General features: G+C 47.3%; 1 long non-coding RNA gene across 3 annotated transcripts; it reads left to right on the top strand.

Moving 5' to 3' along the window:
* Positions 1–32,535: 32,535 nt before the first annotated feature.
* Positions 32,536–57,925, top strand: LOC128841644 (uncharacterized). 3 transcript variants are annotated; one of them, XR_008445898.1, is made up of 3 exons: positions 32,536–32,643; positions 56,644–56,730; positions 57,521–57,925. It is a non-coding gene; the product is annotated as an uncharacterized LOC128841644 (long non-coding RNA). The 3 variants fall into 3 exon arrangements; XR_008445896.1 differs by lacking the exon at positions 57,521–57,925 and adding an exon at positions 57,133–57,326; XR_008445897.1 differs by lacking the exons at positions 56,644–56,730; positions 57,521–57,925 and adding exons at positions 37,407–37,481; positions 38,589–38,716.
* Positions 57,926–70,781: the final 12,856 nt, after the last annotated feature.

Below are 70,781 nucleotides of genomic sequence, written 5' to 3'. Positions count from 1 at the left end.
TTATTGCCCTTATATAAATCCATGGTACACCCACATCTTAAATACTGCATACAGATGTGGTCTCCTCATCTCAAAAAAGATATACCGGCATTAGAAAAGGTTCAGAGAAGGGCAACTAAAATGATATAAGGTTTTGAAGGGTCCTATATGAGAAGAGATTAAAGAGGCTAGGACTTTTCAGCTTGGAAAAGAGGAGACTAAGTGGGGATATGATAGAGGTATATAAAATCATGAGTGGTGTGGTGAAAGTGAATAAGGAAAAGTTATTTACTTGTTCCCATAATATAAGAACTAGGGGCCACCAAATGAAATTAATGGGCAGCACGTTTAAAACAAATACAAGGAAGTTCTTCTTCACACAGCGCACAGTCAACCTGTAGAACTCCTTGCCTGAAGAGGTTGTGAAGGCTAGGACTATAATGGGGTTTAAAAGAGAACTAGATAAATTCATGGAAGTTAAGTCCAGTAATGGCTATTAGCCAGGATGGATAAGGAATGGTGTCCTTAGCTTCTGTTTGTCAGAGGGTGGAGATGGATGGCAGGAGAGAGATCACTTGATCATTACCTGTTAGGTTCACTCCCTCTGGGGCACCTGGCATTGGCCACTGTCAGTAGGCAGGATACTGGGCTGGATGGACCTTTGGCCTGACCCAGTATGGCCATTCTTATGTTCTTAACCAGGAGATCTTCAATGATCTGAAACTCAAAAAAGAGTTCTACAAAAAGGGGAAACTAGGTAAAATGACAAAGGATGAATATAAACAAATAACATAAGTATGTAGTGACAAAATTAGAAAGGCCAAGGCACAAAATGAGATTAAACTAGCTAGAGACATAAAGGGTAACCAGAAAACATTCTACAGATACATTAAAAGCAAGAGGAAGAGCAAGGACAGGATAGGCCTGTTACTCAATGAGGAGAGAAAAACAATAACAGAAAATGTGGAAATGGCAGAAGTGCTAAATGACTTTTTTGTTTCAGTTTTCACCAAAAAGGTTAGTAGCAATTGGACATCTAACATAGTGAATGCAGGGCCGACTCTAGGTTTTTTGCTGCCCCAAGCAAAAAAAATTTTGGCCGCCTTCCCCCCCTTTTTTTGGCTTGTACACGTTTGCATATTCGGGCAATAATTGCAGAATATAATCACACATCAGCATGTTTAGTTGACTCTGTTGCTACAAGTTTCGGAGCAGAAAGTCCAAAGAAAATCTTTAGCTCCTCTTTGAGCTGAAATAAAACAGCGCAATTAGTCAAACGGATCTTGGGAGATGCATGCAGGCTGATACGAACATCTAGGTAAATCAAAACTGTTAAAACTCAGTGATCTTTCACTTGTTAAAGAACATGTGTCGCTTACTCTGAAGGGAAAAAAAAGGAAAAAGGCTCATAAAAAATTAAATTGCGCCAGGAAAAAAAAAATCAAACTCCCCCAAGGAACAGGAAGTGAGATACTTTATTACTATACGTTGATCTGTCAATGCCACTCATGGAAAGTCTGAGCAATCAAGCTGCAGCAAGCATAGTATGGTTACAGATATCTAACCAATGTTGAAATTAGTCAAGTTGAAAAGTTCAGCAGCGAGTGGCTGCAGGGATGGCTGCCGCCACACCTCTTTCTGCTGTCAGCATGTGAGAGGAGTCCAGGCTTGGAAACAAGTCTGAAATTGACCATGTGCCAAGAAGGAGAGTTGAGCAAGGAAAACCCACAGTAACGTTCAACCTTAAATCGCAAAGGAAAAAAAGTAAAAAGGGAGGGGGGAAGAAGAGGAAGGCGAAGGGGTGGCTGGCTGTGCTGCTGAGCTGGGAGTGTGTGTGTGTGGCGGGGGTGGACATTAGCCAGGTCCAGCCTCTGCTAGAGCCATGGAGAGCCCAGTCCTATCCTGTGTCCTTTATCCAGGTGATGGGAACATCAGTGAGGCAAAGACCTGTCCAAAAAGGCTCTGCGGAGAAGCGGAGCAGCAGCGAGGGCCACCGGGAAAAGCTCTGAGGGAAGCAGAGAGAAGCAACGGCAGCCAGCAGCAGCCCAGCTCCATGGAAGGGAGCACATCAGCTGGGGAAGAGGAGAGAGGGGGTGAGGAAAGTGCCACGTTCCCTTTGCAAGCTCCCTGCGATTTCAGCTCCTCCTTGTGCTTCAGTTGGCCCGGGGCGGGGGCCCGGAGCAGCCTCCTCCTGCAGCTGGGTGGTGAAGAGCCAGTGGGAGATTAACAAGGCACGTCCGAGTCCGAGGCAGGAGGAGGCGACATCGCCTGGCCGCCGCCTGGCACTTACTGTCCACAGGCTGGAGCGCAGCCCTGGAGCCCACAGCAGCTGGTCTTGGAGGAGCCGGACCTGGTAATTGAAGTGTCTAGCTGGCGGATCCGAGCCCACAAGTCGGTGCTGGTGGCCAAGAGCGACTATTTCCCGCATGCTCATCCCCAGACATCCTGTGGGTGAAGGGTGTGAGCCTCGTGGCACTGCACCTGCTCATCAGCACGGCCGGCATGGGCGACGTCCGCCATGACAACCTGGCCGAGGTGGTGAGCGGCGCCCGCGTGCTGCAGATGCCCTGCGCCCTACACTGCGCGGCTGAGGCCATGGGGGCCCGGCTGCTACCAGCTGCTGTGCCGCCCCTGGGAATGTGCCGCCCCAAGCAGGTGCTTGTTTTGCTGGTGCCTAGAGCCGGTCCTGAGTGAATGCTAGTGAAAATGAGGTAGGATCAGAGTATAATCCCAACCCTCTGCCCCAGCCCTGAGCCCCCTCCCGCACCCCGAACCCTATATCCCTGCCCCCACCGCAGAGCCTGCACTCCCAGCCAGAGCCGTCATCCCCCCCGCCCGCACCCCAACTCTCTGCCCCAGCCCTGAGCCCCCTCCCACACTCCGAACGCTCGGCCCCACCCCATTGATTTTGTTATGTGCACCAATATGAAGGTGATGTGTGCACATAACAAAATTCATTCTGCACATGAACGTAAAAAATTAGAGGGAAAACTGTTACCTCAATTTCTCTAGAAACCAACCCAGGGTTACACTTATATTGGTTTTATTAAATGCCACTATTGGATCAAACAGAAAAGGGATGGAGCTTATTCATGTATGCACACATTCAATGCATTCATACCTTCATGCACCCACACACTCATGCAGGTGGAGAGTTACCAGAGACAGCATAGGAAGCCAAGAAGCCAAAGCATAGTAGATCTGGTGTGTCTGCCTGCGGTCAAGGATCCAGGCCTGCGAGCAGGTCAAGAAGCACCCCTTGATTGCCTTCTCAGGGCAGATTACATCAGATACACCTGGCTCCTGGCTCTTTTCTTCTTGCAGTTCCTCTCCGCCCAGTCCCACATACATTCCCTTGTTCACACTCCCTTATCGCCCACACACACTCCCTTGTTCACACTCTCCCTAATCGCGTGATGGAATATTGCAAAGCTTGGAGGTTATAGAAGTGGTAACTGAAAAGGTTACAAAGCTTGTACAATTTTAAATATTTTAAATATAAAATACAATATTTAAAAGGCTACGCTAACAATGTCTAAAAGGTTACAGAACTTAATGATCATACTAGCAATGACTGAAAAGTTATAAATCTTACAATCGCATTCTACTGGATTGAGCGGAGGCTTTACACAATATTTCCCCCCCTTGGTCACCCAAACTGTGGTGACCATCCAAAAGGGGATGGCGTACCTCCGCTCATCCATGCCAGTGCTTCGATTGCTGGGAGGATGACCAGATAGTAAGTGTGAAAAATCAGGACAGGGGGTGGGGAGGTAACAGGACCCCATATAAAAAAAGCCCCAAATATCAGGACTTTCCCTATAAAATCGGGACATCTGGCCACCCTAATTGCCAGAGCAATTCGTAGCATGTCCACAGTAACAAAAATACATATCAAAATATTGACCAGAGAATGTAACAATGAGTGTCAAACGGTCATCCTCATGCACTACATTTAGATGAAAATCAAAGCATTCGGTGGGGAGGTAAACATTCGGTAAAGAGGTAGTTATAAGCGTGATGTATCAAGAATCACAGGCTTTGGACGGAGATGGCCACCACAGGGATAGGTGTGTGATTGACAATTTGGCAGGAGGCGGAGGGGTAGGGAGAGGGAGAGGTCCGGTTAGAGTTAAAAAGGGCTGTGAATATGGTTTGTTGCTGTTCCCTGCCTAATGCAGTATCTTCCCTTTTCTCAAACACCATACACAATAATGCTAGCAAAGAGACAAGCGCTACAAGACAAACATGAGACATGAGGCACAAAACATAAAACACAAAACACAGAACATAAGACAACGTAGAAGTTTGTCGCGACGATGCACCATGGTATGTTTCAATTGTTCTTCAGCTGGTACCAGCTCTTTATGGTGCTCTGAAAAACAGAAGCTACAAAAAAGACTTAAACAAAAAAGACAAACTGTAGGCTATCGTAGAGAGGAACATAGAGTCGGGGTGGTTCCCCCTACATGCTTGAGTTGTCCCCAATGGATCCACTTCCCATTTCCGATAGGGTAACCCCCAGATATTCGACCTGTGGTTGTATGAATTGTGCCTTTTCCAGGGACGCCTTCATACCATGCTGTTGAATCAACTCCCCTACTCCTTCAGTCCTCCCTCGGCTATCCGCATCGTCCATTCCCATTATCAGGATATCGTCCACATATGAGACCACCCACCCCTTATCCCCTGGAGGGAGATGCTCTAACATTTGGGTCACCACCTTATGCTCAATACTGGGAGTGCTATGAAATCCTTGGGGTACATGGGTAAAGCAATACTGTACCCCGTCCACGTGGAATGCGAATTGGTCCTGCGATCCTTCCTCAAGCGGGATAGCAAAGAAACAGTTAGACAAATCCAATACAGAAGATCTTTTAGCTTCCCTTGGTATCTCTTGCAACACCCAGGTCATGTCCGCAACTATTGGTGCCCACTGGGGGGTCATCGCATTGACTCTCCAATAGTCGACAGTCGGTCTCCATGAAACACCATCAGCTTTCCTCACAGGCCACATGGGAGAGTTAACGGGGGAAGTCATTCTTTTCACTACTCCCTGCTCTTCCAGCTCTTTGACTATCTCCGCTACAGCCCAGTGTGCCACAGTGGGGATAGGATATTGTTTCTGTGGGGGGACAGCTGGTCCTTCTACTTTCACTGGTTCCCCAGTCCATTTACCGCAGTCCAACTTGTGGGCTGCCCATGCCTGGGGAAAATGCTTCCTCCATTCCTCCTTGCTATCCCTGGTCATTGCCACCACTCCCAACATACTATGCGTCAGCAATCCGGTATCTCCCTCCATTACTTCAGGGGTCCAGTCTTTCTTTGGGGTCCTCCATAAACCTTTGTTAGCACAATCAACTATTCCTCCCTCCCGCAAGAAATCTATGCCCAAAATTGGTTCTGTAGTTGTGGGGCTATAAATCCAGGGCCATCTTCAGGTAAGATTCCACACCTGGGTGACCAGTCATCCCAACACTTGCCCCTGCACCGAGGTGCCATCAAATCCCTGGATCTCAATGGTTCCCTGGATTGGCACTCCCGGCATGGGGCAGGGAAGTAGTGAGACAGCCGCACCAGTGTCCACCAGTGCCACAAAATCTAGTTCAGATGTCTCAGGGTACTCATGTGGCCCCCCCATCCGAAGGCGCATCTGCAACCTTCCTCCCAAATCCACCCGGAGAGGTCCAACCCAGGTACATCCCTGGGTGCTTTCCTCTCCCAGGGGACTCGGGGAGTCGGGGCACTCCTAGTATGAAGTTGCTTTCTTGGCCCCAATATCGCCTCCCGGCTCCGGGAGCTTCAACCCCAGCTGAATATGGCGGAGTGCTAGGGACTCCGTGCGTTTCCAGTCCCATTGGCCCATGGATTCCCCATGGTCCTTTAACGCCATCCACAACAGTGTGTGGAGCTGACTGGTGTCCGATCGGGGGCACTTGTGTCAAGGTGCTGGGGCTGCAGCCGCAGCGATGGGAGGAGGAGCCCCAGCTCCGGGCTGACCAACCACTCTGGTGGCCTGGCGCGCCGTTTCCTTAAGGTGTGATATGTCTAGGGGCTCTCCCTGCCTCCACACTCCCATAGCCATCTGAAAATCTTTGGGCAACATTGCTGCAATAAGTCTCGGACAGGGTCCTGGGGATCACTCCCCCTGGGCACGGGCCAGATACCACCCAGTTAACAATCCTGCTAATGCCATTCTCGCCACAAAGATGTCAGGGGCTTCCCGTGGAGCGGGGGAGCCTGCTGTATACTGGCGGCTCACCTCCTGCAGTGCCTCTCCTTGAGCCAAATTGCGAACCAGCGTGAACGGGGACTGCCACTGTCTGGCCGCCTGCATCTGCAGTGCGATTCCCATATCCGACCCCGGTACAGTGGATGCTGTCCTCAACAGCTTCCTAACCTCCTCTGGGTTTAACCCCTGATCCTCTATCACCATCAGAAATCACCTCTGGGTTTAACCCCTGATCCTCTATCACCATCAACAGAAACTGATATGCCCATTCCAAGAATGTGCTCGCCTTGGCTGGCCCTAATCCTGAGCCAAGGAAGTTATCTCTGCAGGGGCCAAGGCTATTTCCTGCATAGTTACCATGGGTCGGAGCTCCCTCCCTGGGCTGGGGGGCCATGCTGGAAAGTTAACCATTGCACAGCTGCCACTGGGGCTGGCCAAGCTCCCAGCCATACCATGTGTCCCCATCCCAGTCTTTTGGAGCGGCGCCTTTGTCCCTCATCCTGGGGGTCCTGCTGCTCACCCGCCCACCAATCCCTGCAAACACTCCACCTGGACCTCCAACTCCTTAGATTGTTCCCTCTCTTCTTCAGCCTGTTCAGCTGTCTCCGTCGCCTTGACTGTAGAGATTGCTAGCTGCTGACAACTTGCCCCTGCCACTTGCGTTTTCCACATATCGCTTTCTGCCCTTACGTGCTCCAACTCCCGCTTCACTTGCATAGTTTCAGAATTATAATCAGCTTTATCAGTTTGCCAAGCACAACAAGTTTGTCACAACAACCATGCTGCCGCCCGATTCTTAGTCTTTGAATCCGGATGATAAAACTCACAATATTTCTGGTACATATTTTCTACATCCACCATGGTGTCTCCTGATGAAACCGCCCCTGCAACTCATGGGTCAACACCCTTGGAGTGTGCACAGAAGAGGAGGAGGGGAAATTTTGCCACCTTCCCCTCCATTGTGGATTCGGAGGCGGGGGGTTATTTTGGGCTTAAACTGCAGCAAGGGAGGTTTAGGTTGGACATTTGGAAAAAATTCCTAAATGTCAGGGTAGTTAAGCACTGGAATAAAATTGCCTAGGGAGATTGTGGAATCTCTGTCATTTGAGAAAGAGCAGGTTAGACAAACACCTGTCAGGGATGGTCTAGATAATACTTAGCCCTGCCTCGAGTGTATGGAACTGGACTAGAAGATCTCTCAAGCTCCCTTTCAGTTAAACAATTGTATAATTAATTGGACAAGGAAAGTGAGATATTACCCTCAATGTGACAGAGTCTGTCCGTCTGTCACACAATAACTTTGGCACACCACATCTGATCAATTCAAAAATGTTAGGGAAACTTTAAAGCAACAATAGACAGAACCCTATTGATTATGGTGAAAATTGAAAAAAGAAGAGGGTATATCTGGGGACACATGAAGCTGCCTCAGCCCCCTCTGTAACTTTCAATAGATCAAAGAACCAGCTGATGGCAGCCATTTACACCTTCCAGCACAGCACCACCTCCCATCTCACCTCTGCCCATCCTCCCAATTCAATTTTAAAATGCCAACACCCTGAGTGGCTTCTCCAGAAGCAAAAAGAAAATAAATAAGAATGGGAGGAGTAGGAAGAAGGAATGGGAGTGGACACAGGACCTGTCATATAGGGGGAGAATGGGGAACTCTGGCATGGGGGAAGTGGGCACACAGAACCCGTGGCATGGGAGGGAAGGGAGTTAGTGGGAAGTTCACACAGAATCCCAGGTGGGGAGAGAATGGAAGACCCTTGTATGGGGGGAAGGAGGCATGGAGGGGGCATACAGAACCTCTGGTGGAAGGAGAATGGGGGACCCTGGTATAGGGACATGGGGGGCACAAGTACCCCCACCATGGAGAAATAAGGGGGAAAATGAGGGAGCACCCAAACTCCTTGGTATGGGAGATAATGGTGGACAATAGTATGAAGGACACACAGAGCCCTTCCATGGTTGGGAAAGGGGTACACAGAGCCCCTGGCATGAGGGAGGGGGTTGAGGGAGTCCTTGAAATAGATGGCACACAGAGCTTGGGGAGAGGGAAGGAATGGAGGAATGCAAGAAGACCCTCGTGTGTCCAATGTGCTTGCCCTACAACAGTGTATGTCCTCTAATATATATATTGAGGTCTGTAGTATCCCTTAGGATGAAGATGAGAAAAGACTCAGGGCAGGTCTATACTACAAATTTATGTCGACCTAAGTGCCTTCAGCATACAGCCACTGCAGTAACTAAATCTGATTTGCATGTCCACACTACGCTCTTTGTGTCAGCAGTGCATGTCTTCCCTAGGAACGCTTGTACTGATTATACTTTCAGTGTGGGGCATTGTGGGATGGCTTCTGAAAGCCAGTAACAGTTGAGATAACACAGTATCTACGTTGACACTGCATTGACCTAACTACATCAACCTTGACTCTATGCCACTCGGGGAGTTATTCAGTCAGTGTAGCGGGGCAGTTACATCAGCGGGAGAAAATTTTTAGTGTAGACACTTAAATAGTTAGGTTGACGCAAGGCAGTTTACATCGACTTAACTCCGAAATCTGTAGACCAGACTTCAGGTGCATTAAACAGAGAGGGGATTCTTTACTTAGGATGGTAGGTTTACAGTGAGCCTGGAGCTCCCTAGCAGATGCAAGAACATAGCTTGTACTGCACAGAGTTAACCTGCAAGGTCTGTGTAATCTCTGGTCTCATTTAAGAAATTTTGAAAGGGATTGCTGACTACACAACAAGATCTTCAGTTATTTGGAGGGCACTTGTGTTATGCTACAATGAAGCTCTGCCTGCTAAACTTAATTTACATCAAGGATCAGTGATGTGTTGACAAAATTTTCAACCAGGGGCTTCCCCCAAAATTTTCTGCCTCAGTCAGTGGTATACATGTTGTTTGTTTGGTAAAACACTTCTCTCCCCCATCTCAAATCTAACAATCCTTCTATCACTCCATCAACTGACACAGTATCTCTTGACCATCATGCTTCCTCCTCGCCAGTTTGTCCACAAAGCAAGTCTAGGCGGCTCCCACAGCAGCAGAAGTGACCAATGTGTTGCTTGAGCTCTCTGTGAGGTACTTTGTCAGGTGGGGGGGGGGGGAGGGGAAGGTTCCCTCAGGTGGCAGGCAGAGTCTGCTTCCACAGGAAATCTTCTCTTACTCTTGTAGGAACTGGTCTTCCTTGACTGATATTGTGTGTGTGATGATGGGGAGGGCAAGGTTTATTTCTGGGCTGGTGGTGAGAGAAATGAGGGTTGTTTAGCACTTTAGATTCTGGGTTTAGACTGAGCAAACAGTGATAAGAGGGCAGGCTTCAACAGCTGTAGGACTTCCCCTCATTGCATGAGCAGCTTGGTGACATTTGCTCGCCTACTTGGTATGGGGGAGAATGTTAGAGCAGCTGGCAAAAATAGGGTCTGTAGGAACTATGTGCTACTAGCCAATGCACACCTAGGGTATGTCTACACTACGAAATTAGGTTGAATTTATAGGACGTCGGTTTTTTAGAAATCATTTTTATACAGTCGATTGTGTGTGTCCCCACATAAAATGCTCTAAGTGCATTAAGTCGGCGGACTGTGTCCACAGTACCGAGGCTAGCTTCGACTTCCGGAGCGTTCCACTGTGGGTAGCTGTGGGTAGCTATCCCACAGTTCCTGCAGTCTCTGCCGCCCATTGGAATTCTGGGTTGAATGGGGCAAAACCAGTGTTGCAGGTGATTCTGGGTACATGTCATCAGGCCCCCCTTCCCTTCCTCCCTCCCTCCATGAAAGCAATGGCAGACAATCGTTTTGCGCTTTTTTTCCTGGGTTACCTGTGCAGACGCCATACCACAGCAAGCATGGAGCCCACTCAGCTCACTGTCACCGTATGTCTCCTGGGTGCTGGCAGACATGGGACTGCATTGCTACACAGCAGCAGCTCATTGCCTTTTGGCAGCAGACTGTGCATTACAACTGGTAGCCATCGTCGTCGTACTCCTGGGTGCTCTTTTAGCCGACCTTGGTGAGGTTGGTCAGGGGCACCTGGGCAGACATGGGAGTGATTCAGCCAGATCATTCCCATCTTCTGCCGAGCACCCAGAAGATGACGATGGCTAGCAGTCGTACTGCACTGACTTCTGGCGAGCAGCCAGGAGATGACAATGGCTAGCAATCAATGCACCGTATGCTGCCAGCCTAAGATGTAAAAGATAGATGGAGTAGATCAAAACAAGAAATAGACCCAATTTGTTTTGTATTCATTTCCTTCCTCCCTCCCTCCCTCCGTGAAATCAACGGCCTGCTAAACCCAGGGTTTTGAGTTCAGTCCTTAAAGGGGCCATTCTGTGTGACAGTTGTTTGTATTTCTCCTTGATGCAAAGCCACCCCCTTTGTTGATCTTAATTCCCTGTAAGCCATGTCGGCAGTCACCTCTCCCTCCATCTTCAAGAACTCTGGTCTGTTTCAAAAACTGCAGGCAGGTACTTTCTTCCCAGACCAGAAAATAGCTGTTGGGGATGTTGAAATGCCTATAGTTATCCTTGGGGACCCAGCCTACCCCTTAATGCCATGGCTCATGAAGGCATACACAGGCAGCCTGGACAGTCAGGAGCTGTTCAACTATAGGCTGAGCAAGTGCAGAATGGTGGTAGAACGTGCATTTGGACGTTTAAAAGCACGCTGGTACAGTTTACTGACTTGGATAGACATCAGCGAAACCAGTATTCCCATTGTTATTACTGCTTGCTGTGTGCTCCACAATATCTGTGAGAGTAAGTGGGAAGACGTTTATGGCGGGGTGGGAGGTGAGGCAAATTGCCTGTCCGCTGATTATGGGCACGGTTAGAAGTGTACAGGAGGGCACGGTGCGCATCAGAGAAGCTTTGAAAACCAGTTTCATGACTGGCCAGGCTACAGTGTGAAAGTTCTGTTTGTTTCTCCTTGATGAAAATCCCCCCTCCCCGCTTGGTTCACTCTACTAGCCACCCTCCCCTCTCCCCTTCGATCACCACTTGCAGAGGCAATAAAGTCATTGTTATTTCACATTCATGCATTCTTTATTAATTCATCACACAAATAGGGGGATAACTGCCAAGGTAGCCCTGGAGGGGTGGGGGAGAAGAGGAGGGAAGGACAAGGTCACACTGCACTTTAAAATTTTAAAAAACTTATTGAAGGCCAGCCTTCTGTTGCTTGGGCAATCCTCTGGGGTGGAGTGGCTGGGAGGCTGGAGCCCCCCCCCAACCCCCACGTTCTTGGGCGTCTGAGTGAGGAGGCTATGGAACTCGGGGAGGAGGGCTGTTGGTTACACAGGGGCTGTAGCGGCGGTCTGTGCTCCTGCTGCCTTTCCTGCATCTCAACCATACGCTGGAGCATATCAGTTTGATGCTCCAGCAGCCTGAGCACTGACTCTTGTCTTCTGTCAGCAAGTTGATGCCACCTATCTTCAGCCCGCCACCTCTCCTCGCGTTCATATTGTGCTTTCCTGCACTCTGACATTGTCTGCCTCCACGCATTCTGCTGTGCTCTGTGAGTGTGGGAGGACAGCAGGAGCTCAGAGAACATTTCATCCCAAGTGCGGTTTTTTCGCCTTCTAATCTTTGCTAGCCTCTACGAAGGAGAAACATTTGCAACTGGTGGAGGAAAAGGGAGAGTGGTAGTTAAGACATTTTAGAGAACAACGGGTACACTCTTTCACGTTAAACCTTGCTGTTCACATTACATAGCACATGTGCTTTTGTTACACAGTCGCATTTTGCCTCTTATATTGAGGGTCTGCCGGTTTGGTATGAGAGATCACTCACACAGTGCCAGGCAACAGATTTTGGCTTGCAGGCAGCCATGGTAAGCCACAGTCTTTTGTCTTCTTTAACCTTCATAACTTGTCGGAATGGTTTCAAACAGCAGTGCCCTCATTTACCATACCAAGCGGCCATTGGGTTGGCCATTTAAAACGTGTTGGCAATTTAAAAGGAGGGGCTGCAGTTTGTGGGTTAGTGTGCAGCACAAACCCAAATAACCCCCCTACACACACCCAATTCTCTGGGATGATCGCTTCACCCCTCCCCGCACCGTGTGGCTAACAGCGAGGAACATTTCTGTTCAGCCGAGCAGGAATAGGCACCTCTGAATGTCCCCTTAATAAAATCACCCTATTTCAACCAGGTGACCATGAATGATATCACTCCCCTGAGGATAACACAGAGAGATAAGGAACGGATGTTGTTTGAATGCCAGCAAGCACCGGGACCATGTGCTGCCATGCTTTGTTATGCAATGATTCCAGACTATGTGCTACTGGCCTGGCATGGTAAAGTGTCCTACCATGTCGGACGGAATAAGGCCTCTCTCCCCAGAAACCTTTTGCAAAGGCTTTGGGAGTACATCCAGGAGAGCTTTCTGGAGATGTCCCTGGAGGATTTCCACTCCATCCCCAGACACATTAACAGACTTTTCCAGTAGCTGTACTGGCCGTGAATGCCAGGGCAAATCAATCATTAAACACACTTGCTTTAAACCATGTGTAATATTTACAAAGGTACACTCACCAGAGGTCCCTTCTCTGCCTTCAGGGTCTGGGAGCACGCCTTGTGTGGGTTCGGGGGTTACTGGCTCCAGGTCCAGGGTGAAAAATGTATCTTGGCTGTTGGGGAAACCGGTTTCTCTGCCTCCTTGCTGTGAGCTATCTTCCTCGTCCCCAAAACCCACTTCCATGTTGCGTGCTTCTCCATTGACGGAGTCAAAGCACACAGATGGGGGTAGTGGTGGCTGCACCCCCTAGCATGGCATGCAGCTCCACGTAGAAGCGGCATGTTTGCGGCTCTGCCCCGGACCTTCTGTTTGCCTCTCTGGCTTTGTGGTAGGCTTGCCTTAGCTCCTTAATTTTCACGCGGCACTGCTGTGCGTCCCTGTTATGGCCTCTGTCCTTCATGGCCTTGGAGATTTTTTCTAATATTTTGCCATTTCGTTTATTGCTACGGAGTTCAGCTAGCACTGATTCGTCTCCCCATATGGCGAGCAGATCCCGTACCTCCCGTTCTGTCTATGCTGGAGCGCTTTTGCAATCCTGGGACTCCATCATGGTTACCTGTGCTGATGAGATCTGTGTGGTCACCTGTGCTCTCCACGCTGGCCAAACAGGAAATGAAATTCAAAAGTTCGCGAGCCTTTTTCTGTCTACCTGGCCAGTGCATCTGAGTTGAGAACGCTGTGCAGAGCAGTCACAATGGGAGCACTCTGGGATAGCTCCTGGACGCCAATACCGTCGAATTGCATCCACACTACCCCAAATTCGACCCGGCAAGGCCGATTTCAGCGCTAATTCCCTCATTGGAGGTGGAGTAAAGAAATCAATTTAAAGAACCCTTTAAGACGAAAAAAAGGGCTTCGTCATGTGGACAGGTCCAGGCTTAAATCGAGGTAACGCTGCTAAATTCGACCTAAAATCATAGTGTAGACTAGGCCCTAGAGACAGTGGCGTGGAATATTAACTTAGTGGATGTACTTGGAGAAGGCTGAAAATATCATCCGGCACAGCTGGCATTATTTTTACCCACAATTTTCACCCCAATAACACTCATGTGCAGCCTAAGAGTTTAGGGGAAGGTAGTGGAGATGATTTTTTGGGATATCCTCCCAGCAAAATTGAGTCATTTTTATTTATAAAGAGGGATGAGGAGGAAAGGTAGAAGGACCTTTAGCGGCCCTCGCCTCTGCAACCTGCTGTGAAAGACTAGCTTCATATTCTTTTCAATCTAAAACTATTGGTTTACAAAGGTTTATGTTATCTTTTCAAGGAAAAAGTCTAGATATTTATTTTAAAATAAAAGCTTAAATTTCTTCTAAGGCTTAAAGACTAACTGTTAAACAAGGTTGTACAATCGTTCTGAAAGCTCCCACCAGCTCACCAGTGTGAATGTTTATCCTCTACAATAGTAAATTGCAATACTTGTATCAGTACCTAGGACTCAGAGGGTATATCTACCCCGCAGCTGGGAGCGTTCCTCCCAGCTTGGGAAGACAGCCTCACACTAGCTTCGCTCGAGCTAGTGCACTAAAAATAGCAGTGTGGATGTTGCAGTATGGGTGGTGGCACTAGCTAGCTACCTGAGCTCAGACCTGGGGCAATTGGGCAGGGTTGCACTCAGGTGGCTAGCCCACTCTGCCACCACCACACAGGTCAAGCAGAGCTAGCATGAGTCTTTCTACCCAGTCTGGGAGGCTTCCTCCCAGCTGCAGTGTAGACATACCCAGGCAGGCAATAGGGGCTGGATCCAAAGGTCACTGACTTCAGTGGGCTTTGGATCAGGCTGCTACACTTAGCTAGATGCTGTTTACTGGCAAAAATACATACTGTCCAAAGTTGTCAAATGTAAACCTAAACTAGACATCTAAAACAGGTGGCCTGATTTAGCAAAGGTATTGAATACCTTCACTTCTCCAATTATTTTAATTGAAGTTTTAGATGCTCAGTACTTCTGAAAAAAATCAAGACACGTAGCTAGGTGTCTTAGGGTATGTCTACACTACGAAATTAGTTCGAATTTATAGAAGCAGGTTTTATTGAAATCGGTTGTATACAGCCGATTGTGTATGTCCACACAATAAAATGCTCTAGGTGCTCTAGTCGGCAGACCGCGTCCACAGTACGAGGCTAGCGTCGACTTCCGGAGCATTGCACTATGGGTAGCTATCCCACAGCTATCCCACAGTTCCCACAGTCTCCGCCGCCCCTTGGAATTCTGGGTTGAGATCCCAATGCCCGGATGATGCAAAACAGTGTCGCGGGCGGTTCTGGGTACATGTCGTCAGGCCCCTCCCTCCCCCGTCACAGCAACGGCAGACAATAGATTCGCGCCTTTTTATCTGGGTTACCTGGGTTACCTGTGCAGACAACATGGAGCCCGCTCAGCACAGCTGAGCTCACCGTCACCATATGTCCTCTTGGTGCCGGCAGACGTGGGACTGCATTGCTACACAGCAGCAGCTGCTAACTGCCTTTTGGCGGTAGACGGTGCAGTAGACTGGTAGCCTTCATCGGCGATCTGGGTGCTGGCAGCCGTGGGGCTTGCCTTTTGGCAGTAAATGGTGTATTATGACTGTTAGCCGGCCTATTACAAGTCGGGTCATCGCACATTAGCAGAGTCTTCCCTGAGCAGCAGCTCGTGCAATAGGCCTGAAGACCATCGTCATACACCGCCCCGTATTTGCTGCCAAGCACCCAGAAAGATGCCGAGGGCTATCAGTCACGCTGCACCGTCGTCTTAAGATGTAAAAAAATAGATTTTCTCTGTATTCATTTGCTTCCCCCTCCCTCGGTCAAATCAACGGCCTGCTAAACCCAGGGTTTTCAGTTTAATCTTTGGGGGGGACCAGTCTGTGACAGTTGTTTGTGTCTCTCCCTGATGCACAGCCACCGTTCTTTATTTTAATTCCCTGTGCCTGTACGCCATGTCGTCACTCGGCCCCCCTCCCTCCTTCCCCTAGGCCGTCAGATACTACGTTTGCGCCACAGCTCGAGCCGAGAAGCGGTTCGCGCCTTTTCTTTGAATTCTGGGTTGAGATCCCAATGCCCGGATGATGCAAAACAGTGTCGCGGGCGGTTCTGGGTACATATCGTCAGGCCCCTCCCCCCTCGTCACAGCAACGGCAGACAATAGATTCGCGCCTTTTTACCTGGGTTACCTGTGCAGACAACATACCACGGCAAGCATGGAGCCCGCTCAGCTCAGCTGAGCTCACCGTCACCATATGTCCTCTGGGTGCCGGCAGACGTGGGACTGCATTGCTACACAGCAGCAGCTAACTGCCTTTTGGCGGTAGACGGTGTAGCATGAGTGATAGTCGTGGGGCTGGCAGCCGTAGGGCTGCATTGCACCAGCCCCTTGCAGGCGATGGTATATTATGACTGGTACCCGTCGTCGTCATACTGGTATGGCTGTCAATCATGGCCACCTGGGCAGACATGCTACTGTTTTGATGATGACGGTTACCAGTCATAATATACTATTTTCTGCCAATTGCCCAATATTGTCTGCTAAGCACCCAGAAGAGGCCGAGGGCGATGCTGGGTGCTGGCGGACGTGGGGCTGGCAGACGTGGGGCTGCATTGCTACACAGCAGCAGCCCCTTGCCTTTTGGCAGATAATGGTATATTATGATTGGTACCCATCATCATCATACTGGTATGGCTGTCACTCATGCTGCAGCGTCGGCTGCCACCTTAAGATGTAAAAAATAGATTTGTTCTGTGTTCATTTGCTTCCCCTTCCTCCGTGAAATCAACGGCCTGCTAAGCCCAGGGTTTCCAGTTTAATCTTTGGGGGGGCCATTCTGTGTGACAGTTGTTTGTGTTTCTCCCTGTTCCTGTACCTGTACGCCATGTCGTCACTCGGCCCTCCCTCCCTCCCTCCCTCCCTCCCGCCCTCCTTCTCCTGGTCCATCAGATACTACTTTCGCGCCTTTTTTCTGACCAGGCGCCATAGCTAGCACTGGGATCATGGAGCCCGCTCAGATCACCGCGGCAATTATGAGCACTATGAACACCACGCGCATTGTCCTGGAGTATATGCAGAGCCAGAACATGCCAAGGCGAAACCCGGACCAGGCGAGGAGGCGATTGCAGCACGGCGACGAGAGTGATGAGGAAATTGACATGGCCATAGACCTCTCACAAGGCACAGGCCCCAGCAATGTGGAAATCATGGTGTCACTGGGGCAGGTTGATACCGTGGAACGCCGATTCTGGGCCCGGGAAACAAGCACAGACTGGTGGGACCGCATCGTGCTGCAGGTATGGGACGATTCCCAGTGGCTGCGAAACTTTCGCATGCGTAAGGGCACTTTCATGGAACTTTGTGACTTGCTTTCCCCTGCCCTGAAACGCCAGGATACCAAGATGAGAGCAGCCCTCACAGTTGAGAAGCGAGTGGCGATAGCCCTGTGGAAGCTTGCAACGCCAGACAGCTACCGGTCAGTCGGGAATCAATTTGGAGTGGGCAAATCTACTGTGGGGGCTGCTGTGATCCAATTTGCCAGGGCAATGAAAGACCTGGTGATAGCAAGGGTAGTGACTCTGGGCAACGTGCAGTCAATAGTGGATGGTTTTGCTGAAATGGGATTCCCAAACTGTGGCGGGGCGATAGACGGAACCCATATCCCTATCTTGTCACCAGAGCACCAAGCCACCGACTACGTAAACCGCAAGGGGTACTTTTCAATGCTGCTGCAAGCCCTGGTGGATCACAAGGGACGTTTCACCAACATCAACGTGGGATGGCCGGGAAAGGTACATGATGCTCGCGTCTTCAGGAACTCTGCTCTGTTTCGAAAGCTGGAGGAAGGGACTTTCTTCCCGGACCAGAAAGTGACCATTGGGGATGTTGAAATGCCTATCGTGATCCTTGGGGACCCAGCCTACCCCTTAATGCCATGGCTCATGAAGCCGTACACAGGCAGCCTGGACAGGAGTCAGGACCTGTTCAACTACAGGCTGAGCAAGTGCCGAATGGTGGTGGAATGTGCATTTGGACGTTTAAAAGCGCGCTGGCGCAGCTTACTGACTCGCTCAGACCTCAGCGAAAAGAATATCCCCATTGTTATTGCTGCTTGCTGTGCGCTCCACAATATCTGTGAGAGTAAGGGGGAGACCTTTATGGCGGGGTGGGAGGTTGAGGCAACTCGCCTGGCCGCTGATTACGCGCAGCCAGACACCAGGGCGGTTAGAGGAGCACAGCAGGGCGCGGTGCGCATCAGAGAAGCTTTGAAAACGAGTTTTGTGACTGGCCAGGCTACTGTGTGAAACTTCTGTTTGTTTCTCCTTGATGAACCCTCCAACCCCCCCCCCGACCCGGTTCACTCTACTTCCCTGTAAACCAACCAACCACCGCACCCCACCCTCCCCTCCCCCTTGCAGAGGCAATAAAGTCATTGTTTTTTCACATTCATGCATTCTTTATTAGTTCCTTACAGAGGTAGGGGGATAATTGCCAAGGTAGCTGGGATGGGTGGGGGAGGAGGGATGGAAAAGGACACACTGCATTTTAAAACTTTAACTCTTATTGAAGCCCAGCCTTCTGATGCTTGGGCGATCATCTGGGGTGGAGTGACTGGGTGGACGGAGGCCCCCCCACCGTGTTCTTGGGCGTCTGGGTGAGGAGGCTATGGAACTTGGGGAGGAGGGCTGTTGGTTACACAGGGGCTGTAGCGGCGGTCTCTGCTCCTGCTGCCTTTCCTGCAACTCAACCATACGCTCGAGCATATCAGTTTGATGCTCCAGCAGACGGAGCATTGCCTCTTGCCGTCTGTCTGCAAGCTGACGCCACCTATCGTCTTCAGCCCGCCACCTCTCCTCTCGTTCATGTTGGGCTTTTCTCATCTCCGACATTGACTGCCTCCACGCATTCTGCTGTGCTCTATCAGCCTGGGCGGACATCTGCAGCTCCGTGAACATCTCGTCCCTCGTCTTACGTTTTCTCTTTCTAATGTTCACAAGCCTCTGCGAAGGAGAAACATTTGCAGCTGGTGGAGGAGAAGGGAGAGGTGGTTAAAAAAGACACATTTTAGGGAACAATGGGTACAGTCTTTCATTACAAGGTCGCATATTTCGGCTTGCAGGCAGCCATCGTAGGCCACAGTGTTTTGGCTTTTTTAACCTTCTTAACATGCGGGAAAGATTGCAAACAGCAGCGCATTTCCCATATCAAGGATGAATTGGGTTGTCCATTTAAAATGGGGTTTCAATGTAAAAGGAGGGGGCTGCGGTTTCCCGGTTAACATGCGGCACAAACACAAGTAAACCACCCCCCCACACACGATTCTCTGGGATGATCACTTCACCCCTCCCCCCCACCGCGTGGTTAACAGCGGGGAACATTTCTGGTCAGAATAGCAGGAACGGGCGCCTCTGAATGTCCCCCTTAATAAAATCACCCCATTTCAACCAGGAGAGCTTTCTGGAGATGTCCCTGGAGGATTTCCGCTCCATCCCCATACACGTTAACAGACTTTTCCAGTAGATGTACTGGCCGCGATTGCCAGGGCAAATTAATCATTAAACACGCTTGCTTTTTTTTTGTAATGTTTACAAATAGTTACAAAGTTACACTCACCAGAGGTCTCCTGTGTGCCCTGAGGGTCTTGGGTGAGTTCGGGGGTTACTGGTTCCAGGTCCAGGGTCACAAACATATCCTGGCTGTTGGGGAAACCGGTTTCTCCGCTTCCTTGCTGCTGTGAGCTACCTACAGTACCTCCATCGTCATCTTCCTCGTTCCCCGAACCGTCTTCCCTGTGTGTTTCTCCAGTGAGAGAGTCATAGCACACGGTTGGGGTAGTGGTGGCTGCACCCCCTAGGATCGCATGCAGCTCCGCGTAGTAGCGGCAAGTTTGTGGCTCTGCCCCGGACCTTCCGTTTGCTTCTCTGGCTTTGTGGTAGGCTTGCCGTAGCTCCTTAATTTTCACGCGGCACTGCTGTGTGTCCCTGTTATGGCCTCGGTCCTTCATGGCCTTGGAGATCTTTTCTAATACTTTTCCATTTCTTTTACTGCTACGGAGTTCAGCTATCACTGCTTCATCTCCCCATATGGCGAGCAGATCTCGTACCTCCCGTTCGGTCCATGCTGGAGCTCTTTTGCGATCCTGGGAGGACTCCATGACGGTTACCTGTGCTGATGAGCTCTGCGTGGTCACCTGTGCTCTCCACGCTGGGCAAACAGGAAATGAAATTCAAACCTTCGCGGGTCTTTTCCTGTCTACCTGGTCAGTGCATCTGAGTTGAGAGCGCTGTCCAGAGCGGTCACAATGAAGCACTGTGGGATAGCTCCCGGAGGCCAATAACATCGAATTCCGTCCACACTACCCCAATTCCGACCCGCAAAGGCCGGTTTTATCGCTAATCCCCTCGTCGGAGGTGGTGTAAAGAAACCGGTTTAAAGGGCCCTTTAAGTCGAAAGAAAGGGCCTCGTTGTGTGGACGTGTCCAGGCTTAATTCGGTTTAACGCTGCTAAAGTCGACCTAAACCCGTAGTGTAGACCAGGCCTTAAAAGAAACAACCACTTCTATCTGGCATGCTCTCTCTTCTGTGAATGATTAACAATGCCTATCCAAGCCATGCTCACTATCAATCAAAACAAACTGCTATCATATTGTCAAACTTAACTGGCACTAGACCTGGGAGAAATGTTGTGGATGATTATTCAACAAAAATGCAGTTTCAGTCAACCAAAAAAACATTTGGCTCAAATCTGAATCAAAATGGCCAGAAGAGGTGGTAGCACTGCTGTCCCCATGTTATAACCTCTCTCAGTTAGGACAGTCACGTCAGATATGGGAGACCCAGGTTCAAATCCCCATTCTGGAACAAACCCAAAACAGACTTTGATTCATCAAAAATTTCAGATTTGCTTCCACCCACAACTGAAGTTTTGTTCTGTTTTTTGTGTTTTTTGAAAATGTCAGTGAACCGAAAAAGTCATTTATTGCCCAGAGCTACTGGCCACTCAAATAGTACTATCTGACACACTTCACTATGGTTATGACACTTTCTGAAAAGATGCTAGGAGCAAGTAATGTTTATAATTCGACACGCTATATATAAGACAGTCAGGATGCTGTAGTCCATCCCACTAGATTTAATTAATATTTTCTCAAGATGTTCATGAAAATTAACATCACTACTTATATAAAAATTGTTACAGCTTCTTCCAGGCTCTCAACTGGAGAAACCCTTGATTTGCTGCATCATTTTTGTATGTTATTTATATGTAATTACAATCCCCGTGCTGAAGTTATCAAATCAAATATATTTATGTGCAGCAATGTGTTTTACTACAGCACAGTCTGATGATTAGTATCAGAACACAAATTAAATTTACTCCCATTTGGAACATTTTAACTTCAATAGGAAATGATTAATAGCGAGTATGTAAATAAATCCAAACCTCTGCACTTTCACTTGATCTTCCCTCCCACCCATACATTATCTAAATTATACATTAAGTGTATTGCAGTGACAGACATTTTAAAGCAGTGGTCTCCAACCTTTTTACACCAAGATCACTTTTTGAATTTAAGGGCAACCCAGGATCTACCCCGCCCCTTCCCCAAAGCCCTGCCCACTCACTCCATCCCCACCTCTCTCCGTTGCTCACTCTTCCTCACTCTCACTGGCAAGGGGTTGGGGTTTGGGAGGGGGTGCAGACTCTGGGCTGGGGCCGAGGGGTTCACAGTGTGGGAGGGGACTCCAGGCTGAGCCTGGGGCAGGGAGTTGGGATCCAGGAGAGGGCGTGAGCTCGGGGAGGGAGTATGGGTGCAGGAGGGGTCTCTGGGCTGGGGAAGAGTGTTGGGGTGCAGGAGGGGGTACAGGATGCTGACTCTGGGAGGGGGTCAGGGCTCGGGCAGGGGCTTGGGGTGCAGGCTAGGGCTGGGGCTCAGGGCTGGGGTGTGGGGTCCCACCGGGAGGCACTTACCTCGGGTGGCTCCCAGTCAACAGCACAGTGGGGCTAAGGCAGGCTCCCTGCCTAACCTGGCCCCACTCAGGCACATCGGCACCTCCTCCCCATCACAAGCCAGGCCACTCCCACACCCTGCCAGTCAATAGTGCACCACATGACCATGCCACTCCCAGAAGGGGCCAACACACCTCTTCAGCCCCTGGGAGAAGGCACATGGCTCCGCGTGCTGCCCCTCTGCAGGCACTGCCCCCACAGCTCCCATTGGCCACAGCTCCCCATTCCCAGCCAATGGGAGCTGCGGGGCACAGCCTGCAGAGGGGCAGTGCCTGCAGAGACATACACACCCACCCACCCCCCACGGGGCTGCAGAGGCATGCTGGCCGCTTCCAGGAGCGGCGTGGGGCACCCACTGCGCCTCCGCAGCCGGAGATCACCATTGACTGGGAGAGTCTCCAGGATCGACCAGTTGATCGCGATCGACGGGTTAGTGATCACTGTTTTAAAGACAGGTTTCAGAGTAACAGCCGTGTTAGTCTGTATCCGCAAAAAGAAGAACAGGAGTACTTGTGGCACCTTAGAGACTAACAAATTTATTAGAGCATAAGCTTTCGTGGACTACAGCCCACTTCTTCGGATGCATATAGAATGGAACATATATTGAGGAGATATATATACACACATACAGAGAGCATAAACAGGTGGGAGTTGTCTTACCAACTCTGAGAGGCCAATTAATTAAGAGAAAAAAAACTTTTGAAGTGATAATCAAGCTAGCCCAGTACAGACAGTTTGATAATAAGTGTGAGAGTACTTACAAGGGGAGATAGAGTCAATGTTCGTAATGGCTCAGCCATTCCCAGTCCTTATTCAAACCGGAGTTGATTGTGTCTAGTTTGCATATCAATTCTAGCTCAGCAGTCTCTCTTTGGAGTCTGTTTTTGAAGTTTTTCTGTTGTAATATAGCCACCCGCAGGTCTGTCACTGAATGACCAGACAGGTTAAAGTGTTCTCCCACTGGTTTTTGAGTATTTTGATTCCTGATGTCAGATTTGTGTCCATTAATTCTTTTGCGTAGAGACTGTCCGGTTTGGCCAATGTACATGGCAGAGGGGCATTGCTGGCACATGATGGCATATATCACATTGGTAGATGTGCAGGTGAACGAGCCCCTGATGGTATGGCTGATGTTATTAGGTCCTATGATGATGTCACTTGAATAGATATGTGGACAGAGTTGGCATTGGGGTTTGTTACAAGGATAGGTTCCTGGGTTAGTGGTTTTGTTCAGTGATGTGTGGTTGCTGGTGAGTATTTGCTTTAGGTTGGGGGGTTGTCTGTAAGCGAGGACAGGTCTGTCTCCCAAGATCCAAGTTGGGGGCTGAAGGTGACAGCTAGTGGTGTTCTGTTATTTTCTTTGTTGGGCCTGTCTTGTAGGAGGTGACTTCTGGGTACTCGTCTGGCTCTGTCAATCTGTTTTTTCACTTCAGCAGGTGGGTATTGTAGTTTTAAGAATGCTTGATAGAGATCTTGTAAGCCCCCAACTAAAACCTCTCCAGCGCATCATCAGAGATCTACAACCTATCCTGAAAGATGATCCTTTACTCTCACAGATCTTGGGAGACAGACCTGTCCTCGCTTACAGACAACCCCCCAACCTAAAGCAAATACTCACCAGCAACCACACATCACTGAACAAAACCACTAACCCAGGAACCTATCCTTGTAACAAACCCCGATGCCAACTCTGTCCACATATCTATTCAAGTGACATCATCATAGGACCTAATCACATCAGCCATACCATCAGGGGCTCGTTCACCTGCACATCTACCAATGTGATATATGCCATCATGTGCCAGCAATCCCCCTCTGCCATGTACATTGGCCAAACCGGACAGTCTCTACGCAAAAGAATTAATGGACACAAATCTGACATCAGGAATCAAAATACTCAAAAACCAGTGGGAGAACACTTTAACCTGTCTGGTCATTCAGTGACAGACCTGCGGGTGGCTATATTACAACAGAAAAACTTCAAAAACAGACTCCAAAGAGAGACTGCTGAGCTAGAATTGATATGCAAACTAGACACAATTAACTCCGGTTTGAATAAGGACTGGGAATGGCTGAGCCATTACAAACATTGACTCTATCTCCCCTTGTAAGTACTCTCACACTTCTTATCAAACTGTCTGTACTGGGCTAGCTTGATTATCACTTCAAAAGTTTTTTTTTCTCTTAATTAATTGGCCTCTCAGAGTTGGTAAGACAACTCCCACCTGTTTATGCTCTCTGTATGTGTGTATATATATCTCCTCAATATATGTTCCACTCTATATGCATCCGAAGAAGTGGGCTGTAGCCCATGAAAGCTTATGCTCTAATAAATTTGTTAGTCTCTAAGGTGCCACAAGTACTCCTGTTCTTCTTTTCACTGTTTTAAAGGGACTTGAAGTGGGCAATATATATATTTTTTAATTTAATGAATGTAGTACTCATGAGAAGTACCACCCCGACACCTCTAGAAAAATCAAGTTGTCTCTGTGGAATAGGGTAACAGTCAATGCTATTACAAGTAACCCTTTAGTATCTTACTGCCCAATCAATGTGCCTCAACTCTGAAATCTAGCTCTACAGCTGCATCAGAGAAAAACGCTTACCAGTGTTCCTAGTGTACACAAGGAACTATGGTGAGAAGATAGATTCCTCTCTGATGAGACTGGTGAAGTTCCACCAAGAATCCACAGGGAAAATAAATTTAAGCATTGAGATGAGAAAAACAGAATGCGAATGAAAGAAGAATAAGATAACATATGAGAGAGACCAACAGAAATAAAGATACATTTTAAAAAGAAATAATCCAGGCGTCCAGCTCAGCACCAGTAACTCAACACCAAACACAAAGTTCTCTGTTAGTCCAACTAATAATGTTAAGTATGCGTCACACACCTGTGACTGTTCTTCTAACTGTAATGTTTGCTTAGCCGTACCATCTACAATATACCCCTTTATACTCTGCAAAAAGATTTACACGTCCTTTTTCAATGCACACTGGAAGATTCTGGTCAAAGGATAATAGCCACATTTAGATGAGAAAATGTCCTCTTCATTCTCATTTATAAAATCCATCTGGTGTAAATGAAAAGAACATCACAATAATAATTTCCCTACAGTCTTTAATGTAACAGGCAGCTGAGCAAGCATCTGATTAAACTGTACTGCTAACATCAGTGCTGAAAAAAGCATTAGAGGATGTAATAGAGAAGTTCAGGTCATTATTCAAGAGAAATGACTTGCTTTGGAAAAAAACCAACTGATTAAATGGCTTACAATAAGCCTATTGCAGGAATATGTACTAACAGAACTAATGACACCTTTTGAATTAAGTAAGAGGAATATAGGAGGACATGTTTCAGAACTGCCCCATCCCCCATTTAATTTCATTTGTTTTATCACCTCATCCATTTCTCTAATTTGCTGATCTATCAAGATAAGGGAAGAAAAAATTGTTCTGTCAACTCAATCCCCTGGAGCCTGCTTACACCAACACACAGGAGTTGCCATACCAGATGATTTGGTTTATCTGGCCTGGTTCTGTACTCCATTGTCATTGAATACACTAATTCTCCAGAGGAAAGTGAAATCCCCTCTGCCTTATTAATGAATTTAGCCACATGACCCCAAAAGGCCACCAGTTTGAAGACTGAAATTTGATTGCTATTGTTATGGGTGGGTTATTGTTATGGGTTAAACTTCATTGAAACCAGTGCGTGCAATCCCCACTATTAATTTAATACAGTTCTGCAAAACCATTGTACAATGAGGTGAAACAATAGCAGGCTTACCCAAAACAAAGGCACATGCAAGACACATCAGTGGAAGGGTTTGCTGGGTACTGTTTAGTAGCGATCTGTAGGAGGTAGAGAAGCAGTGAGAACACACCACAGAAACAGATTTAGAAAATGAGCAGAAAGCCAAGGATACAACCTGAACAAGCCCTGGGAGCATGGCCCACAGAAAAAGCTTAGAGATGAACTTTTGGGACTGACTGAGCGCTGGCTGAAAGGAGCTTGGAAGTATGTGCAGAAAAATTGTGTCCAGTTTGATTCCTCCTGGGTGCAAGGAAACAGGACTTTGTATATTCTTTGTAAACAAACAGGACTGCCAACATAGCACTGTCCACACCGGCTCTTAGGTCTGTGTAACTTAAGGGTATGTCTACACTACGAAATTAGGTCATATTTATAGAAGCCGGTTTTATAGAAATCGGTTGTATACAGCCGATTGTGTGTGTCCCCACATAAAATGCTCTAAGTGCTCTAGTCGGCGGACCGCGTCCACAGTACCGAGGCTAGCGTCGACTTCCGGAGCATTGCACTATGGGTAGCTATCCCACAGTTCCCGCAGTCTCCGCCGCCCATTGGAATTCTGGGTTGAGATCCCAATGCCTGAATGATGCAAAACAATGTCGCAGGGGGTTCTGGGTACATGTCGTCAGGCCCCTCCCCCTCCATCAGAGCACCGGCAGACAATAGATTCGCGCCTTTTTACCTGGGTTACCTGTGCAGACAACATACCACGGCAAGCATGGAGCCCGCTCAGACCAGCTCACCGTCACCATATGTCATCTGGGTGCCGGCAGACGTAGTACTGCATTGCTACACAGCAGCAGCAGCAGCTAACTGCCTTTTGGCGGTAGATGGTGCAGCATGACTGGTAGCCATGGGGCTGGCAGCCGTAGGGCTGCATTGCACCAGCCCCTTGCCTATTGGTAGAAGATGGTATATTACGATTGGTATCCATCGTCACCGTACTGCAGTGGCTGTCAATCTTGGGCACCTGGGCAGACATGCAACTGTCTTGATGATGATGGCTATCAGTCGTAGTATGCTATTTTCTGCCAATCGCCCAGTATTTTCTGCTAAGCACCCAGAAGAGGCTGAGGGCAATCTGGGTGCTGGCAGACATGGGGCTGGCAGACATGGGGCTGCATTGCTACACAGCAGCAGCCCCTTGCCTTTTGGCAGAAGATGGTATATTACGACTGGTATCCGTCGTTGTCATACTGCAGTGGCTATCAGTCATGCTGTACCGTTGGCTGCCAGCTTAAGATGTAAAAAATCGATTTGTTCTGTATTCATTTGCTTTCCCTCCCTCCGTGAAATCAATGACCTGCTAAACCCAGGGTTTTGAGTTTAATCTTTGGCGGGGGGGGGGGCATTCTGTGTGACAGTTGTTTGTGTTTCTCTCTGATGCACAGCCACCTTTCTTGATTTTAATTCCCTGTACCTGTATGCCATGTCGTCACTCGGCCCTCCCTCCCTCCTTCCCCTGGTCCGTCAGATACTAGTTTCGCGCCTTTTTTCAGATCAGGCGCCATAGCTAGCACTGGGATAATGGAGCCCGCTCAGATCACCGCGGCAATCATGAGCACTATTAACGCCATGCGCATTGTCCTGGAGTATATGCAGAGCCAGGACATGCCAAAGCGAAACCTGGACCAGCCGAGGAGGTGATTGCAGCGCGGCGACGAGAGTGATGAGGAAATTGACATGGACATAGACCTCTCACAAGGCACAGGCCCCAGCAATGTGGAAATCATGGTGTTACTGGGGCAGGTTCATGCCGTGGAACGCCGATTCTGGGCACGGGAAACAAGCACAGACTGGTGGGACCGCATCGTGCTGCAGGTGTGGGACGATTCCCAGTGGCTGCGAAACTTTCGCATCCGTAAGGGCACTTTCATGGAACTTTGTGACTTGCTTTCCCCTGCCCTGAAGTGACAGAATACCAGAATGAGAGCAGCCCTCACAGTTGAGAAGCGAGTGGCGATAGCCCTGTGGAAGCTTGCAACACCAGACAGCTACCGGTCAGTCGGGAATCAATTTGGAGTGGGCAGACCTACTGTGGGGGCTGCTGTGATCCAAGTAGCCAAGGCAATGAAAGACCTGGTGATATCAAGGGTAGTGACTCTGGGAAACGTGCAGGCCATAGTGGATGGCTTTGCTGCAATGGGATTCCCAAACTGTGGTGGGGCCATAGACGGAACCCATATCCCTATCTTGGCACCGGAGCACCAAGCCACCGAGTACATAAACCGCAAGGGGTACTTTTCAATGTTGCTGCAAGCCCTGGTGGATCACAAGGGACGTTTCACTAACATCAACGTGGGGTGGCCGGGAGAGATATATGATGCTCGTGTCTTCAGGCACTCTGCTCTGTTTCAAAAGCTGGAGGAAGGGACTTTCTTCCCAGACCAGAAAGTAACTGTTGGGGATGTTGAAATGCCTATCGTGATCCTTGGGGACCCAGCCTACCCCTTAATGCCATGGCTCATGAAGCCGTACACAGGCAGCCTGGACAGGAGTCAGGACCTGTTCAACTACAGGCTGAGCAAGTGCCGAATGGTGGTGGAATGTGCGCGCTGGCGCAGCTTACTGACTCGCTCAGACCTCAGCGAAAAGAATATCCCCATTGTTATTGCTGCTTGCTGTGCACTCCACAATATCTGTGAGAATAAGGGGGAGACATTTATGGCAGGATGGGAGGTTGAGGCAAATCGCCTGGCCGCTGATTACGCACAGCCAGACACCAGGGCGGTTAGAGGAGCACAGCAGGGCGCGGTGCGCATCAGAGAAGCTTTGAAAACAAGTTTTGTGACTGGCCAGGCTACAGTGTGAAACTTCTGTTTGTTTCTCCTTGATGAACCCTCCACCCTCCCCCACCCCGTTCACTCTACTTCCCTGTAAACCAACTATCCCACCCTCTCCTCCCCACTTCGAGCACCGCTTGCAGAGGCAACAAAGTCATTGTTACTTCACATTCATGCATTCCTTATTAATTCATCACACAATTAGGGGGATAATTGCCAAGGTAGCCCAGGCTGGGTGGGGGAGGAGGGAAGGAAAAGGACACACTGCATTTTAAAACTTTAACTCTTATTGAAGGCCAACCTTCTGATGCTCGGGCAATCATGTGGGGTGGAGTGACTGGGTGGCCGGAGGTCCCTCGACCATGTTCTTGGGCGTCTGGGTGAGGAGGCTATGGAACTTGGGGAGAAGGGCTGTTGGTTACACAGGGGCTGTAGCGACGGTCTCTGCTCCTACTGCCTTTCCTGAAGCTCAACCATACGCTGGAGCATATCAGTTTGATGCTCCAGCAGCCGGAGCATCGACTCTTGCCTTCTATCTGCAAGCTGATGCCACCTATCATCTTCAGCCCGCAACTTGCTCTGTTCATCCCGCGATTCAGCCCGCCACCTCCTCTCTCATTCATATTGTGCTTTTCTGAAGTCTGACATTGACTGCCTCCACGCATTCTGCTGTGCTCTTTCAGCGTGGGAGGACATCTGGAGCTCCGTGAACATATCGTCCCGCGTCCTCCGTTTTCTCTTTCTAATCTTCACTAGCCTCTGAAGGAGAAACATTTGCAGCTGGTGGAGGAGAAGGGAGAGGTGGTTAAAAAAAGACATTTTAGAGAACAATTGGTACACTCTTTCACGTTCAATTTTGCTGTTCACATTACACACCACATGTGCTTTCGTTACAAGGTCGCATTTTTCCTCTTATAGTGAGGGCCTGCCGGTTTCGTGTGAGAGATCACTCACGCAGTGCCAGGCAACAGATTTCGGCTTGCAGGCAGCCATGGTAAGCCACAGTCTTTTGGCTTTTTTAACCTTCTTAACATGTGGGAATGGTTTCAAACAGCAGCGCCCTCATTTCCCATATCAAGCATGAATTGGGTTGGCCATTTAAAATGGGTTTGCAATGTAAAAGGAGGGGCTGCGGTTTCTGGGTTAACATGCAGCACAAACCCAACCCCCCTCCTCCTCCCACACCCAATTCTCTGGGATGATCACTTCACCCCTCCCCCCACCGCGTGGCTAACAGCGGGGAACATTTCTGTTCAGCAGAGCAGGAACGGGCACCTCTGAATGTCCCCTTAATAAAATCGCCCCATTTCAACCAGGTGACCGTGAATGATATCACTCTCCTGAGGATAACAAAGAGCGATAAGGAATGGATGTTGTCTGCATGCCAGCAAACACCGGGACCATACGCTACAATGCTTTGTTATGCAATGATTCCAGACTACGTGCTACTGGCCTGGCATGGTAAAGTGTCCTACCATGACGGACGGGAGAAGGCAGCCCTCCCCAGAAACCTTTTGCAAAGGCTTTGGGAGTACATGAAGGAGAGCTTTCTGGAGATGTCCCTGGAGGATTTCCGCTCCATCCCCATACACGTTAACAGACTTTTCCAGTAGCTGTACTGGCCGCGATTGCCAGGGCAAATTAATCATTAATCATTAAACACGCTTGCTTTTAAACCATATGTAATATTTACAAAGGTACACTCACCAGAGGTCCCCTGTGTGCCCTCAGGGTCTTGGGTGAGTTCGGGGGTTACTGGTTCCAGGTCCAGGGTGACAAACATATCCTGGCTGTTGGGGAAACCGGTTTCTCCACTTCCTTGCTGTTGTGAGCTATCTACATTACCTCCATCCTCATCTTCCTCGTATCCCGAACCCTCTTCCCTATGTGTTTCTCCAGTGAGGGAGTCATAGCACACGGTTGGGGTAGTGGTGGCTGCACCCCCTAGAATGACATGCAGCTCCGCGTAGAAGCGGCAAGTTTGCGGCTCTGCCCCGGACCTTCCGTTTGCTTCTCTGGCTGTGTGGTAGACTTGCCATAGCTCCTTAATTTTCACGCGGCACTGCTGTGCGTCCCTGTTATGGCCTCTGTCCTTCATGGCCTTGGAGACCTTTTCTAATATTTTTCCATTTCTTTTACTGCTACGGAGTTCAGCTAGCACTGATTCATCTCCCCATATGGCGAGCAGATCCTGTACCTCCCGTTTGGTCCATGCTGGAGCTCTTTTGCGATCCTGGGACTCCATCACGGTTACCTGTGCTGATGAGCTCTGCGTGGTCACCTGTGCTCTCTACGCTGGGCAAACAGGAAATGAAATTCAAACGTTCGCGGGGCTTTTCCTGTCTACCTGGTCAGTGCATCTGAGTTGAGAGTGCTGTCCAGAGCGGTCACAATGAAGCACTGTGGGATAGCTCCCGGAGGCCAATAACGTCGAATTCCGTCCACACTACCCCAATTCCGACCCGCTAAGGCCAATTTTATTGCTAATCCCCTCAGAGGTGGAGTAAAGAAACCAGTTTAAAGGGCCCTTTAAGTCGAAAGAAAGGGCTTCGTCGTGTGAATGTGTCGAGGCTTAATTCGATTTAACGCTGCTAAAGTCGACCTAAACTCGTAGTGTAGACCAGGCCTAAGTCACTCAGGGGGGTGACTTATTCATACCTCTGAGCAACATAAGTTATACCAAAGTAAGTGGTAGTGTAGTCATGCTTAGTCCTTTAAGCAAAAGCCCTGAGCAGGCCCTGAGGTTCTGGGCTAATACTGAGGTGCTCTGCTGCAGTTCTGTCCCAGCCTCACCCAACACATCACTCAGAGAAAGCAGGAAAGTCTTCTTTATTGTCTTGCTGACTCCCAGTGGGTCAGCATTTCCTCCTGGTCTTTCCTAGGCCGCTAGAGGACTAAGTGTTATTGTTGCCCTGGTCTGAGCAGGTTTCTCGTAAGCAGGAGGGCATCACGGTCCCATCACCTCCAGCAGGGAAAGGGAACATCTAATAGACCCCATCACACTTACCTTGCTTTTCGAAAAAAACTGATGATTTAGAAATACACCCTTATACTGCTTGCCTCGTAGGAACCCCTTGAAAATCCACCCCCACACTCATTTAGGCAATAATGCAAAAAAACAAGGAAGCCACACATGGATGATGCAAGGATTAATTTTTCAATAATTCTGTTTAGTTAAGGGGTCTCTTACATATTCCATACATGATCCTGGAACTCTGTATCTCATGGGTCATTACACAAAGTAAAAACTATTTCCCCATGCTAATTTTTCCCCCTACTGTTACTTGCACCTTCTTGTCAACTGTTGGAAATGGGCCATCCTGATTACCACTACAAAAGTTTTTTTTCCTCCTGCTGATAATAGCCGACCTTAATTGATTACTCTTGTTATAGTTAGTATGGCAACACCCATTTTCTCATGTTCTCTGTGTGTATATACACATCTTCCTACTGTATTTTCCACTGCATGCATCCGATGAAGTGGGTTTTAGCCTACAAAAGCTTATGCTCAAATAAATTAGTTAGTCTCTAAGTGCCACAAGTACTCCTCATTCTTTTTTCAAAGACTAAATGACAGAGAGCCTATATTGCAGCAGATTAAAGACATGAACTAAAGGCACACAAGTTAGAGCTGAAAAATCTTAGATCCGGTGTCTCGTATCCTTATCAAAAAATCCAGTACTGCCTCTTTAGTATCAAAATATAATACCAGTATCTGTCCAAGTTTCCCAATAGGGATACAAATCTGAAAATATTAACATAAATGAATGAGGTTGTATGGGCATTAGTGGGACATAATGAGGTTCTTCACATTGTATAAGTGTAGATATATTTCCATTTCAAAACACAACTGATTAAAACGTAACTCTTCTTGCCGAGATGCCAAACACCACAGAAGGCAAGTTTAAAAATAACTCTTAATTGCCGACGACATCTTTTAACTCTTTATGGGGGGGGAGGGGCAGTTACGTTGAAAATGAGTTTCCAGCTCCACTGACTGCCCATGTTTGGTAAATGTTTCTTCTATCTTTCTTCAACTATTTTTATCAAGACACATACATAGCTTTTGCTGATAGGAGAATGTTGATGTATGTGTTCTGCCAGAGACAACAGATAAATATTCTGCTGTATTTTAACAATCTCTTGCTCCGTAAATAACTAATGAGTCATTTCAGAGCTTTCATTGCTTATCTGTTTGTTTGCAAGCCGTGTCTCTGATCCTGAAAAGTACAAAGCAGTTGAGGGTATCAGCATCTCATAAGCTCTGCACCTTCTATGATGATTCAGGTCTCAACTTGGTCTGCTTTTTAGCAAGGACAATTTTTCCACACACAGTAAGTCTGTTTGTATTTGTTGGTAGACACATTGAGCTACTTGTTTGCCCCATTAATCAGGTAACTAGATGTCTTGCTACTAATATCTGCACCTACAATTGACTGCAGATGAAAAACTGCACCCACAAATAGCAGCCACTTCTGAAAATACTTGTTTGTACACATCGGTAAAAAAAAAACAGGTTTAATGCACTAAGGTGCAACATTTGCTTATGCCTAGTAAAATCTGCCTTTAAGGCATGTTAAGCACTAGGTTAAGAGACTAGCTGTAGTTAATGAAATAAAAAAAGTAAACACTTTGAATATGCAAGTTCAGCTCAGCTAAAAGTTTGACCTTTAGTCTCTGGTGGAGCACACTGTAGGATGAGTAAAAAGCAACAGAGGGTCCTTGCATCTGAAGAAGTGAGGTTCTTACCCACGAAAGCACTGTATGATGTGTGTGTCTGGATCACTTCAGGACATGCAGGAAGCACTGAGACGCAGGGCTTGTCTCAAAGACCCAGTGGCTTTTCTTCCCCCCACTCCCTTTAGTGAGCTTTATTTTTCAACCTTCTCTACTTTGTGCTAAAATGAAGATGGACACAAACTTGGTCACTTGAAGTAAGAGGAAAGATTATGGGGATTTACTACGTTCATATCAATGAAATAGAATAAAAGTAAAAATGTGTTTCTAGCACATCAGGAAGTATGAAATCTGATCATATAAGGTGCTGAGTACATCACTTGAGGTGGGTGACAAACCTTCTCCTTCTCCAATATATTGCACAGCTTAGTTAACGAAAAGCAAATATATTTTTCCTGCTGTATACCCATGTTTATCTGCCTCTGCCTCCCAACCTGCAGCACCACTACAACCACAGAGCTTTTACACCATTTTATTTCACATCTGCCTCCTCTACTGATGCCCCCAAACACCTCTTGAGAAAACTAGATAGAATGAGGGAAAGCTAAATGATCATGAATAAAAATAACTCAGACAAACTTAGCAGTTCTGAGAACAATGACAGAGGGTCTCTGAGTGACACTTTCAGGGAAAGAGCAGCCTAAATGGGGTCTCTCCCTACCAGGGAAGAGTCCTTGCTCTTAGCCCAATCTAATGTGAGTTTCAAAGGTTAAGCTGAACCAACCCAAATGATCTCCATTGCCTTAGCAAGACAATAGGTTACTTGCAGGACCATCTTTCATCCTATGTAGTGCATTTTGTTTTCTGTACACTGCACCTTTAATTTTTAAGACTTTCACTTGCAGCATTTTATAATGCAGAGTTGATGCAGCAGGTTACAGAGGAGATGCACACTGTACTCTCTCATGGACACTTACTTTTGCTCTCTTGTTATGCTGTCTCCTTTCATTTAAAATGGAAGTCCTTCAGAGTGAAAGCAGTCAGTTGTTCTTTGCGTATATTAGTAAGCTGACCTTGAAATATACATACCTTTTACATAGGCTGTTTGTGGACAATAGGCACCACTGATTTCCATGTACCCATAGTAAAAAGCAGGAGAGGAACCTGAGTTCAGAGAACACTATTCAGCATGGCTATTAGTATTTAAATTCTGATTCTTTACACCAATCCAAAACTGTCAGGTAGCCTGATTCCCCTTTTCTCCAGACATTACCTGTCCCCATTTGGTTAGGATGGAGTGAAGTGAGGTGGCTATTGTTACTTAACAAGGTGCTGACTGTGTTTAAGGGATCAGTTTTTAGGGACTGTAGTATCTGAAAGCAGGACTTATCTACTGTGACAGAGCCTCTCTTTTCTATCTAATAGTCTGTAGCTTTGAACAGAGACAAGGAGGGGCATTTCAGTTCATCTCAGAGAGTAAGAGAAATGGGGAAAGAGCAGTTAATAAAATATAGGTTTAAATTAAGAAGTTATGCCTCCACCCCATTCCTAAATAGTCACACCTCCCCTTTCTTCATATACCCCTTCCGCTATCCTGCTTTTCACTCTCTTCTTTAAAGACTTGCCCTCATCTGTTGTGCCCCCTTTCACATTAGTTCTGATTTAACCACCAGTTCATCCCTCATATGCCCATTCTCATCCACCAAAGAACTCTCCTTCTTTCATCTGTATTCAGCCCTTCTCTCTCAATCTATCACTACTATGGCCATGATAATGTACATGCAATGATGTAATGTTAGTACAGGAGTGGTTATTTGAATACCACTGTTAAGTCTCTGAATACGCCCAGTGGAACTAGATGTTTTCAGAAGCCAGAGCAGATTTAAAGAGAGTTAAGTGCTTGTGCCCAGTTAATAAGAGCATGCTTTTCATATCCCATTGCCTTCAACTGAATTTGTGGCTCCTCAGCATCACTGGGGGAAAAGAAAAAGAGAAAGAAAATCAGGCCCCAGAAGTGTCATGCCTTCGCTCTTGTCAGCCCTGACTCATTTAATGGGGAAGTGGAGATTGTAATGTTTGCTATCCTCTTCTCCCCCACCTCTCCAGGTTCCTCCCCCACCTCATCTCTAACACAGCCCACTCTTTGGTAACAGTAGGGTTACCATATTTCAACAAGCAAAAAAGAGGACGGGAGGAGCCCCGCCCTAGCCCCGCCCCTCCCACTTCCCGCCCCCCCAGAACCCCCAACCCTCCCCCCGTTCCTTGTCCCCTGACTGCCCCCTCCTGGGACCCCTGCCCCTAACTGCCCCCCGGGACTCCACTCCCTATCTAAGCCTCCTTGCCTCTTGTCCCCTGACTGCCCCAACCCTTATCCACCCCCCCACCCCCAGACAGACCCCTGGGACTCCCACGCCCCATCCAACCACTCCCCACCCCCTGACAGCCCCCCCCAGAACTCCCAACCCATCTAAACCCCTCTGCTCCCTGTCCCCTGACTGCTCCAATCCCTCTCCACACTCCTGCCCCCTGACAGCCCCCCCAGAACTCCCAACCCATCTAAACCCCTCTGCTCCCTGTCCCCTGACTGCTCCGATCCCTCTCCCCACTCCTGCCCCCTGACAGCTCCCCCCCAGAACTCCCAGCCCCCTACCCCCGCTCCTTGTCCCCTGACTGCCCCCTCCTGGGACCCCTGCTCCTAACTGCCCTCCAGAACCCCACCCCCTACCTAAGACTCCCTGTTCCTTGTCCCCTAACTGCCCCCTCCTAAGACCCCCCCCAACTGCCCCCCAGGACCCTACCCCCTACCTGTACCCTGACTGCCCAAAACTTTCTCCACTCCCCTCCAAAAGCCCCCCCCGTTTCTTGACTGCCCCCCTCCAGAACCTCCCTGTCCCTTCTCCTGCCCCCCCTTACCCTGCTGCTCAGAACAGGGTGTTGGGCTCTGTGCCAGCCGGACACATGGCTGAGCTCCCCAGCACAACACAAAACCCGGTCCCTGGCCCTGCACAGGGCTGCCGGAGCAGGCTGCAGGAGAAGGAGCTGCCGGCCGGCTCAGAATGCAGGGAGGGGGGGGTGGGAGGAGGAAGCTGCTCTGGAGTCCAGCCCGGGACTTTCCTGCAGCCCTCCCAGCCGCTCGCTCTGCCGGGGGAGGGGGAAATCCCGGACATTGTGAGTGCTTTACAAATTCCCCCCGGACGCTATTTTTAGCACACAAAAGGAGGACATGTCCGGGTAAATCCGGACGAATGGTAACCCTAGGTAACAGTTCACATTAATTCAGTCCTGCAATGTCTGCTGGCTTTAAGGTTAGGGAGTCATGAACTTCAGTTGAAGATTAGTGTGTTTTTCAGCAGAGGACTCCCTTGATAATGAATGAAAAGGAAAAGTGCATGAAAACAGTGAAAATCCTTTTGTTCTAGAATTTACATCATTTTCTGATTAATAAGCAGCATTTAATATATTGAATATTTCTTCCTTCCCCTGAAAGACAGACTTAATACTATTAAACGAATATTATAAACATAAGAGACTGAGCCAACTCTGCTATATGAGCTCCTAGACACAATATACAGAATGAAGATTTGCAATGCTTACAGATTAGATTATGGCTTGAAGTCACTGACATAGTATGCAGCATGCAGAGGAACAGCACAAGTAGTATTGTGTATCATGCTGGCACAATGTGGTACCTCAAGGAGCACTGGAAGCACACACATAGTGGAGACACCTGCTGTCCCTTTTACTTGGGTGCAGGGTTTGTGAGGAGTGAGTAATGTGTTTTCTAGCCCTGCTGTCAATGCTAGAGTGGTCTCTTCCACCATCTCATTCCTCTCCTGCCATAGCAGGTTAGACTAACACGGCTACCACTCTGAGTCCTACTCCTTGTAATTTTTGTTCTGGGTGGTGGCTGAAAGGAGCCACTCAGTTAGGGCTTTGTGAATCTATTGTTTTGGCTTCCATCATACATTAAAAATGTAATAAAAATAATGTTATTTAAGCAGGAATTATGCAGGTCAAATGCTGCAAATGCAGCATTTATGAATATTTGGTCACACTCCTAACTGCTGTTCAGGTCAACTAAATACACCTCTACCTTGATACAATGCGACCCGATATAACACGGTAAAGCAGTGCTCCAGGGGGGCAGGGCTGCACACTCCGGTGGATCAAAGCAAGTTCAATATAACGTGGTTTCACCTATAACACGGTAAGATTTTTTGGCTCCTGAGGACAGCGTTATATCAAGGTAGAGGTGTACATACTCCACCTCCTCCACCTTTTTATTCACTGTTTGGGAATATTCAGGCAAACTGATTGGAGGTGATATAAATGTTTGGGGAATGGCTGTTCTTCTTATGAGAGCCTATGAGGAGTATTTTTATAATAAAAATATTATTCACTATTCTCCAATTTTAAATAGGACCCTGTAGAAGAGCGGACTCACCCCTGCAGCGTCTCCTGGGAATCAGCTCGTTCCAGCTCTGGAGCGCCCTCTGTAGGCCGGTGATCCACCTGTCCTCTGGCCCCCGTGTCCCTCCCAGGACCCCAGTGCCCTTTTACCTGGGGTGCTGCCACCTGGCAGTAACCCCTCAGTCTTAGGGTCTCCCCTCCCCAGGGAACCCCCACGCACTGTTCCCACCTCACCTTGGTATAAGGCTACTGCCAGTCATCATCTAGCCCCACACCCTGGGGCAGACTGCAGTATCCACCTACTCATCACTAGCAAGGTTGGGTTTGGACTCACTGCCTTGGCCTACCCCTGGGCTGCCCTCTGCAATCCTCAGTACCTATTAGCCCAATGCTAGACCCAGGGCCAGCTCCAGGCACCAGCTTGTCAAGCAGGTGCTTGGGGCGGCCGCTCCAGAGAGGGGCAGCACATCCTGGTATTCAGCAGCAATTCGGCAGACAATCCCTCACTCCGCCTCGGAATGAAGGACCTCCCGCCGAATTGCTGCCGCAGATCGTGACCTTTTTTTTTGGGCTGCTTGGGGCAGCCAAAACCCTGGAGCCAGCCCTGGCTAGACCACAGCCTGGGGTTTTCCAGGCTGGAGCTCCCCCAGCTCCTCTGCCTTTCCCCAGCCCTGCTTCACTCAGGTACCCTGTTTCTAGCTCCTTTCCTTACCACCCCAGCCTTCTCCCTCTACAAACAGAGAGAGACTGCTGAGCTCCTGGCTCCCAGCCTCTTTATACAGGCCAGCTGGGGCCTGATTGGGGCGTGGCCCAGCTGCGGCCGTTTCCCCAATCAGCCCAGCTTTTAGAGCTGCAGCCCTCTTCAGAGCTGTTTCAAGCCCTTCAGGGCAGGAGCAGGTGTCCACCCTGCTACAGACCCCCTTTTCCCAGATGCAAACAGGTAAAACACTGACCTAGATCACAGGGCTGTCATGGGGTTTCACTGAAGTTTGTAAAGCACTTTTGAAATTCTTAGATGAAAAGCCACTACAGAAGTGCAAGTGGTTTTAACTCTATGTTGCATCATAATGTCAGTATTTCTGTTTTGGCATATGTTTTTAGGTTGTTGATAATTTGGCAATTAAAATTGGATGTAGACTTGAGCTCCCCTTATGTCTCAAAACAAATACAAACATCTTTGTTTTCTTACAAGCTCTCCACCCAGAGAAATAATGGGTTGCTGTAACAGAACTTGAAAAGATACAGTTTTCATTCCGACTGAATTTTCATCAGTGCAATTGTACTGAAGACAGTACAAGTGTATACTCCTCTGGGTGCAGTTTACTCACCACTATAAATGGTAAGAGATTGTGATATAGTTTTAAGATTTGAGTGTGTTTGCTGTTTTTTGGGAGTGTATAAGTCATGTGATAATAATGAGTCCTGGAGGAATTTGTGTGTCTCTCAATCTTTTATTCAGAGCATGAAAACCCATTTTGAAGAGTACTACAGTCCAGTAATGCTCCATAATATTTTGTGCTATGTTATGGTCTATGAGCCAGTGAATCACTTATGCTATGGAAGTACATGTACCGCATGCATGGGTGGAGGGAAAGCTAAAAATGCCTCTGGGTTGCTAGAGGGAGCAGGGTGAGTAGCAGCTCTTTTTGTATCTTTACAAAGCTGTGACCTGTGCTCCTTCCATTGCAGCCCTGCCAAATGTGCAATGACCATGCCTTACACCACCCTGACATGTCCACTCCAGAGCAGTGAGTGTTGGCCACAAATTTTTGCCACCCTTCCTCTCTTCTGCTTTCAGCCAACTTATGGCTGCCTCCTCCACTGGCATGTCACAAGGGGAAGGGTCTCCTTGTGCTCCTACTCCCTCTAACACTCAAAGTACCTGCCAGTTTGGTCCTACAGCTTACAGTTTCATCGATACATTGTAGTGTTGCCATCTCTTGGGGCCATCACAAATCTTACAATATTTAGTGTTTTCCTTAAAGCAGGGGTGAGTAAACTAGGGCCCGGGGGCCACATCTGGCCCTCCAGATGTTTTAATCTGGCCCTCAAGCTCCCGCTGGGGAGCAGGGTTGGGGGCTTGCCCCGCTCAACTCCTGGAAGCAGCAGCATGTCCCTCTCTGGCTCCTACGCATAGGGGCAGCCAGGGGGCTCTGCACACTGCCCCCACCCCAAGTGACAGGGCAGCGCTCATTGCCTGGCTGTGCTTCTGCGTAGAAGCCGGAGGGGGGACATGCTGCTGGCTCTGGGAGCTGCTTGAGGTAAGCGCTGCCCATAGCCTGCACCATGGACCCCCTCCTGTGTCCCAACCCCCCACCCCAGCCCTGATCCCTCTCCTGCCCTCCAAATCCCTCATTCTCAGCTGCACCCCAGAGCCCACACCCCCAGCTGGAGCTCTCACCCCCTCCCGTACTCCAACCCCCAATTTTGTGAGCATTCATGGCCCGCCATACAATTTCCATACCCAGATGTGGCCCTCGGGCCAAAAAGTTTGCCCACCTCTGCCTTAAAGGCTCAGCTCCAGGAGCGATATGATTACATGACAATCTCTGCTTTCATTTGAAAAAAAATTTTAACTCACAGATGCAGAAGGAAAGCTTGAAAATGTGAACCCTAAATGCTCAAACACTGGAAATCAAAAACAAAGATCCTAAAAATTTAATTTAAGAGTCATGATTTGTAACCAATCCTTTTTAAGGGCCTGACTCATTTCTGAATGCTTGGGATTGGCAATACTGACTTTGTTTGAGGCCATCTCTTCTTTGTTATGAGAAGACCCCTGAATTCTAACTGGCTTTAACAACAAGCTACTACTCAAAGAAAATGTTTTATTAAAACCATCCATAAATTTAATGTTTTGGATGCCTGATCTGGGACACCTTAAAGAGGCCTGATTTTCAGAAAGAACTGAGTAGCAACCTCCTCAAAAACAATCCCCCTCTCCCTCCAGTACATTTAATACACATTTTCCCTAGCATGACAAGGTCTCTTTTCTGCAACTTTAAAAACAGCCTAATGCATCACAGGAGAAAACAAAGAAGCTGAAGCCACAGCCATACACAAATAGTCTGAGCTTTTCCTTCTTCCCAGAGGTGGGATTTTGTTTTTCCACTCAAAGCTGTTTAGATACTGCAAGAGAGGTCAAAGAATCAGGTACTAAATATCCGAGTTTTCTGGAGCAGCTGGAAGCAAAGTAAATGATCACATATCTCAGCAGTTAGGAAGCAGTAAATACTAGGGCTGTCAAACGATTAAAAAATTTAATCGTGATTAATCACACAATTAATCACGCTGTTAAACAATAATAGAATACCATTTATTTCAATATTTGTGGATTTTTTCTACATCTTCAAATATATTGATTTCAATTACAGCACAGAATACAAAGTGTACAGTGCTCACTTTATATTTATTTTTTATTACAAGTATTTGCACTGTAAAAATACAAAAGAAATCATATTTTTCAATTCACCTAGTACAAGTACTGTGGTGCAATCTCTTTATCATGAAAGTTGAACTTACAAATGCAGAATTATGTACAAAAAAACTGCATTCAAAGCAAAGTAAAACTTTAGAGCCTACAAGTCCACTCAGTCCTTCTTCTTGTTCAGCCAATCGCTCAAACAAGTTTGTTTACATTTGCAGGAGATAATGCTGCCCTCTTCTTGTTTACAATGTCACCTGAACGTGAGAACAGGCATTCACATGGCACTATTGTAGCTGGCGTCAAAAGATATTTACATGCCATATGCACTAAAGATTCATATGTCCCTTCATGCTTCAACCACCATTCCAGAGGACATGCATCCATGCTGATGACAGGTTCTGCTCGATAATGATCCAAAGCAGTGCAGACTCACCTATGTTCATTTTCATCATCTGAGTCAGATGTCACCTGCAGAAAGTTGATTTTCTTTTTTGGTGGTTCGGGTTCTGTAGTTTCTGCATCAGAGTGTTGCTCTTTTAAGACTTTTGAAAGCACGCTCCACATCTCATCCGTCTCAGATTTTGGACGGCACTTCAGATTCTTAAACCTTGGTTCGAGCGCTGTAGCTATCTTTAGAAATCTCCCATTGGTATCTTCTTTGCGTTCTGTCAAATCTGCATTGAAAGTGTTCTTAAAGCGAACATGTGCTGGATCATCGTCCGAGATGGCTAGAACGTGAAATATACGGCAGAATGTGGGTAAAACAGAGCAGGAGACATTGAACTCCTGGGGGGAGAATTGTGTCACTAAGTAATGAACGCTTTATTTTTTTAATGAGCATCATCAGTATGGAAGCATGTCCTCTGGAATGGTGGCCGAAGCATGAAGGGGCATACAAATGTTTAGCATACTGGCATGTAAATACCTTGCAATGCTGGCTCCAAAGTGCCATGTGAATGCCTGTTTTTGCTTTCGAAAAATCGACATTTGTAAATTGTACTTTCATGATAGAGATCACACTATAGTACTTGTGTGAAGGGAACTGAAAAATACTATTTCTTTTGTTTATCATTTTTATAGTGCAAATATTTGTAATAAAAATACTGTATAAAGTGAGCACTGTACACTTTGTATTCTGTGTTGTAATTGAATATATTTTAAAATGTAGAAAAACATCCAAAAATATTTAATAAATTTCAATTGGCATTTTACTGTTTAACAGTGCAATTAAAACTGTGATTAATTTTTAATTGTGATCAATTTTTTGAGTTAATCACATGTTAACTGTGATTAATCGATAGCTCAAGTAAATACCATTAGTTTTTAGATTGCTCTGGGTTTCATAAGCTGCAAGAGAATATGTACTGAGAGTCTGGTATTTAAAATACAGGCCTGAGCCTGCTCCCATTTGAGCAAGTGGCAAAACTGCCACTGACTTGATGGAGAAGGACAGGGTTCTAAAGGCTTTAGAGTCTCTTCCATTCCATAATTTAAAGTGTCCATATAGCCCCACCACCACCAAAAAAGTGAGTTTCAAAACATTACCATGAGACAATATCAAACCTAACCGATCAGAGAAAGTGTGAATCAAAACTAACGCCATCTCAATAATATTTTACAGCTATATAGCACCTTCCATGCTAAAGCAGTTCACACATTAGTATAGCACAGGGGTAGGAAACCTATGGCACATGTGCCAAAGGTGGCACGCGAGCTGATTTTCAGTGGCACTCGCGCTGCCCGGGTCCTGGCCATCAGTCCGGGGGGGCTCTGCGTTTTAATTTAATTTTAAATGAAGCTTCTTAAAACATTTTAAAAACCTTATTTACTTTACTTACAACAATAGTTTAGTTATATATTATAGACTTATAGAAAGAGACCTTCTAAAAATGTTAAAATGTATTACTGGCACGCGAAACCTTAAATTAGAGTGAATAAATGAAGACTCGGCACACCACTTCTGAAAGGTTGCCGACCCCTGGAATAGCACCACAAAATGCTGCCACATGGTATGGAAAAAGTCAAACTGTCCACAGTATGTTTCATAATAGTTGATAGAGAGTTCCCATTTGGCAAGGGATACTGAGCAAACCCCTACTCCTTCAAAAAAGTATCACGGAATCTTTAGTATCCATGGAGAAGAGGCAGGGCCTTTTTTTTTTTTTTTTTTTTGGTCTCAATGTTGTATCAAGACTATCCCCATACAGTAAATTGTACTGAACTCATTTTACCTTGGAAGGTTAAAGGGCTTGGACCCTGCATGGACCTGAACCTGTGACTCCAAGGAGTGCTTAAAAAAAAGTCCTAGAGACTTTTACATAGTGTTCAGGATTCCCCAGTAAGTTTTCAACATATTCTACATCCTTTTCCTGTAGTTTCAGAGCAACAAGAGACTGAGAGAATCAAGGACCTTCCCTCATGTCTAACACATTTTTTTCAACCGGGGGTCTGCAGACCCAAGTCTTCCAGGGGGAACATCAACTCATCTAGATTTTTGCCTAGTTTTAAAACAGACTACATAAAAATAGTTTCTCTGGCAAACTAAGTACAAACTAAAATTTCATACAGACAATGACTTGTTTATACTGCTGTATACTCTATATACACTGAAATGTAATATTTATATTCCAATTGATTTATTTTATAATTATACGGTAAATATGAGAAAGAAAGCCATGTTTCAGTAACAGTGTGCTGTGACACTCTTGTATTTTTATGTCTGATTCTGTAAGCAAGTAGTTTATAAGTGAGGTGAAATTTGGGGTACACAAGACAAATCAGACTCCTGAAATGGTACAGTAGTCTGGAAAGGTTGAGAGCCACTAGTCTAAAGCACTTGATAATTCAAACAGATCCTTCTTAATGCAGCACATCCTCTGGATTGTTTTCTCACTGTGTTTAGACAATACCAATGTCATTTCAGGCTCTGACCCTCTCCACCACCACCATTAACCAAAAGTTGTTTATCTATCAAAGGGAAAAAAACAACAACCACATAATGTGCACTGAACCAGACACTGCTAGAGTGCCCAAAGCCAAAACACAAAAGGTTGTGCATGTAATTTTTTTTGTAGTATAATCATTCTGTCATGTATAATGGATGCACAAGCATAGTGCTAGCTTTTGAAAGCCTCAAGCAAAGCTTTACTTTATTCCACTAAATCTCATGGGCTTCAAACAAAAGCGTTCTCTATGTCAGCACCACAATGCTTAGCAATGAAATTCCACAGCCAGAATGGGTCCTTAGAGCTGAATATATCTTATAATTATATTATATTATTTTATTTTGGTAGACTATTAAATCAGAATCCCCAGGTACTTTGCAGTCCCAAGGAGGAGTTGGGGGGAAGGGTGGGGCAGTCATGAATAATAACTTAACTTAAAACACACTAAGAAAGTTATAAAGCTTTTGAGGGTTTTAAAGAGAAAAGCAAGTAAAGCACTTACCTGGATATACAAAGAATTTGTTGTGCAGATTCTACAGCCCTGAGGGAACAAGCAGGGTAATTCTTACCATTACTCATTGGGTTGAGCATTGTAGCACAATAGATGATTGGCAGCTGGGGTCTTTGATATTTACTTTGTTGTTCAAATTTGGACTCTGAGGTAGCTGTGGAATTTAAAACAGAAAAATATGAGAAGAGATACTGGAAATACATTCAATATTCAGCCTGAGGAGTGGAATCAGATACAATGGCTACAGTGGATTAAAAAAAAAAAAAAAAAGTAAACATGTTGTTTGCTCCATCTGGTGTAAGTATGTAGTACTTATCTGGTTCCCAGTACTATAGTATCCCAACACCACAACATATTAAGTTATCTTCACAACAACCTTGCAAAGTAGGGAAGTACTAGCATCCCTCTTTACGAATAGGGAAATCGAGGCAGAGAGATTGTGTGACTTCCCCAAATTCACATAGGAAGTCCATAGCAGAGATAGGAAATGAACCTAGGACTCCTCAGTCCTTGTCCAGTTCTATAATCACAAGACCATCTTTCCTGATTTTTTTTTTTTAGCAAAGTAACTGGACAATGAAAGTCATATTGTCATAGAGATGGGCCTGAGACACAAAGTGCAGATTCAGTTCTGAATTTCAAACTTCCAGAGTTTTGAGGAGTTCTGTCCATGGTTTTAGTTTACAAATGGCTCCCTGTTCTAAAATGGCCAATGTCCAGAGCGGCCGCACTGGTTCTGGCTGGACACTCTAGAGCATGGCCTTTGCCTTCTTCTTAGGGCTTAATTATTTGAAGCCCAGAGGTGTTTAAATATATTTTGTGCTATTTACTTAAAAACATGGCGTGTGGCTCAGAAGACCATGAGCCTATTGAGAATGGCACAGTCACCAATGAAATGCACATAGGCAACATTAAGACTAGAACTCATGAGTTCTGATTCTCCCAATAAGGTACATATTCAGCTCCACTAGCTCAGTCACTACGAGTTTATCCAGTAGAAGGCAGTGCATAGCGCACACACATAAATCAGTACATTATAAAGGGCTATCCAGTTAAGGCATATGATACCTCATCCTCAAACTCAATACAGGCCATCTGGGATGCACTGGAATACAGTCCAACAGTTATGCACTGTTTTCTGCGTGCATATATTACATTACACATACAGCTGTGTGAATGAGCTGCAACATAATTTATTCAGCAAGTTTCACTTCTCTCTATTTGCACTATGTTTGCAGATACACGGATATTTTCTTGAATTAATCATTGGAAGTTGTTCAGAATTTTTTGTAAATTTCATTTACTCTGTGGCCTGCTATTTGAAATTCAAAATTTAAGATATTCCTTAATTATTATTGTTCATAAGTCACTTGCTATTGGTTTCTTGTTCCCTGCTTGTTATTCTTACGGAAAGGTTTTTGGTATAACTTTAAATTTGCTTTCTGGAACTAGTTAACCATTCAAGAGCATTAAAGAGCATAACCTAATAAATTAACTCTCTATGAGCAAAGAGTTTTAGCAGCATAAACTGTACTAATGTTTATCTGGTTTTACAACAACACACCTAACCAGCACCTATCCCAGCCTCTAGGTGCCCTTGACAATTAAATTAAAAATACAACCAACCATAAAAACAAAGCCAATAGCAACCTCCACCACATAAAGCAGTAACTTGTTAGACCTAGATTACGTAAAGCAGACAAAGCATTGGAAAACACCACTGAACCAAATTATAAAAAATCCTGGAAATATTTTTGAAATATTTCCCCTAGTCTTGTATTTATATGTACAAACAGAGAATGGTATTCTGCAATGTTATATTCATGTGGTATTGGGAATAGAAAATATGGCTTTCCCCTAAAAAACCTACAGCCTTCAATTTGAAAGATGGAAGGAATGGTTCTATTTAACCCAGCTTAACCTCATAATATTGTTAATCTTATTAAATATTTTTGCATGCCTGTCATACAAAACTGAAAAAAATTCACAGTAAAATGCTGGAGGGAGTGCCATGATACAGGGAACCACCTTCATATCTTCAGGGAACAGCTTTATCCCAGTAGACTTTCAAATGAGGAGATAAGTAACACTGGGGTTAGGGGAATGGCAACCACACTTTCCCATATGCCTGTTACCATGGTATTAGAAAAATGTCCAGATTTATTTCAATTAAAGTTCAGGATCATTATGAGTACAATAAATATGTATATTTTGTTACTTTGGTTATAAAAATAAATAACCTCTATGATATTAACAAGGATTTAAAACAAAAATGGAACAACTCACTGCCTGTTCTGGATTAATGGAACTATTTCATAGAAGTGGGAGATACTGGTTAAAAATAAGTCACAGTTGTAATTTTAATATCAATATGTTAGCTTACCAACAACATAAACTGCTTGGACTCTGCTTTATTTCCTTTTCTCTTTTGGCCTAAGAAAATAACTTGACAATTCTGTTTATCTTTAATAAGTGAAATAATAACTAAGACAGTCACTAATAATGAGAAATTTACATAGCAGTTAATAAACATCGATTCAGACCTGTTCTCTGCCCTGAAGAGCTTAAACCTAAGGGCCAGGCTGTGTTCAGCTGCTCCTGAGATGCAAGATGACTGCATGCCCTTATCTCCCTGTACAGTGGCTTGGCCATGGCCTTGCACTGCTCCCACCCACCATGCATTGGCTAACATTGCTTGTTGTGCATGTAAGTGGGAGGGTGCATGCTGAGTTCCTAGAAGGGTGCTGCAGTGCAGGAACACTTCTGCAGGTCAGGGAACAAAAAGGGACTCACTCCCTGAGGCCTGGTCTACACTACGAGTTTATGTCAAATTTAGCAGCGTTAAATCGAATTAACCACGCACCCGTCCACACAACGAAGCCATTTACTTCGACATAAAGGGCTCTTAAAATCGATTTCTGTACTCCTCCCCAACAATATCGCTGTTGAAATTGATATCGCTGGTTCGAATTAGGGTTAGTGTGGATGCAATTCGACGGTATTGGCCTCTGGGAGCTATCCCACAGTGCACCATTGTGACCGCTCTGGACAGCACTTTCAACTGAGATGCACTGGCTAGGCATACAGAAAAAGCCCCGCGAACTTTTGAATCTCATTTCCTGTTTGGCCAGTCAAGCTCATCAGCACAGGTGACCATGCAGAGCTCATCAGCACAGGTGACCATGCAGTCCGAGAACTGAAAAAGAGCTCCAGCATGGACCGTACAGGAGGTACTGGATCTGATCGCTGTATGGGGAGACGATTCCGTGCTATCAGAACTATGTTCCAAAAGACGAAATGCCAATACATTTGAAAAAATCTCCAAGGGCATGATGAAGAGAGGCCACAACAGGGACTCAACACAGTGCCACGTGAAAGTTAAGGACTCAGACAAGCGTACCAGAAAACCAAAGAATCAAACGGACACTTCGGGGCAGAGCCGCAGACATGCCGCTTCTACGCTGAGCTGCATGCAATTCTGGGGGGCTGCCACCACTACCCCACCCCTGACTGTGGATTCTGAGGAGGGGGTACTGTCAGCCATGCCTGAGGATTTTGCGGATGGGGAAGATGAGGAGGAGGACAAGCTTGAGGAGAGCACACAGCACACCGTTCTCCCCAACAGCCAGGATATTTTTCTCACCCTGACTGAAATACCCTCCCAAGGTGGTATTCCGGACCAGGAAGCCGTAGAAAGGACCTCTGGTGAGTGTACCTTTGTATATATAATACATGGTTTAAAAGCAAGCGTTTTTTAATGATTAATTTGCCCTGAGGACTTGGGATGCATTCGCAGCCAGTACAGCTACTGGAAAAGTCTGTTAACGTGTCTGGGGATGGAGCGGAAATCCTCCAGGGACATCTCCATGAAGCTCTCCTGGAGGTACTCTAAAAGCCTTTGCAGAAGGTTTCTGGGGAGAGCAGCCTTATTCCGTCCTCCATGGTAGGACACCTTACCACGCCATGCTAGTAGCAAGTAATCTGGTATCATTGCATGACAAAGCCTGGCAGCCTATGGTTCCAGTGTTTGCTGGCATTCAAGCAACATCCATTCTTTATCTCGCTGTGTTATCCTCAGGAGAGTGATATTGTTCATGGTAACCTGGTTGAAATACGGGAATTTAATTAAGGGGACATTCAGAGGTGGCTGTTCCTACTGGGCTGTTTACCTGTGGCTGAAAAGAAATCCTCCCCGCAGTTAGCCAAGCAGGGGGTGGGGGGAGGGCATTGGTGCTGGGCTGTTCGCGTTTGGCTAACAGGGATCTTCCCTGATACCAGCCACGCGGTGGGGAGAGGGGTAAAGCGATCATCCCAGAGAATTGGATGCGGGGAAGGTTAGTTTGGTTTTTGCTGCTGCACGTTAACATGAAAACCGCAGCACTCAACGGGCTTTGCTTGGTATGGGAAAGGAGGGCGCTGCTTTTATGAAGGTTGCAGAAGCCAAATGCAATGCTGGGGCTACTGCGGGATCAAACGGACATGCTCCGGCATCTGGTGGCGCTTCAGGAACGGCAGCAGGATCACAGAGTGCTGCTGCAGCCCCTGTTTAACTGCCCTCCCCCCTCTCCAAGTTCCATAGCCTCCTCACCCAGATGCCCAAGAATGCAGTGGGGGGAAGCTCTGGGCACCCAACCACTCCACCCCAGTGGACAGCTCAAGCAGAAGCCTGTCATTCAACAAGTTTTGAAGTGGCCTTTTCCTTCCCTCTTCCCACACCCCACCCGGGCTACCTTGTCACTTCTCTCCCTATTTTTATAATCAATTAATAAAGAAGACATGGTTTTTAAACTATAGTGACTTTATTTCCTTTGCAAGCAAGCTGTGATTGAAGCGGGGAGGGTGGGTGGCTTACAGGGAATGAGTCGACCAAGGGGGCAGGTTTTCATCAAGGAGAAACAAACAGAACTGTCACACCGTAGCCTGGCCAGTCATGAAACTGGTTTTCAAAGCTTCTCTGATGGGCAGTGCTTCCTGGTATGCTCTTCTAATTGCCCTGCTGTCTGGCTGCGTGTAATCAGTGGCCAGGCGATTTGCCTCAACCTCCCACCCTGCCATAAACGTCTTCCCCCTTACTCTCACAGAGATTGTGGAGCACACAGCAAGCATCAATAACAATGGGAATATTGGTTTAGCTGAGAGCTGTGCGAGTTAGTAAAGTGCGCCGGTGACCCTTTAAACGTCCAAATGCACATTCTACCACCATTCTGCACTTGCTCAGCCTATAGTTGAACAGCTCCTGACTACTGTCCAGGCTGCCTGTGTATGGCTTCATGAGCCAGGGCCGGCTTTAGCAGGTGCGGGGCCCTATGCCGGGACGCGAAATGTCTCGCCCCCACCCCGCCCCGACTCCGCCCCCTCCCTGCCCCATTGGATCCCTCCCCAAATACCTGCCCTGGCCCCGCCCCCTCACTGCCCCATTGGATCCCTCCCCAAATCCCCACGTTGACCCCGCGTCTTCCCCAAGCACGCCGCATTCCTCCTCCTCACCCCTCCCTCCCAGGCTTGCGCTGATGGCGGCGCAAGCGCTGGAGGGAGGGGGGAGAAGCAGGATGCTGCTTTTTTTTTTTTTTTTTTTTTTCTTTTCCCCTGCTCCGCTGTCAGCCCCGGAGTTGCAGGGCCCTCTTAGGCACGGGGCCCTGTTCCGGGGATTCGGCTGAATCGGCTTAAAGCTGGCCCTGTCATGAGCCATGGCATTAAGGGGTAGGCTGGGTTCCCAAGGATAACTATAGGCATGTCAACATCCCCAACAGTTAGTTATTTTCTGGTCCGGGAAGTAAGTCCCTTGCTGCAGCCGTTTAAACAGAGTAGTGTTCCTGAAGACGCGAGCGTCATGAACCCTTCCCGGCCATCCCACTTCGATGTTGGTGAAACGTCCCTTGTGATCCACTAGTGCTTGCAGCAGCATTGAAAAGTACCCCTTGCGGTTTATGTACTGGCTGCCCTGGTGCTCCGGTGCCAAGATAGGGATATGGGTTCCATCTGTCGCCCCACCACAGGAATCCCATTGCAGCAAAGCCATCTACTATGACCTGTACATTTCCCAGAGTCACTACCTTTGGTAGTAGCTGCTCAATGATGGCTTTGCCTATTCGCATCACAGCAGCCCTCACAGTAGATTTGCCCACTCCAAATTGATTCCCCACTGACCGGTAGCTGTCTGACGTTGCAAGCTTCCACAGGGCTATCGCCACTCACTTCTCAACTGTGAGGGTTGCTCTCATCTGGGTATTCTGGCGCTTCAGGGCAGGGGAAAGTAAGTCACAAAGTTCCATGAAAGTGCCCTTACGGATGCGAAAGTTTCGCAGCCACTGGGAATCGTCCCACACCTGCAACACTATGCAGTCCCACCAGTCTGTGCTTGTTTCCCAGGCCCAGAATCAGCATTTCTCGGCATGAACCTGCCCCATTAACACCATGATCTCCAAAGCGCCGGGGCCCATGCTTTGAGAGAATTCTGTGTCCGTGTCCTCATCACTCTTGTCACCGCGCTGCCATCGCCTCCTCCTCACCTGTTTTTTCAGGTTCTGGTTCTGCATAAACTGCATGATAATGCACGAGGTGTTTACAATGTTCATGACTGCTGCGTTGAGATGAGCGAGATCCATGTTTGCCATGGTATGGCGTCTACACTGAAAAAAGGCGCGAAACGATTGTCTGCCGTTGCTCTGACCAAGGGAGTGGCGACTGATGACATGGCTTACAGGGAATTAAAATCAACAAAGGGGGTGGCTTTGCATCAAGGAGAAACACAAACAACTGTCACACAAAATGGCCCCCTCAAGGATTGAACTCAAAACCCTGGGTTTAGCAGGCCGTTGATTTTACGGAGGGAGGGGGGAGCAAATGAATACAAAACAAATCTGGTCTATTTCTTGTTTTGATCCACTCCATCTATCTTATACATCTTAGGCTGGCAGCAGACGGTGCAGTCCGATTGCTAGCCATCATCATCTCCTGGGTGCTCGGGAGAAGATGCTGCATTACGATTGTTAGCCATCGTCATCTCCTGGTTGCCAGAAGACGGTGCAGTACAACTGCTAGCCATTGTCATCTCCTGGGTGCTCGGCAGAAGATGGGAATGACCTGGCTGAGTCACTCCTATGTCTGCCCAGGTACCCCTGACCGACCTCACCGAGGTCGGCTAAAAGAGCACCCAGGAGTATGATGATGATGGCTACCAGGCATAATGCACCGTCTGCTGCCAAAAGGCAATCAGCTGCTGCTGTGTAGCAATGCAGTCCCACGTCTGCCAGCACCCAAGAGACACCGTGACGGTGAGCTGAGCGGGCTCCATGCTTGCCGTGGTATGGCGTCTGCACAGGTAACCCAGGAAAAAAGGCGCGAAACAATTGTCTGCCATTGCTTTCACGGAGGGAGGGAGAGAGGAAGAAGAGGGCCTGACGACATTTACCCAGAACCACCCACGACAATGTTTTTTGCCCCATCAGGCGTTGGGATCTCAACCCAGAATTCCAATGGGCGGGGGAGACTGCGGGAACTATGGGATAGCTACCCACAGTGTAACACTCTGGAAGTCGACGCTAGCCTCGGTACTATGGATGCACAATGCCAAATTAATGTGCTTAGTGTGGACGCATGCACTCGACTTTATGCAGTCTGTTGCCAAAAATCGAATTCTGTAAAATTGGTGTATTTTTGTAGTGTAGACATACCCTGAGACACAATTCCTCCCAAAGCTCTCAGAGGCCATGCAACTTGATACCACACCATAAGCCAATGCCTATAAGACATACATAGCTGAGCCCTAAGTTATATAAGGCTAAGGCAACGGACAGGACAACAATATATGAATAGTCTGGTAATTTACACTAGTGGTGTACCACCACAGAAGCCAGCACAAGAGTAGGGAGTAGCAGGGTACCCTAGGATATAAATGAAGGAACAGAATACCAGGGAAGAGGCAGGAATGGGAGAGAGGTAATTTCCATTACAAGTGTGTCTAGTCTTGTATTCTCTGCTAAAAGTGGCATATTTTTACCTCTGAGTATCTAAAGCACATGAACTATCCTGTGGATTTAAAAAAAAAAAAAAAACACAGCCAGGACAATACGCTGTAGTTTTACCATGAGATAAACTAAGCAAGGTCAGACCAGACCTCTGCTGGGGCTGACCCCCTCTTTAGCTTTGTTTTCCTTTAAACAGGCCCAGGTCAGTAGTTTCAAGCAAGAAGGACATTTTAATGAAAAGGCAGAAGAAGATTTTGCTTGTTAAAACAGATTGTCACCCTGAAACTTTTCTCACAGGACTTAAAGTGAAACTCCAAAGTTTTTGCCCAGCTCCAGAAATGACTCATTGCAGACAGTAACTTGCATCACAAAACTTGGCAAAAATAGTGTTTGTTCAGCAGCATCCCATGACTCAAACCACTGTATTGTAATGATTTACAGTAAAATAAAGTCACCTAGAAAGTTGGTATATACCATACTAATGTGATTCTTGAAACAATATTTTACTTATGGTGAATGTGGTGGAAGACTGAAGTACTTGCCTGCTAGCAAAGGCTGAAAATTTCAAATCACTTGATTCTGTATTTATATGTAACTTCCCACATCTGTTTGAATAAGTAATACCTTACAATTAATTTTGGGGGGAAAACATAGGTGGCTGATATATTAAAGATACATACCACTTTCACTTTGTTCTTGTGAAGCAAAGTGCTATTTAAGTGTGGCTATATTCAGTACATACTAAACGTTACCGACTGGTCAGTAGGTGTTAAGTGTCCTCCTCTGTACCCAATCTAGAAGAGCTTCTCTCTTTCACCAACAGAAGTTGGTCCAATACAAGATCATTACCTCACCTACCTTGTCTCTGTAAATTATCAGGTAGACAGATGAGTTAATAAGCTGAATTTATCAAAGCTAGTTATGAGATTTAGCTACAGTACAGTGTTGCAAATCAGACTTCAGGAAAGGGTAATTTACTTCTGAGCCAGTCCCCCTCAGTCAGCTTATACAAATAATGTTATACAAAGAAATATTGTTTAGGCAAGATATTTTAGTGAGGTTACTTCTGAAAAACTGAATCAGGGAATTGTGAAAATAGGTATGTTTAAGCACACATCATTGCACATGTACATATACAATTATATGTACACACACAGGGAAGAAAGCAAGAGACAAATCAGTTTTGCCCAAATGAGATGTATAAATGTTTGTTATGTTGATTGAGATGCTAGATTTCTTTTTAATGTGGTCCATAAATATAGTTCTGTATCTTCAGTATTTTATTAGATCTTATATACCAATGTGAAATTGATTTTCTCATTTAGTTTGTTTATTCATATTTCAGTTCTCAACTTTATCTATGTGAACCACAATTAATTTTTTTATTACAAAAAATGACCAACTCAAACAACAAAAAACCCCAAACATTTATGCATCCAGGATGCTGTGTAAAGCCGAGTCTCTCACTCCACTCACTGCGTGTGTGTGTAAATGTAATTTTGTTCATATGTGTAATTACATATAATTAAACATACCTATAAACTTACGCTATAAAATGTATTATAATTCTATCTTTCACCTTCTGTTTGGAAAGAAAAGGGGGTGAGAAAGGAAAACTGGAGAAGTTTCCTGTGATGTAAAAATGACTGATTAAGGGCACACCCTACAAATAATTAGTTAGGAGAGTAATCCTTTCTCCTGCAAGTAGTTCCATTGACGTCAATTGGACATCTTAGGTGAGGAAAGATTACTCATGTGACTAAGGCTTTGCAGGATTAGGGCCAAACATATTCCAGAAAGTTCTCATATGTCTCCAAGTTTATCCTAATTATTATCCAGTCTATAAATGACTCATTCTTTAGAAGCTGCAAGTCATCCCTCCTCTCTGGATTTTCTTTCACTGTTTTACAGCTCTCCCGCACCCCATCATTTTTTTCCTCCCCAGTCATAGTGATGCATACAGTGATTTGAGGTAACATTTTCTGTTGTACAGTAAACCTATTGCTGAGATGATATTAAATAATTCCCAATATAAAACCAATATTTTTTAAAATAGTTCCCCCCCACACACACACACTATGGTTTTGTATAACCATAATGAAATCCCAGAGCCTATAGCTAGAGTTTCCTGCTGTATTAGAACAAAGGCAGCACATCCCTATTTCCCTTAAAACATTTGATGTAATAATTTGATACCATGATCTTACATCATTAATGCAGAAATCTGGCTTGTAGAAAACAGCTAAAGGATATAAAGCTTTTAAGATATGAGGGATTAACATAGGAAGAAAATCTTCTTTCCCCATAGCACTTCAATCATACTGTTCCATAACAGTACAAAAGTGACAGTACATAGTAACTGCACATTACTTAAATGAGTTATGCAAATGTCATAATATGCTTTCCTCTATTGATTTTTAGACTTGAGCCAATCTTATGCTTATTCCCACTAACTGTATAGCAGTGTATACTGGTATATATATTTTTAACACCACTAGTAGAACAATGTTAGCTCAATAGTATTACCACATTTCTCTTACCAAATAAAGCACAGGATAGGACAGTTACCTGTTCCGTAACTGGCATTCTTCAAGATGGGTTGCTCCTGTCTATTCCACAGTAGGTGTGCGTGCTCCCCATGTGCACCGCTGCCAAAAGTTTTTCCCTTAGCAGTACCCGTACTGGGGGAGCACTGCGGTAACCCCTGAAGTGGCGCCTGTATATCGCGCTATAAGGGGAGCCGCGGGCTCCCCCCACCCTTAGTTCCTTCTTGCCGGACAACTCCGACAGACGGGAAGGAGGAGGGTGTGCGGAATAGACAGGAGCAACACATCTTGAAGAACGCCAGTTACGGAACAGGTAACTGTCCTTTCTTCTTCAAATGATTGCTCCTGTGTATTCCACAGTAGGTGATTCCGAGCAATATCTGTTGGAGGTGGGTAGGAGTTCACGATGGTTCGGGACGAAGTACCGCCCTGCCGAACCCGGCGTCGTCCCTAGACTGGGAGACGATTGCGTAATGCGAAGTAAATGTGTGAACTGAGGCCCAAAGGGCCGCCCTACAAATGTCCTGGATGGGGACATGGGCGACGTAGGCAGCTGACGAGGCCTGAGCCCTCGTAGAGTGTGCCCTGACGATTGGTGGCGGGGGAATCCCTGCCAGATCATAGCACGTGTGTATGCACGAGATGATCCAGCAGGAAAGCCGCTGGGTGGAGATAGGCTGCCCCTTTGCCCACTCAGCCGAGGCAATAAAGCAGGGGTCGGCAATGTTGGCACGCGGCTCGCCAGGGTAAGCACCCTGGTGGGCCGGGCCAGTTTTATTTACCTGCTGACGTGGCAGGTTCGGCCGATCGCGGCCCCCACTCGCCGTGGTTCGCCGTCCCGGGCCAATGGGGGTGGCGAGAAGCGACGCGGGCCAGCACATTGAGGGGAAACAGGGGAAAAGGCATAGAGGGGCTGGCCTGACCAGCTCAGGAGGAACGCGTCGGAGATTGCGTCTTCCCCCACCCTTCCCCTGGAGCAGAACCAGGGGCAATGCCGGTTCTGTCGGCTTGCAAACAGGTCGATTTGGGGAGCTCCCCACTCTTGGAAGAGCCGGTGAGTGACCTCTGAGTGGAGCAACCACTCGTACTGGGGGGAGAAGACCCTGCTGAGGCAGTCCACTTGCATATTGCGGACGCCCGGGAGGTGAGCCACTCTCAGGGAGATATCGTGGGCTATACAGAACTCCCATAGGTTCAGGGCTTCCTGGAAGAGGGCTAGGGAGCGAGTCCCGCCTTGTCTGTTGATATAGTACATGGCAGTGGTGTTGTCCGTGAGGACTCTGACCACCCTGACGCGGAGATGCGTGAGGAAAGCCACGCACACCAATCCTATCATCCTGAGCTCCTTGACATTTATGTGAAGGGACAAGTCCAGGGTTGACCATGTTCCCTGGGTTTGCACGTCCCCCATGTGGACTCCCCAGCCAAGGTCCGAAGCATCGGACATCAGGTCTATGGAGGGGTTGGCCTCCCTGAAGGGAACCCCTTGCAGCATATTGCTCGGGCAGGACCACCATAGAAGGAAACCTAGTATCGGGGACGGAACCATGAGAACCTTGTCCAGACCGCCCCGAGCCTGGGAGAATTGGGAGGCCAGCCATATCTGGAGGGGTCTCATATGGAGTCTGGCATGGCGGACCACATAAGTGCACGCCGCCATGTGCCCTAGAATCTGAAGACACGTCCTCACCATGGTCACCGGGAAGGCCGTGACCGAGGCGATGAGATCCCTTAGGGTCTCCAACCTGTCCAGGGGGAGAGAGGCTGTGGCCCTGGAGGAGTCTAGCAGGGCCCCAATGAACTCTATGCGCTGAACGGGCACTAATGTTATTTGGTCTCATTCACGACCAGGCCTAGATCGGCACATGTCGACAGGAGCAGATCCACCCGGGACTCCACTTCAAAACGTGACTCCCCCTTGAGGAGACAGTCGTCCAGGTAAGGGAATATTTGTACCCCCTCCCGCCTGAGGTAGGCCGCCACCATGGACATGCATTTCATGAAAACTCTGGGAGCCGTGGATATGCCAAAGGGGAGGACCACAAATTGGTAGTGGTCCGTCCCTACCATGAATCGGAGAAAGCGTCTGTGCCCCTCGAAAATATGGAAGTGAAAATACGCGTCCTGAAGGTCCAGGGCCACGTACCAGTCCCCCGGGTCCAGGGAGGGGATAATAGAAACCAGGGACACCATGCGGAACTTGGATCGGGTTAGGAACCTGTTCAGGTCGTGCAGGTCCAGAATGGGCCTGAGACCCCCTTTCACGTTTGGGATCAGGAAGTATCGGAAGTAGAATCCTTTGCCATGGAACTGAACCAGTACCCTTTCCACCGCCCCCAGGTGAAGCAGCCGATCCACCTCCTGACGCAGGAGGCGGACATCGTCCGGGTCCCCCGGAACCATCATGGAGGGCAGGTGATTTGGCAGGGGTGACATGAACTGCAACACGTAGCCCTTGGAAATGGTACTGAGGACCCACTGGTCTGAAGTTATGTGGGACCACGCCCTGAGGAAGGCAGACAATCGGTTGCAGAACACAAACTTTATTAATCGGGGGGGTCGCCCTGGCAACAGGCCCGGTGCCCCCCTACAAATAGTCAAAACCGCCTCTTTCCCTGCCTCTTGCCCTTAGAGGGTCCAGGCTGCGGGGCAAAGAGGGACAGCCGCTGAGACCGACGCTTCTGGTCTCTGGCTCTTTTGTACGGGGGCTCATATCTGCTCCTCACAGGTTGAACCGCAGGAAGCGATTTGGCCTTGTCCTTAGCCGGAGGGATGTAGAGGCCCAAGGTCTGCAAAGTGGTGCGGGAATCCTTCATCACATGCAGCCTGATGTCTGTCTGGTCCGCAAAGAGTGCCTTGCCATTGAACAGGAGGTCCTGCATCAGAGATTGGGCCTCCGTCAACAGCCCGGACAACAGGAGCCACGACACCCTGCACATGGCGATCGCGGAAGCCATCGAGCGGGCCGCCGTGTCAGCAGCATCAGACACTGCTTGCAGGGCCACTTTAGCCGCCGCCAACCCCTCTTCCACCAGAACCTTGAAGTCCTTCCTGTCCCGGTCCAGGAGGAGGGGCTCAAATTTAGGCAGAGACTCCCACAGGTTGAAGTTGTACCTGCTCAGTAAGGCCTCGTGGTTGGCTACCCGAAGCTGGAAACTAGCTGACGAATAAAATTTTCTGCCAAAGGAGTCCAGTCTCCTGGCGTCTTTGTTTTTGGGGGTGGGCGTGGGCTGGCCCTGACGCTCTGTGGTTTACCGATTCCACCACGAGCGAGTTGGGTGCCGGGTGGGAATAAAGATATTTGTGGTCCTTCGCCGACACAAAGTATTTCCTTTTGGCCTTCTTCGAGATTGGGGCCAAGGAGGCAGGAGTTTGCCACAGCGAGTTCGAAATGTTGGCAATATCTTGGTGCAGAAGCAGGGCCACGCGACCCGGTGCCGAGGGAGACAGGACGTTAAAAAGGGAATCAAACGGACGTTCCATCTCCATTTCCTGCAGCTGGAGGCTGGATGCCACCCACTTTAGCAGGTCCTGGTGCGCCTTAAAGTCCTCCTGCGGGACCGATGGCGGAGGCGCTGCTATGGTGTTATCCGGTGCCGGGGAGAGGGCCCGCACAGAGCCGGGCGCCTTGGTCGGTGCCAGGGTGTCGAGACCAAGATCAGAGTCCTGGTGCGGGTCCGCTGACTCATGACCCGCCGACTTGTCCCGTGGGCGGCCAGAGGAGGCTGATGGCTCCTGGGATGCTCCAGCAACTGAACGGGCCTCCGTTTGGGCTGGCACCGATGGCCACGGTGCCCACTGGCACCACTGCCCTTGCTACAGGGTCCCCTGCCATTGGCTCAGCTGAGTGCGCGATGGCAATATGTGTCCGGGTGGAACGGCGCGTACCGAGGATGGGTGGACGGGTGCCGAGGCCGAGGTCGCCGAAGAACGCTCGGTGCCCCAGAAGCGGTAGGAGCGGTGCCTGTGACGTCATCTCCTTTGGGACCGGGATCTCGACGTCAAGAAGTGGTACCCACGCGCCGAACTGCTTCGATACCCGGGGCGGTGACGCGAAGCCTGGTGCCCTGATGCCGAGGTGCCCCAGGGGGAGCCTCTGGCGTGATGTCTAGTGGAGCGGGAGCTGGAATGGGAACGCCGACGTCTATCCCATCGAGAGTGGCTCCGGTAACCACGCCTCGCAGGTGAGCGTTCCCGGTGCCTATCTTGGTGCCTACGCTCGCTGGCAGGTGGCGTAGAGGGTCCCCACGACTCCCGTCTCGACGATGGCTCGGACGGTCTGGCCAGCGTCGAGGGTGGCCGGGAGCTGTCAGAAGAGCGGCCGCTGTGCGCCAAACGGTGTGGGAAGCGATCCTCGGAGCGGGAACTGCGGCTGGCTGGAGAGATCTGGTGGGCACCCAAAGGAGGCTTGCCTCGCAACCTAGGGCCGTACCCATTTGCGAGCTTGGGACGGGCAGAGACATAATGTCCTTCGCAGCCTGCACCGCCTCCGGCATCGACGGCATCTGTACCAGTGGGGATGCCTGGGCCGACGGTACCGGGGTGCTCCACTCCACGCAAGTCGGAGCTCTTGAGCCCCGGGGTGACTGAGGGCTGCCCAGTGCGGGATCAGCCTCCCCCTTATCCTTATTGCAGCATCATTGCGAGGCTGGGCCCTTCCCTTGCTTTTTGGAGGGAGAGCGGTGCCAACAGGTTGAAGGGGCCTCGCTACGTACTGACGACGTAGCGGCCGGCGCCGAGTCCGATCTGCGTATCGGCGTTGGGGCCAGCGCCGACTCCATCAGGACAGCTTGAAGTCTAAAGTCTCTCTCCTTCTTGGTCCTTGGCTTGAACGACCTGCAGATCTTGCAACAGTCACTAATGTGAGTCTCACTCAGGCAGCGAAGACACTCAGCATGAGGGTTGCTCCTGGGCATAGAACAGCGACAAGAGTCGCACGACTTGAAGCCTGGGGCACGGGGCATGTCCAGAGCCACTCTAATAACTGAAGGACGATCCACAAACGGTACCACTAAGGTCGAGAAGAAGGGCTGCAGCAGAGCTGGAGCACAAAGTTCTGATTACCTTCACTGGCGGCAAGAAGGAACTGAGGGTGGGGGGAGCCCGCGGCTCCCCCTATAGTGCGATGTACAGGCGACACTCCAGGGGTCACCATAGTGCTGCCCCAGTATGGGTACTGCTAAGGGAAAAACTTCCGGCACCAGTGCACATGGCGAACACGCACACCTACTGTGGAATAGACAGGAGCAATCACTCGAAGAAGAAGTATAATATTCCTCTTAGTTATACATTAGGCACCCATCAAAATAGCATTTTGGCAGTTTACAGTTTTTGAAAACATACATGTTTCATGTTGCTGATAACATCACCACATAATACTACAAACCATATTAAAATGCTGGGGCTTCATGTTCACCTATACCAACACTGAGAACTGGAAACTCCATGAATTTGTAACGTAAGACGTTCCTTCTAATGTGAACCATTTATATGGAACTCCTGATTTTGCACTTCCTTCCTTCTCACTACCTTCTCTAGCTCTTTGGCAGCTCTAGGTTACCTTTGCTGCTGCTTCCCAAACCTTTGCATGGAGAGGAAACCCATTATTTTTAATACTGTTTGTTTGCAGGGTTTTGCTTTGTTTAGTAAGTATTTGGATCTAATATTGAGCCAGGTCCTTTTGACTAGATTTTGAAGTTCTTACCTTCCTTGTTATTTGTGCACAACTCCCAGAGAATTCAGTGGGAGTTTTGTCAAAGTAAGTGCCACTGCTGAGTAAGAACTTCAGAATATGGCTCACAGTTCCCTGACTTCATTTTCTGATCATCCTGAAAACGTGACCATGCTCAAATTTCCTGAAAATACTATTCATTGTTTCCCCATCACTAGAGTCTGTGTCTGGCAACACCAAGACAAAGTGAAAGCTTTCCAGAGAGCAAATAAGTCATGTTATGCAGAAAACCTCAATCAAAGCAAGTTTGCTTACAGATAAGCGTCCTTCTGCTTGTGATAAAACATAGTATACAAATTCTCATATTGTTAAATAGAGGACGAGGAAAAGAGAAAGCGGCACCAGAAGGGAACATCCTTATGAGACTCAGTGATCTACTTAGTCTACATTCCAGTCTGATAGTTACCAACACCAGAAAGCTTTAAGACCCCACACAACTCTTAATGCATTTAACTGTGCAATACTATAAAACTGAGTGAGGATATTTTTCCTGACTGGAGTCAGTGATTAGCTTATGCTCTGCAGCATGAGGATTGAGAAGCCTTTTAAAATTTTATCCTAGCTACTATAGATTAAATGTTTAAAATAAAATGTCTATTCTTTTTAGAACCTCATTGAACTATTTGCCTCAGTAACTGAATTCACAAAATGGCCCTAAATGCACTAAGGAAAGAAGTGTACTGTATTCGTTTTCATTTATAACTTTACCTCAGAGAGGCAGGATGCAGTAGTGGTTTGAGCACAGGAGTGGGAGCCAGGAATTCCTGGTGATGACATGGACTCCTAATATTACTTTTCATGTACAGTAATTGCTGTAATTGCCACAGGGATGTTACGTGATCACAAATAGGAAGGGAGATTGACCTAATGACAATGAATGGGAGACATGTTCTCACAGACAGTTTGAAAGAGTGGTCCATATTTTGAAAAGGCTTGAAAATCTCTGCTTTAATGGATCTCCCCCAATCCATTCTAAATAAGGCAATTGACAAATACTATGTCCTGCAGAAAGCATACGCTGCCAGGTTTTTTTGGCTATTTTCTTTAAACCTGACAGAAAGAGAAAGATAGTCAGTAAGAAATACCAGGGGATGAGTCACTTGTCAGATTTCTACTGTACAGATATGAAGAACAGAACATTGTGTTGACTAAATTCAGATGAAAACCTCTACAACTTTTGTTGCTTCCATGTTTAACAGTGACTGCAGGTCCTAGTACTTTTAAAAACTTGTGCTAGAGATGGGCTCGGACCAAATCCACAGATCTAGATTTGGATCTAAATATGCAGTTTGGAAACAGTCTCTATTATGATCCCAACCCTAACATTATTTCTCAACACACACACACCGCCCCCACACCTGGGAAAAGTTCAGGTACAGATTTATTTATGAATCCCCAATTTGAGGAAGATTCATATCCAGAATTTTAGTTCTACCTATTATAAAGGTATCAAGCTTGGATCCAGGGTTTTAGATTTGGCCCATTTCTCACTTGTACAATCAACTGAGAATAAGTAGGGAAAAGTAGCAGACCCTTAAAATAGTAGAATACTAGCTTTACCATTTGTTTTCCCCAGTTGGAATTTAGCATCAACATAATTCAGTGCTCTTTGGTTGAACGTTTCCCCAAAAAAGTTAGTTGATCACAGTAGCAAGAGAAAGTGCCACTCTCAGAAGGCCCAATCCTGCAAGGTACTAGGAACTCTTCACTCTCATGGAATTCTGGAACCTAGTTTAGAGACACGTTATGCCTGACTTTTTGGCAGGTGCATGCAGTGGGAAAAGGTGCAAGAAACCTTCCCCGGAACCCTTTCCCCCCTAGCCAAGAGCCAACTACAACTGCATTTGATGGACTGCTTCCTTTTAAAGACCCTACGACTGAAACTTATCCCAAAAGTTGGGGAAGAAAAGGTGCTAGTCTCACAAGGAAAGCATACTATTCTCCTTATGGAAAATAGAGGCCAATGTACAGATCATGGGGTCAGATCTCTCACTTATTCCCCATTTCAAGGGGGGTCATTCATTTTAGTCCTATTGTTTACCTATGTCCCACACAAGTTTCGGATCCCTTCACTTTTATTGTTGAAGATTTATAATCAGAAAAAGCAAACAATCAGGAAATGATGATTGTAGAAAGTTATTTATACTAAAGGAACTAATCCAACAGCCTTTTAAATTTCCTGCATGAATAATTTCTGTCCCTCATTTTGGGTCCACGTCACACATAGAATCCTATTTGCTAGGCTGAGAGACAGGCACACAATCTGGCTCTATACTTGGGAGGGATGGGACATAGCAAGGCATTAAAAATAGCTTTTGAATAAGGCCTAGTTGGCAGCAATTCAGATTGTACAGAATCCTTGATACTGCTGAAGTGAGCTTCCAGTTCTGAGGCTCAGTCCCAGCACTGCTTAGAGATAAACACTTTGTAGAATTAAGAGTCTTTCCTGCATTAACTGAAAGATTTTCTTACTGTATTTTCAGGGTCACGCACTGCTCTTGAGTCACATGGACCTAGGGTAGTATGACCTTCAGTAATAACATTTAAAAGATAATTACTGTGTAAAATAACAAACACTGTAAATATTGGCTCTACTTACAGTGGAAAAAATGCAACACAGCCTTGCACCTTTAGTTAAACTCGCTGACTTCTCTGTAAAAGAAGGCAGCTGGGTGTTTACCGCAAGTGACTGTACTGGATAACCCCATTCGTGCAATTCAAACTCTAACAGTGCACCTTCTTAAGGCTATCCTACCTCCCAATCCTTTAGATACAGAGGTTTGGACAGCTGAATAAACTAGAGATGGGATCAAGTCGTAAAACATGAATCCATAACTAGATACCAAACACCATCGATTTCAGGGTTGTTTGGATCAGAGGCTTTGGTTTGGGTCATCATCAAGGTAAGAGAATCACTTGCTAAATACAGATCAGCATCTGGATTTCAAAACTCCTCTGCCCTACACACCAAAGTTTGGGGTATGGTCAGAGGCAGGGTTTGGTATTAAATCTGGAATGAACATTCCTATAAGGAAACAGCACCCTCTAGAAGTACTGTGCAAAAAAGGGTTCTGACAACTTAGCTGACAAAACAGATTTTTGTTGGTTTGGAGAAAATATCCACCACATTTACATAGCAAGTGTCAGCAAGAATCCTGGTTAACTGACACTTACCTGTGAAGTAATCATTACTTAGGCCCACAATAGTTGGGCCAGGTTCACTGTAACTGATTCAAGGAGCCTGGAACTCTAGGATAAGAATGCATTCATCCAGAGGGAGAGTAAGCATGGGTGTCAACCATACTCACTTGGAGTTTTCCATAGGGGGAGAAGAGAAGCAGATTTAAATGTAGGAGCTACAGCCCCTCTGGGGAAGGTTATTAAAAGAACGTATACTGTTTCAGTGCACCCTCACCCCCCGCCATGCCTACTCCCTTGCCAACACTACTCTACACACCCTCTACTACTCACTACACCTTGCAAGCTCCCTGGTGTAGTGGAGAGAGGATGGTCACTTTCATCCACTACAGTCTTCTCAAGTGGCAGACTTCACCACCAGGATCCTCTGGCACGGTCTACACTGGCAAAAGCTAGGATGTACCCTGGAATTAACATGGTCTGTTAAGTGACTGCGGCAGAGTCAGGCACAGAATCCAGGAGTCCTATCTGCCAGTACATTCGATATTGGATCTTTACAGTTTTCCACAAAAATGAATGGCAGCTTTGGCAAGGATAATGTCATTTTTCTCAAGTGTTAAAAACTATCATTCTGCGAAGATGGCAAGTAATGCTATCTAGGGACAAGAGTATGCAAATCTGCAATTCGTCTGTTCACTAGCATACATGGCAAAGTATCAAATGACGATTAATAAAACACATTCAACAGCTATGATAAAAGGAATCAAACACATTCCATGACATAAAATGATATCTTGGGGGCATCAGGAAGGAATTAAGAGTCCCAACAAACATCTTCAGGAATCCATAAATACACACTGCTGTGGTACTGCATCATGCAATTGTCTAAATGTATCATGGGCGGATTGTTCATTTTTTGTACAGGTCTGAGGCATGATTACTGATCATTGCCAGAGGATGGAAACCAATGTACCAATGACCTGATATAGCAAAGCTTGTTGTCCTTATTTCTTTTAATGTATTTTTAAAAGCCACTTATCCCAGCCTCCAAGCAACTTGGCTAATTATTAAACCACAATGCAGAATAAAACCAATACCAAAACAGTAAGGTTCTATTCATCATAAAAACAGTCAGCAAATAAGAAGGGTCATACTGGGTCAGACCAACAGTCCATCTAGCCTAGTATCCTGTCTTCCAACAGTGGCCAGCACCAGATGCTTCAGTGGGAATGAACAGAACAGGGCAATTTTGAGTGCTCCAACCACTGTTGTCCAGTCCCAACTTGTTGGGACAACAGTTGGAGGCTTAGGGGCACCCAGAGCATAGGATTGCATCCCCTTGATTTCCAGTTCCTCAATGCTTAATTATATCTAAAATATACCCCCAAACGCATGAAACCAGATCTCTTACCAACCTGAGTTTTCCTTGCTCACAGTGGAATCCTAGCACACAGCATTCTCAAACTGTACCAAGATGCAATGTGGAATCATGCTGCTCCTGTCTCTTTTTCTAGCCACAAACTGTTCAGTGACCTTCTTCTGGTCAAACACCTTGTGCAGTTTATTTACAGCATTCTCCCCATCACCCTTACAAATTGTGCAGTTCAGTATTTACAATAACATAGGGTATGTCTACACTACAAAATTAGGTCAATTTTATAGAAGTCAATCTTTAGAAAGTGATTTTATACAGTCGATTGTGTACGTCCCCACTAAGCGCAGTAGGTTGGCGGAGTCCATCCTCAATACCACGGCTAGCATTGACTCACGGAGTGGTGCACTGTGGGTAGCTATCCCACAGTCCCTGCAGCCCACTGGAATTCTGGGTTAAGTTCCCAATGCCTGATGGGGCAAAAACACTGTCACGGGTGGTTTTGTGTACATGTCATCAATCTGCCCTCCCTCCCTCCCACCTTGAAAGCAATGGCAAACAATCATTCCACACCTTTTTTCCTGGGTTACCCGTGCAGACGCCATAGCACGGCAAGCATGGAGCATTCTCAGCTCAGTGCTGCTGTTGTGAGCATTGTTAGCACCTCGCGCATTATCTGCAGTATGTGCGGAACCTGGCTTGAAGCCTCCAGCATGAGGACGATTGTGAGGAGGACATGGACACAGACATTCCTGAAAGCACAGGATGTGGCAATTGGGACATCATGGCGGCAGTGGGGCAGGCTGATACAGTGGAACGCCGATTCTGGGCCTGGCAAACAAGCACAGCCTGATGGGACCGCATAGTGTTGCAGGTATGGGATGATTCCCAGTGGCTGCAAAACTTTTGCATGCGTAAGGCCACTTTCATGGAACTTTGTGAGTTGCTTTCCCCCACCCTGAAGCGCAGGAATACAAAGATGAGAGCTGCCCTGACAGTTGAGAAGCGAGTGGTGATAGCCCTGTGGACGCTTTCGATGCCTGACTGTTACCGGTCAGTCAGGAATCAATTTGGAGTGGGCAAATATACCATGGGGGCTACTGTGATCCAAGTAGCCAAGACAATCAGTGACCTTCTGCTAACAAGGTTAGTGACTCTGTGAAATGTGCAGGTCATAGTGGATGGCTTTGCTGCAATGGGGTTCCCTAACTGTGGTGGGGCAATAGACGGAATGCATATCCCTATCTTGGCACTGGACCACCTTGCCAACCAGTACATAAACTGCAAGGGGTACTTCTCAATGGTGCTGCAAGCACTGGAGGATCACAAGGTATGTTTCACAGACATCAACGTGGGATAGCTGGGGAAATGTGCATGACTCTTGAATCTTTAGGAACTTCCGGCTGTTCGAAAAGCTGCAAGAAGGGACTTACTTCCCAGACTAGAAAATTACCATTAGGGATGTTGAAATGCTAATACTTATCCTTAGGGACCCAGACTACCCCTTGCTCCTATGGTTCATGAAGCCGTACACAGGCATACTGAACAGTAGTAAGGAGTAGTTCAACTATAGGTTAAGCAAGTGCAGAATGGTGGTAGAATGTGCCTTTGGATGTTTAAAAGCCTGCTGGCGCTGTTTGCTGACTAGGATATACCTCAGCGCAACCAATATTCCTATTGTTATTGCTGCTTGCTGTGTGCTCCATAATATCTGTGAGAGTAAGGGGGAGATGTTTATGGTGGGGTGGGAGGTTGAGGCAAATTGCCTGGTGGTTAATTTTGAACAGCCAGACACCAGGGCGATTAGAAGAGCACAGCTAGGCGCGTTGCGTATCAGAGAGGCTTTGAAAAACAGTTTCATGACTGGCCAGGCTACAGTGTGACAGTTGTGTGCGCATTTCTCCTTGATGCAAAACCGCTTTGTTGAATTTACTTCCCTGTAAGCCATCCCCCTCTTCCCTCCCCGAACACAGTTGGCAAAGGAAATAAAGTCCCTATTGTTTTGAATTCATGCATTCTTTATTTATTAAAAAAAAGTGAGATCACTGACAAGGTAGCCCGAGTGGGGTGGGGTGGGGGAGGAGGGAAGGACAAGGCCACAGTGCTTACGGTAGCCACATTACAAATCAAAGCTGTTTGAATGACAGCCTTCTGTTGCTTGGGCCATCCTCTGGAATGGAATGGCTGGGTGCCGGAGCCTTCCCGCCTCCCTGCGTTCTTGGGCGTCTGGGTGAGGAGGATATGGAACTTGGTGAGGAGGGCAGGCAGTTATACAATAGATGCAGTGGCAGTCTGTGCTCTTGTTGCGTTTCCTGCAGCTCCACCAGACGCCTGATCCTGTCCATTTGCTCCCCCATTAGCCTCAGCATCTCCTTCTGCGTGTTCTGATCGTGCTCACTGAATGCTTTCCTGGCCTCTGTCACTGAATGCCTCCATGCATTCAGCTGTGCCTTATTAGTGCGGGAGGACTGCATGAGCTCTGAAAACATGTCATTGCAAGTGTGTTTTTTTCACCTTCTAATCTGCGATAACCTCAGGGATGATATGGGGATCATAGAAACATTTGCACCTGCAGGGGGGATAAAAAGGGAGAGTAAAATTTAAGAAGATACATTTCTGAGAACAAAAGGTTTTTCTTCTTTCACAGTGAATCAAGCAATTCACAGCGAATCAAGCAATTCACAGCAGACAGCACATGTGTTTTAGATACAAGGTCACATTTTGCCTTTTATATTGAGCACTTGCCAGTGTAGTGACACATCACACATGGCTGGGCAACAGAATTAGGTTTCCTGGGAGCCATGGTAAGCCAAACGGTACACAGGTTTGGCTTCTTCCGCCTTTATAACACGTGGGAATGGTTTCAAACTGCAGCACCCTCCTTTCCCATAGAAAGCAATGACGGTTGGGTTTTCCGCTTAAAAGGAGGGGCTACGGTTTTGGGGTGGATATTCAGCACAGCTCTCCCCCCACCATGTGACTATTCTCAGGAATGATCTCTTTTAGCCAAGCACAAACAGCCCAGCATGAACAGGTCCCTTTACTGTTCCCTTACAAAAATTCCCCTATTTCAACCAGTTGACCATGAAAGATATCACTCTCCTGAGGCTGACACAGAAAGATAAAGACCGAATGTTGCATGAATGCAACCAAAATCCAGGACCATTCGCTACCATGCTTTGTGCTGCAATGATTCCAGACTACTTGCACTGGCTTGGCGTGGTAAGGTGTCCTACCGTGGAGGACAAAATAAGGCAGCCCTCCCCAGAAACCTTCTGCAAAGGCTTTCAGAGTACCTCCAGGAGAGCTTCATGGAGATGTTCCTGGAGGATTCCCACTCCATCCCCAGACACGTTAACAGACTTTTCCAGTAGCTGTACTGGCCACGAATGTATCCCAAGTCTTCAGGGCAAATCAAACATTAAACACAATTGCTTTTAACCTCTGTATTGTAGTTACAAATGTGCACTCACCAGAGGTGCCTTCTCCACCTTCAGGGTCCGGGAACTCGCCTTGGGAGAGTATTAGCTCCAGGGTGATGAAAAGGTCCTGGCTGCCGGGGAGAACGGAGTCTCCGCTTGCCTGCTAGGCATTCTCCTCCTCCTCATCATCCACAAAATCCTCCTCCGTGTTGCATGATACTCCCCCCTTGCAGGTGTCCACGGACAGTGGTGGGATACTGGTAGGGTCCCCGCCTAGAATGGCATGCAGCTGATCATAGAAGAAGCATTTATGGGGCTCTGACCCAGAGCGACAGTTTGCCTCCTTTGTCTTGTAGTAGGCTTGCCTGAGTTCCTTAACTTTCACGTGGCACTGCTGTGTGTCCGTGGTGTAGCCTCACTACACCATGCTCTGAGCGATTTTGGCATATATATTAGCATTTCTTTTTTTTGCTAGGAGTTCTGCCTGCACAGATTCTTCTCCCCATACAGCAATCAGATCCAGTTTCTCCCGTTTGCTCCATCCTGGAGCTCATTTGCGATTCTGGGACTGCATGGTCACCTGTGCTGCTGAGCTCACCACGCTGACCAAACAGGAAATGAAATTCAAAAGTTCCCAGGGCTTTTCCCGTGTACCTGGCTAGTGCATCGGAGTTGAAAGTGCTGTCCAGAGCGGTCACATTGGAGCACTCTGGGATAGCTCCCAGAGACCAATACCTTCGAATTGCATAATAGTGCATCTGCACTACCACAAATTCGACCGAAGAGGGTCGATTTTAGCGCTACTCCCCTTGTCGGGAAGAAGTACAGCAGTCGATTTTAAGAGCCCTTTAGGTCGATGGAATGGGGTTGGTTGTGTAGCTGCATTGCTTATAAAATCGACCAAATGCGGCTAAATTTGACCTAGCCTCGTAGTGTAGACCAGGGCATAGAGTCTTTAGTTCACTCAGCCAAAAATGGGGAAGAGAGAAGATGTCTTTCCCTTGACCTCTCTCTTAAATGCCTACCAATCTCCCCCACACTTTCTTCCTTCTTTCCTTCATCTTTTCTACTTTCTGGGGTAAATTAGCCTTATAACCCTCTCCAACCCATCCCCAATCTATCAATTGGTCACAGCTTTGACACTCAGGTTTACTCCAGAACAATCTAATTGGTGATTCAATTATCAGAGTGCAGGTACAACTGCTGTAGCCCAGGACTCTAACACAGGGTCTCACCACTCTTAGCAGTTTCCAGGACAAAAGCACCTTCTAGCTGTGCCTCCATTTCTCTCACCCAGACGAGTAAAGGGTTCGATCAACCCCAAAGGTGTGAAACCATATCTTACCACCCTGAATTTTCCCTGCTCCCAGAAATTTGTCCTGCTCTCAGCAGAATACTGGCCCACAGCTATTTGGCTAACTCTATCAGTCACTAACAGCATCCAGCAGTTTTTGGGCCATAGCACTCTAGCTGTACCTCAGTTTCCCTGCTCTCAGTGGAATTCTGGCCCACTGCTTTCCTAGCTGTGTCAGAGTCTCACCATTCAGCAGTCTTCCCTGATCTCAGCAGAGTACTGGCTGATAGCTATTTCCTAGCTGTGCCACTGTCCCACCACCTCCACAGATTTTAGGCCACAACACCTTTTAACTGTGCCACAGACATACTCACCACTGACTCAGTTCCCCCAGTGAGGATTTATCCCCTCAACCATTGAGTCTGGTTATGGCGGGTTTGTACCTGAACCCTTGGGCTCGACTCTGTTACGTCATTACAGAAAACAACAGTTCAAGAAAAATAATTCCCACATTCTGAATCCCAGAACAACCGTTAGTGTTCATAATGACTCAGGCTACAGGCAGAACAATGGGGTCCATCCGCACATTCCTCAGCTCCCTAAAAAACCCAGCACTCCGTACATCTTAGCCTACCCTAAACCTCCAGTCAGATATGTGGGCTTTGTGTCTTGGCCTGAAAGTCAACCAGTTTGGGCTATTTCAGAGCATGGGGAGAACAAGTTCCAAGTCCAACGCTCTCTCAGAAAATCTCCCTATCATCAGACCAGTGTCTTTTAAAGCAAGGGGGCTTCGACTTGAACACCTCCATTAACAGCAAATGCAGCAGTATTATGCGGGAAAAGAGGTGCTCTCTCAGGAAGGCAGAGCCCAGTGCATGCAGAGCTTTATATAGTTTAATTGGTAGAAAGTTAGTCAATATTCAAATAATTTCACACACACTTCCTCCTACCACCCCCAAAATAATGCCATTTAAAAACAGGTTTAACTTTTTTTAAAGGTGGTCCAAAAGACTATTTGTAGCATATTTTCCT

This window comes from Malaclemys terrapin, chromosome 8, assembly GCF_027887155.1.
Source record: "Malaclemys terrapin pileata isolate rMalTer1 chromosome 8, rMalTer1.hap1, whole genome shotgun sequence".
Lineage (NCBI taxonomy): Eukaryota > Metazoa > Chordata > Testudines > Emydidae > Malaclemys > Malaclemys terrapin.
This window is presented reverse-complemented; position numbering and strand designations above follow the sequence as displayed.